Here is a 72,089-nt window from a genome sequence, read left to right as displayed (position 1 = left end):
GCTCAACTCCGTCGAAGGGCACTAAACTTATGGCAAATGTTGAAGTGCTGGAAGAAATTGTGATAACGAAACCACCTTGCCCTTCTTCATATACGATGAAATGAAGTACCCAGTTACACCTGGGTGTAGAATGACAAATGTGGATTAATGTGTTGCCACTAGTAAAGATTGAAAAACCCAATCCAAGCCATTTTAATATAAAGATTCAAATGTGTCGAATTTTCTGCCGTTGATCATATATATACTCTTTCAAAATAATCTAAAATTAAAAATCGCGTTTTCTTTGTATCCATACGGTTTAAACATGCAACTGATATTTTTATTTGTTTTATTGAAACCACTCGTAACTGCAGTTTAACATTGTTTCGAATTTGCTATTTGTACGTATTCTAAATCAAATGAGATAGACCTAAGAGAGTTTTTGTTGTTGTTGTTGTTGTTGTTGTACCCTTAACCCTTATCAATATAATGTTGTGTAGTGAAAACTAGATTGGGTGTGTGTGTGTGTGTGTGTGTGTGTGTTTGTTTGTTTTCGTTGGTTAGTACGAACGAAGCTCTTAAGATATTATATGAGTATTTTCTTAATGGCGGAAAACATGATTTTTTTGTTTGGAATATTTGGTGTAATTTACGTATTATTTGGGCAGAATTTTCTTTTCCTTCTCTGCCAGAACTCCAGTTCCTTAAACATACCATTTACATTTTACTAGTTTAAAAAAGCAAAGTTTATCGTTGATAATGGCCACAGTTTAATATGATATTTGGCATGGTTGAGGGATAAGAATATTATATTTTCATTACTGATTACGGAAAAGATTACGTCCTAGCGTAATTATTAACCCCGACCTACCCGCCCTCCTCCTCTCGACGTCCAACTTTCAATCTAGTCAGATTTATTTCCTTGATACTTTGCAAATTAGTTTCGTGCCATCATGTTCATCAATCATTAAATCATCGCAGTCAATCATTTCCTGTGATATCATGTCGAATTCTGATCCCCCATGAAGGGATTTAACTGCTGTACGCAAATGATGTAATCATTTTAAAAAACTCAAGATGTGATAGCTCATTAAAGACTACTTCACCTTTGAGGAGGTGGTGTGGCGCAATCTCTTTGTCTTTTGTTCTTCTTTTCTCTTTTATTTATAGTTGCTGTTATTCACATTAAATGCAAAATGAACAAAGTATTATACATTTGACAAAACATTAACATTTCTTTAAGTTATCCTGCATCATAGTAATTAGTAACATAAAACAATGTTCTGTAATTCATTAAATGAAGAGCTCGGTTTCAAAAGGTACTACATCCATAAATACAAGTTCTGAGAAACACACGATTTTTTAATTATCATAGTTAGCAATGTCAGTATTGTATGATACAAGTATAAAACCACTCTTTAAAAAAATCTAAGTCTGCACAAATATTCTTCATGAAGTTATGTTTTTTAATTTATGTAGTACCTTTTGGAACCGAAATTAGATGTAGTACTTTTTGGAACCGAAAATCTTGCATACTGTATGCAAGTTACAATGCATAACTTGAATGAATATAGTACCTTTTGGAACCAAACTTATTTCCAAATGCAATGTTTTACTTTTTTGGGAAATTCAGCTTTTTGGAAGTGTCAGTGTATGAGGCTACTGGAAATGTGTACAAAAATGCACACAAAAAATGCACAAAAAAATGCACAAAAAAAGAAGGAAAAAAAAATCATTTTTGATTTAAAAAATGGATGTAGGCCTAGTACCTTTTTGAGGCGAGCTCTTCAAATACGGAAATGAAAATGAACGTACTTAAAAAGCTAGGCTTGTTGTGTTTAGGTTCACTGAATGTACAGAAGAAAAAAATACACAAACACTAGACAGAGACAAAAAGAGAAATTAAACAAAATAGAATATGTTACGGCTAAAAGAGGAAGAGAGAGAAATAGAGAGGGGAAAGAGAAAGGACAGATAAATGCCACCCATTGGGTGGATAGGTAGATATAGAGGTCGATAGATAGATGGTTAAATGGACTGAGAGAAAGAGAGGATGGGCAGAGAGAAGAAGCGAAAGGTAAATTGAAGAAGAAAGATAGTACTAATATAGAGTAAGATGGGACCGGTAAATTCTCCAGACATGCTAGGCATGGATGCGAGATGAGAGTTACTAGGGACTTTTAGATTTGCACGACGAGAACGTAGACTGCTACATGGACATCCTTTTAAGGCAATGTGACGTCCTTTTAAGGCGCTGGCAGTGCCCTGGCAGTGTGCCTTAAAAGGACGTCACATTGCCTTTTCCTCTCTCTGTTTCTCTCTCTCTCTCTCTCTCTTTCTTTCTCTCTATCTCTGTTTCTCTCTTTCTCCATCTATTTCTCTCTCCCCACATCTATCTACCTCTTTTTTTCTGCCAAACCAACGCAATTTGTTAATCATCTTCATCTGTCAAATTTCCGCCGTAGCAGAGTGATTTTTTTCAAATACGTAATGAGGAGAGGAGCTCAAGGAAATTTCTTCTTGTTTTTAATTTGAAGCAGTATTACTACAATCAGAAGTTCTCTCTTATTAAAAGCAAACACTATCTGACATTAACTAAAATAAAAGACTACTTTTATGGATGAAGTGCAATATAAATTAGGAGAACCGTTGTCTAATATTTGCACACCACACTGTTAATCATTAAGTGTCAGCGATTGAGTGATTTGTGTGTTTACTAAGCATAACAAATAATGTTTCAGTGAGAGGCCCCATCCATAATAATATTCTAGGCGTACACATCCTGGGTAAGGTAAGCAGTCGCAATTGCTAGATGCCACATTATAACACTTGATTAGGATGGTTAAATTTCTGTATGGATTTTTTTCTTCTTCGTTTCCAGTTTCTCAACTCTCTCTTAAAGTGGAGCGTTTCCGGAGGAACTGCTTTTAAAACCGGGAATGTTGGTGTTATCCATAAAACAAGGAAAGAATTATTTGTGACATTGTTTCAAAGAAGATTTATTCAAAGACGATGGAGATTAACCTTATCAAATGGACATGTCGTATCTACTGGAATATGAACTATTTGGTAAGATGATACGATTGCTCACTATCTTCAACTTCATTACCTTTGAAACACGCAGTGATCTGAGCTCGCCAGTGGTGGTTTCATCTGCCAATCAATAACTCACACTCAATAATCATGTTTGCCTCTAGAAAATGTCAGTGTGGGCACGGAATAGTATCTTCGTCCTCTTGGAAGCTTCCGCAAAGGAATCATGTCAGTACCTGTTGCTTGGAGAGGTAACTACCCCGGTCGCACTGACGAGACCGACATAACAATAACAGACAGAACACAACGCTGTATAACACGGTATGTCCCAAAAGTGGTGGGTTTTCATCGGGTTGGAGCATGGACCATGGTTGGAGTCGGATTTGCAATGTAACGGATGTGAAGTATGGGCATCATACCTATTGACAATGCAATGGTAGTAGTGACCTTTTTGTGTGCAGAAAATGATGTATTGTTATTGTTACCCGGCATCGATCACCACGTTGTAACATATCATCATAGAAGCGAGATGACACAAATTGTACACATTCTTGGAAGATGTACGTCACTCTTTAAATCCGTTGACAAAACGACTCTTACGTAGGAAGGTACGTTCAGGTCCAGCTACATTTTGACGGGATATATTGAATATATCGGCACTGATGAACACGATATGTGGATGCCAATGACTCGCGAATATTTTTCTTGGAGAACAGAATATCTCTTGATGACGGTACCTAATTGTATTTGTATATTATCGTTTGCAACAAACTCGGTTCGGACCTAAAGCATTGGAAATATATTGCACTTTGATGATAGGATTTATAGTCATTTATAATACAATTATTGAAGAAGGCGTCGATGTATGTTGCAGTAATTATCAATACATTTGAATACGTCGACACTGATTTCAAAAGAACGTTGACGGGAATGACAAAATAGTATAACTCTTGGAGATCAGAATAATATATAAAATCCTGGAGAAGAGCCGTACATTTCGTTTTCTTGAGGAAATTTTAGAGGACGCCCGAGTCGAGATGGATTCTGGATTCTCGTCTCCGTCTCCCGTAATGAACACCACCTTGTCCTATGGGCCTGGATTGTCGAAACACATAAAAGCAACCTTCTTCAGTGTAATGATAATCCTTACTATCGTATTCAACTCCTTCGCCTTGGTTGTCCTCTATCGCTGGCGGCGCGACTTCGATGGCATCAGTCGACTTATGTTCCGCAGTCTCGCGACTGCAGACCTGGCTGGCGGTGTTTTGATCTTTGTTTCCGAGGGGATGGTCATGGGGCTCGGACATGGTTATGCCTTTGAAGAAGCATGTCACTTCATCCCATTCGTCTGTTCCTTTGTGGTATTCAGTTCGATCTATCACGTGGTACTCATGAATATTCAGCGGTATCTGGCCATCTGTTACCCATTCCGGTATGCCCGTTTAGCCACAGCTAAGCGACTCGTTTTTCTCCTCCTTGCAATGAAATGTGCATTCCTTGGCATATCCTTTCAGTATCTCCCTGTTCAAGGTTTCCCGTTCAATTCATTCATGAGAGCCTGGTGTCACAATAATTCCTTGCCTATCGACCCAGATGATTACGCCACAATAGATGTCGGCACATACGCCACTATCCATTTAGCAATATCTGGGACGTTGTACATCATCCCATTCGTTCTGCTTACCTTCATTAATTCCCGACTCCTGCTGATAGCTAGAAGAGCTAGTCGCCGAAGACACGTTTCTGTCCAAAGATACCAGGAATCATCCAACACCCAGATGTGTACGCTGGGACTGAAGGGACTTCGTACCATCCTCATCATCACCAGTCTCTATTATGTTTCTGTCATTCCTTTGTTTGTTGCCGTTTGTGCAGTGATATGGCATCCACCCTTGGGTCGACAAGGCTACGACGCCCTCTTCTTTGTGTCCAGTGCAGTCCTACTCTCTAGCTGCTGGTGGAATGTTCCTGTATACATGTCGACCAGTGCTACGGTCCATAAGAGGGCGCTAGAGCTCTGGCAGAAGTTAGCATGCTTTAAGAGGGTGCGATAAAGTAAGATATGGCATGCATCCTTGATTCAACAAAGCTACGACGCCCTCTTCGTTGTGGCCAATGCAGTACTAATATCTAGCCGCTGGTGGAATATTCCCGTCTTCAAGTCGACCAGTGCTACGGTCCATTAGAGGGCGCTTGAGCTCTGGCAGAAGTTGGCATGCTTTAAGAGGGTGCGATAAAGTATGATATTGCATGCACCCTTGGGTCGACAAGGCTACGACGCCCTCTTTTCTGTGGCCAATGCAGTACTAATATCTAGCCGCTAGTGGAAATTTCCCGTCTTCAAGTCGACCAGTTCTACAGTCCGCCAGAGGGCGAAAGAGCTCTGGCTTTTTAAATGCTTTAAGGGTACTATGTTCCATTTGCAGGCCAACAATGAAAAGGTTGAATTCCAACGGCATTTTAAAGATACAACTAATTTAGAACTTCCCTTGAAACGGAAAGGGCTTGAACATTTCTTTGTGTTGGTAAATAACGACCGTTAGTTGTCGAATCGAATTTAGGGATTGCAGTCGTTTTATTACATAGTCTGATTTGCAGACCTTTATACCGAATAGTCGTACGTTTTGTACTGCGCAAAGATGCTATCAGTTTAATTTTGGCCATTACAAGAAGTGGGTACCGTTATTGATGTAGACAAATGCTCATGTACCCTTTACAGCTCATGTTATGTATGTATGAGGAACTGAGTATATCGAAATAATGTATCACGGAAAATCTTCTTGTCATGGTCAGTGTAATACAATGAAAAGCCACTTCCATTGAAATATAACTATCATACTCTCTCTCCCTCTCTCTCTTACACACACATACACATCATCCCTATTTGCTCGCCCCCCCCCCCTTTTCCTCTCTCTCTCTCCCTCTCAGTTTCTCTCTCTCTCTCTCTCACACTCACCAATCCTCTCTTAAAACGTCAGCCCATTAATACTATCAGCCACGTTAACCAAAACTTCCGCCTGCTGCATTGCAGCTGTTTTGAGGGAGCTTCTGTCTGTCTCTCTCTCTCTCTCTCTCTCTAGCTCAAACACACAAACACACACACACACACACATCATCATCATCATCATCCCTTGCTCATCATTTGCTTGCTCCCCTCCCTTTTTTTTTTCTCTCTCTCCATTTCTCTCTCGAAACGTTGATACTTTCAGCCACTTTAACCCAAATCTTCCCTCCGCTACATTTCAGCTTTTAAAGGGTGCTTTTAAAAACCATTTTATTTTCTCTTCTGATGACTGTACCGGGCAATTTGATCCGCAGATTATCGTTTCCAACGAAGGTCGTTGTCTCTTAATACATTTTCGACTGAATAATTCGCACTAATGATGGAGCTTATATCCTATACGTGGTGCACTTAAACCAACAAATGGACGTATTATTGGGACGAGTGCGTATATAATGAACTGCAATGTCGAATTAATCGAAACTGTAATTTCTTTTGAACACGTATCCCCATTAAGTTGGTAGCTCGAGTCGGGATTTTTTTTTTACTTTTCAGATGTATAGTATTTTGAGTGTAGTTACACATTAGAGACAACGACAGTGGCAAGTAAACAGTGTTTCCGATGGTCCACGGATCAACATCAGAGGCAGCCTGAACTGAAAAACCACAGCACAACGTGCAGAACACATAATACTATTCTTCGACGTCCAAGATCTCAAGTAAGGATGGAGTTACATTCCTCACTTCATTCATTAAATGAAACTCTGGTATTTGAGCCTGTGTTATTTGACTACATACGGGCAGCAATTTTCGGTGCAATGGCGGTTGTAACAGTGGTGTTCAATTCCTTTGCTTTGGTCGTCCTGCACCGTTGGCGCCGGGAGTTTGACGATGTGAGTCGCATCCAATACCGCAGCCTCGCCATCGCAAATCTAGTCAGTGGTGTGTTAGTCGGTACCTTCGAATGCATGTACAGCAGCCCAAATTCTGTTTCTGCTGCTGCCTGCATTTACGTCCCATTCGCATATAGCTTCATGGTGTTAAATTCGACGTACCACGTAGCTCTCATAAACCTGCAGCGCTATTTGGCCGTCTGTTACCCATTCCATTACATCCGTCTAGTCACAGTTAAGCGACTCACGTTGCTCTTCATATCCATGGAAGTCCTTTTCTTTGGAATTTCTTTCGTCTTTTCCCCCGGTCCCGGATTCCCATTGACTGACTTCATGACAAGCTGGTGTAGGCACAGATCTATAGATTATATAGAAATCGATGGCGCGACCCTGGGCAAGAGTACTTTCATTACCTTCGCTGTATTTGGGATCTTGTTCCTCATCCCGTTCGTTTCGCTTACCTGTATGAACATCCGTCTCTTGGTCATAGCTACCCGGGCCAGTCGACAGCAAGAGCATGTTGTATCTGTAGGCGTACGAAATGACCAGGAATCAACCAACGCTAGTTCAAGTACACCGGGACTAAAGGGACTTCGCACTGTCCTAATCATCACGGGGCTCTTTTACGTGTCTGTCATTCCAGTGTGTGTCACCTTTTCTGCAATGGCCTCGGAGGCATCACTGAGTCAACAGAGCTACGACATCCTCATCTTTATATCCAATGTGGTCCTGATGTGCAGCTGCTGGTGGAACGTTCCCGTCTACATGTCAACCAGTTCCTTAGTCAGTCAGAGGGCGCTAGAGCTGCGGAAAAAGTGGAAGTGCTGCAAGATTGTCCGGCATAGCAATCGTATCGCATACGGGGATGACCTGACACTTTATAATTATTCCCAAACGGGTCTTCCTTGAAGCTTTACAAAACTAAAACGCACCCTCAATAACTAAAGGTGATGTATCTACCTTTACAGTGTTGTTAAGCCTAAATGAGAAGCCATTGTGTTCCTTAATTCGATGGTCGGACCATCGGCTTTTACTAAATACTTGGTCGTGGTAAAGCGCGGTGCGTCACCCTGGCCGAAATTAGTCTTCGTTCGTTTGGTATTATAATGGCTTTTAGTCAAATTTGACTATTGTTGCCAATTTCATCGCATCTCTTTCTTTTAATGTCTTTTTTTTTCATACACAACAATGATATTGTGTATGGTGTCTTCAAGTGTGTTGTATCGGGGATTGGGGAGGGGTATGAAAACATGTCCCTCTCGGGATGCTTTTTCTCGACCCGACTGTTTAGTAAAAGCCGAACCATCAATGCCAAGGTCCGTAACTGATTAATCTTCACCATTTAACTCAAGACTCTAGATTAGGGACAAACGCTGTCCTTAAACAATAAAGTATACCAATCACATTAAAAAATATTGTGTTTTAGGTAGTTTGACTACAGTATAGCAACATGGATAAATCAAGGGCAACAACAATGTCTATTTATTTGATCCCAGATCTACGTGTTCATATTTGAATTCATCTCTTGTTGTGCCGTTGTTCCAAACATGAGAATATAGAAAATTATCATAAAAATTTTACAAAATCTCTTTAAAGACCGTCAATACTACTGGGCCAAAAGGGATTAGATCACACAGCGAGGTCACTGACAGGTGGCTATCTCATTAACTCAGCTCTCAAATAACATAAGAAAAAGAGGATCATGGGGGACCAACATGCACCGATTGGGGAAGTTTTCTATATAGAGGGAGCAAGTAGCTACACTGTTGGTCATAATGGTGGAATATTTATTTTTCCCCCAGTTTAGGGAAGGATTTTTAAAAATTATTTATTTCTAATAGATCTAGATAATGGCATACATTCTCAGATTTTATTGAATATTGATTTGCGAGTTTTTGTTTTGCGTGACTGCTTAAGCTACTATGCTAATCAGATAAGGGACCTACGTCCGTAAGTCATAATTGACAGTAATGAGGATTAATGCCTCACAAAAGGGCACTAATATATAGCTGATCGACACGATTTTTATCCTGGGGCCTCACAGTAACGAGGCCATTGCTTAGCCCCTGAATCATGACTGTACGCAGTGTTTGCTAGGGTACGCAGCCCCTTCCACAAATCCCCCAAAACGAAGAAAATGCAATAATTGTCAAAAATTCATTGCATTTTCCACCGGCCCCAAACAGGAAAAATTCCTCTGTAGGGCCATGCATTATGGTTCAAGGCATGGCCACACAGAGGAATTTTTCCTGTTGGGGGCCGGGGGAAATGCAATGAATTTTTGACAATTTATTGCATTTTCTTCGTTTTGGGGGATTTGTGGGGGCGGCCGCGTACCCTAGCAAACACTGCGTACAGTCATGATTCAGGGGCTAAGCAATGGCCTCGTTACTGTGAGCCCCAGGATAAAATCGTGTCGATCAGCCATATTAGTGCCATTTCGTGAGGTATTAATCCTCATTACTGTCAATTATGATTTAAGGACGTAGTTCCCTAGCTAATTAGCATAGTAGCACAGATTTAGCAGTCACGCAAAATAAACACTCGCAAATCAATATTCAATAAAATCTGAGAATGTATGCCATAATCTAGATCTATTAGAAATTTATTTAAAAATTAAATCCTTCCCTACACTGGGGTAAAAATAAATATTCCACCATTATGACCAACAGTGTACAAGTAGGACAGTGGGGCTTTAAATCTCTTTCAGTGGCCCTGTGTGTCACCTACTGAAATGTGCGAACATGACAATGAATATTACAGTCAAACCTGCTTTAGTGACCACCTGTCTACAAAGACCACAGTTTTGTTTCCCTTTAAAATGGTTTCTCAATTAAACATTTGTTAGAGGAACCTGTACTTAAAGACCACCTGCCTATAAAGACCACTTTTCATGTCTCCCCTGGGTGGTCTTTACAGACAGGTTATACTGTATTACACAACTTACGATCCGAAGTGTTCAAAACTAATCATAAAACGTATGTGTTTAATGCGGCATGATATGCATGTAATTAAGTGTTCTTTAATTTTCTTACGTTCTATCTTACTCCGGTTCCTTGGCTTTGTTTAGAATGCAAATGCTTTTATGTAATTTATTTTCTCAGATACAACAGAAGAACAGCCTTTGGCTGAAGTTGGTGCCGTGCAAAAATAAATAAAATAAACTGAAGATACGTAAGAGTAAGAAGTTTGCACATTCGGATGAACTTCCAAATATTTTGCGATTATTTTTTAAATCCTTTGAAATTTCATTCGATTGTTACAAAAGGATAATTTATTGACCAATCATAAACTCGTTTTTATTTTTCAAAAAGTGTTTTTTTTTCGTACAAAAGCATCAAAAACTATCAGATAGCTGAATATAATAGAGAGAGTTTTATTCTACTTAGTGATACGGTGAGCATAATAATTCTGAAAACACTTCTTAAAGGAAACCAAAACCTTCATACTAAGTTACTTTTATTGTAAAGTTTAAGATGTTTGAAAAATATCAGTGAAAATTTGAACAAAATCGGGCAAGGATTAAGTAAGTAAGAGCTTTTTTAAATTACTAGTCACTAGAGGGCGGTATTCAATTTGATGACATCATCTGTAAACAACTCTCCATGCCTTTTGTACATCAAATTTCATGTTTTTCCTTCTTTCTTGTGATTGAGATAATGTACTCCCCTGAAAGCAAGATATAGAATGCAAAATGATATTCTACTTCACATGTTATGAAGTCGGATCAAGAACACAAATAAATATGAAGAAAACAAAATATTGTGAAATTTTATGTACAAAAGGCATGGAGAGTTGTTCAGAGATGATGTCATCAAATTAAATACCGCCCTCTAGTGACTAGTAATTTAAAAAAGCTCTTACTTCCTTATTCCTTGCCCGATTTTGTTCAAATTTTCACTGATATTTTTCAAATATCTTAAACTTTACAATAAAAGTAACTTAGTATAAAGGTTTTGGTTTCCTTTAATGATTTACAGAAGAGCTGGTTCTGTTGTGCAAACAGATTAAAATATATTGTCCTAGAAAAGCAAAGAGTTCGTCCGGCCGAGAAAGGAGTCCCGGCTGGGAGAAATGTTGTGTGAAATATTAATCAAACAGCATTATACGAAGCTGTAGCGAGAGCCGTGAAAGATGAGGCAGGGGCTAGGGGGCTGCAGCAACCCCCTCTCCACACAGTTTCGCAAATATCGAAGTTTCCATCATTCAAGTAACCATCCCATCAAGATGATTCGGGTAGCAAAATTGTCTATTCTTTATTTCTAATTCTTTTTGGAGTATTTTGGCTATTAAACTACTTACATTTTCACTATAATGTTAAATAGTCAAAATTGTTGTGACGCTCGCCTCGCTCGCTGGCGAAATATTATAAATTGGAAAGGAGAGGGGTTTACTTTTCACCACGGCGGTATTGCTCCCGTACGCTCTTGGTTCTTCTGATTATTTCATCAACTAACTTGGATGCAATAATTTAGTGATTTGTTTACAGAGTCATAAATTGTGTGAGATCTTGATTAAATTCAGAGTAATTTGATAAAGTGTAAATTACATGTATCTTTACACTGTGTCCCCTTCAGCCTGTGGTGTAGCTCTTGTATACAAATTATATGAACAGACGGAAAAATCAATATTTTCATTAATTTTCATTTGTATGTATTGTTATCTGTGCACATGTTTCTCGGTTTTATTTGTTGTTTTTGATTCCTTTTTGTAATGGTTAACTGACCCATATGCAAAATTTATATTAAAAAAAAAAAAAAAATCGCGCTGATCAGGGTGTTCCATTGTACACGTGAACAATGAATAAAAGATCAATTAATCAATTAATTAATAAATGAATTAGCAGACATAGGTGTCACCTCGGAGTATTTTATCTCTCTCGATTTTATTCGTTCTTAATTCTTATCATGCCACAGGGCTAATCCCCATTGTGCCAAGCCGAAAATTCCCCCGTGCCAGGTTGTTTTGGAGATAATCTGATTAACGCGATGGTTCTATGAATAGCGAGTGCAAAATACACAGCACAGTCCAATGAGCATGAACAATAACTGCTATTACGAATGCTGCATTGCACGCACATGGCACTCAAGCGGTAGCTCTCTCGCATGGACAAAGCAGCATAACGATAGCGTGCATGCAGCCTTATGGCAGGCTATGAGTTAAAGCCATACAAAAAAATACTTGGCTAACGGAGATTTTGATGTCTCGCCCAATGAGGGAGATAATGGGAAGTGTTTCATTTTTTTTTAAATAATTGAAGACACACTCTCCGTCAAATGGTTTTGAGAAAACCTTGTGACGGTATGATGGGGGTGATGGGGACAGTATAGAATAATACATTTTAAAATAATAACGTGACAGAGAAATAGAGAGCGTTTAGATTATTATGTTGAAAAGAAAACAAGAGATATATATATATATATATATATATATATATATATAATATATAAGAGAGAGAGAGCGAGCGAGATATATATATAAATAGAGAGAGAGAGAGAGAGGTAGTGAAGAAAAAGAGAGAAATATATATATATTTAGAGAGAGAGAGCGCGCGCGCGCGACAGAGCGAGAGAGAAATATATTATGTAGAGAGAGAGATGTATAGAAAAGAGAGAGAGAGAGAGAGAGAGAGAGAGGAGACAGGCACGTACACAGGGGGGGGGGGTGTTTGGGGTTAAACCCCGCCTTTGGTATGTTTATGTATGTAAACCCCCCCCCCCCCCCTTTGGATTTTTTTTTTTAATTGTTTATTTTTTAATTATTAAAAAAAAAAATTATTCCCATGGCTAACCTAAAAAGGTGACCTTACCCCCTCCCCCAATGGTGCCAAATGTCAAGTTTTCAAATTTCGAGACCCCCCCCCCCCAAAAAAAGTGTCCTCTTACCCCCCCCCCCCCCCCCCCCCCCCCCCCCCCCCCTTGAAAAAATCCTGCGTACGCGCCTGTATAGAGAGAGAGAGGGGTGAGAGAAAGAGAGCGAGAGAGATAGAAGAGATGGAGAGGAAGAGAGAGAAAGAGAGGGATAGAGCGAGAGAGAGCGACACTGGGTTGTCATTAATTAAAGGCGGTTGGCTACAAAACAATAATGGGTTCCTATCTACCGTAGATTAATAGACCCATTAATACATCCACTTGACGTTTATCCCTTTTAACCAAGAGGCACTTAGGTTGACAAAAATCTGTGAAGTTCATAAAAAGCAAAATAAACGAATGACAATAATTTCGACTCGCTGAACACATCTTTAGTTTGTGTGTGTTAAATGAAATCCTCTTTCACATCTTTATACAATTAATTTTAAGTGAAATTTTGCCATCAAATATTTGAGATTCCCAACACTTTAGAGGGACTTGAGATGACCCTGTAAAGCAAGTCCACCGGGGATTTACTGTAGTAATGAAATATTAGCGAGAACAAAATGTCAATCTGTAATTGTTTACTATATATTTGATTAATTACTTTAGAAAAATAAGCATGATCACTCACACACGTAAGACACGCACATCACCAACAACCTTACACATACACAATCATGATACTGTGTTCTCTCTCTCTCTCTCCCTCCCTCCCTCCTTCTTTCTCCCTCCCCTCTCTCTCCCTCCTTCTCTATCTCTTTCTCTCCTCTTCTCTTGTTCTATTCTTCTCTCTCTCCCTCTCTCCCTCCTTCTTTCTCTCTCTCTCTCTCTCTCTCCCTCCCCTCTCTCTCCCTCCTTCTCTATCTCTTTCTCTCCTCTTCTCTTGTTCTATTCTTCTCTCTCTATCTCTCTCTGTATAGATTCTGTCCTTGTATCACAAAACTCTCTCCCTTTTCCCTATAATGTCAACCAGATCTCATTTTCCCTCTCACGCCCCCTTTCAACTCTTGTCTCTTACCTCCTCTTTTCTTTGTTTGTCTCTTCACATCCCTCCCCCCCCCCCCCCCTCTCTCTCTCTCTCTCTCTCTCTCCCGCTGTCATTCTCACATCATGAATGACGATAGCCCCCATTGTCAATTCATTTTTAGGAGAAAGCTCATGTCTAATTGCTATTTGGATAAGTCCCAGAACTGTCAATGGATGATCCCTTTAATATTACCCGTCAATTACGAACGCTAAATTAGGTTCAGTACTATCATTATGAGCTATAATACCACCAGGTACAGTTTGAGCAAAGTGCAGTATTGAGTGAACACGCTTCTGCGTCTCTGTGGGGCTCTTTCGCACTGTCCAAATGCCAAAAAGAATCTTCAACCTCAGGGGCGGATCTATTTTTCCAAGGGGGTGTTTGACCCAGTGGCGGATCCAGGATTTTCCAAAAAATCGCGACGTTTTACTGTATAACTTTTTTTTTCTTCTTCTTCTTTTTTTTCTTTCTGTCTCCCCCTTTTTCCCTCTTTTTTCTCTCTCACTTAGCCGCCCAAGGTGGGAGGGGGATGTTTAAACCGCCCAAACCCACCCCCTCCTAGATCCTCCTCTGAACCTTCAGTGATTAATTCCATTGTTGGGGACAGGTGAGTTTGGAACAATGGCAAGTCACATGGCTCAGCTGGATCCAAGCAATCGCTTTGAGAAACATGTATACGTTAGAATACTTGTAAGTTGTAAACAAATTATAAGGACTTACACAAGTCATATACAACTGATTTGGCATCTCTCGTGGAAGTAACAACAAAGCGAAATGTATGAGAGAATTTTATATGTGTATAAATTTATATGTAGGCCTATATATATATATATATACGATATTTCTGAATTTATTTGACAGAAAAAAAAATGATAGTTCAATTACCTACTGATGTCATATAGTTCTCGATGCGACTCTCATTATAGGAAACACAAAATCATAGTAGAAAACCTTTCGAAACTTTCCTTGCGACAGGAGTGTTGAGCTTTATTTCTTCAGTGTCAGAGTCCCCTCTCGGTGATAGATAACATCCATTATCAGGAAAATACCCAAATGATGTCAAATTGCCCATGAGAACCCACGATCACGTGACATTAAAAGGACCAACTTTAATGCGCGTACTGAGGAGAGCTGTTGTGACAATCGCATATACGCGTACGCGAGCGCGGTAATTGGTTAAATCATAGAGTTCCTAAAAGTTCCTTCCCACGTAAGATCCCGTGGAGAATTATTTGGAGCCCCAATGTCTGAGCAAGCGGAAGCGACTTCCTCTTTTCCAGATTATCTCTCATGCAATTTGCAATGGGGCAAATTCTATTGCGCCCTCTTACAACAGTTTATATTTCGCCACAATTCCAGCGCCCTCTCGCGGACCTTTGAAGACGTCGACATGTACACAGGGACATTCCACCAGCAGCTGCACATTAGAACCGTATTGGAGAAGTAGAGGACTTTGTCATTTATCTGGCCACTAAGTCCAAGATCAAAGTACGGTAAGCTCATGACCACAAACAAGGGAATGACAGAAACATAATAGAGACCTGTGATGATGAAGACAGTACGAAGTCCTTTTAGTCCCGACGTACTTGAATTAGCGTTAGCTGGTGCCTGGTCGCTTGTGGCCGGAAACACGTCGTGTCTGCGCCGACTCATACGTCTGGCTATGATCAAGAGACGAATGTTAGTGTAGGTTAGGGATCCGAATGGGACCGCGAATAAGAGGCCATTGATCACGGAGATAATATAGGCACCCCTTCCGAAGGTAATGTCGTAAGTTTCCAGGAAAAGGAAGGATCTACTACGGCACCAACTCTTTACAAAATCGGTGAATGGGAATTGGGGAACTGGAAAAAAGGCGGTCGAAAATCCAATGAACACGAAATCCATGACCGCAATTAGAATATTGAGTCGCTTGGCTGTGGCTATACGGATATACCGGAATGGGTAAGAGATGGCCAAATAACGCTGAAGATTCATAAGCGCGACGTGGTATATGTAGAACTGAACATTAAGAAGATGCCTATGGATGGTACTAGCCAGCATAATAGTTCAGATACATTCTCTTGATAGAAGTACCAGAGAAAGCCAACGAAAATGCCTATCGAAACACCACAGATCATGTTTACGATCGCGAGACTGCGGAATAATTTGCGACTAACTTCTTCAAACTCGTGGCGCCATCGATGCAGGACGACCAAGGCGAACGAGTTAAAGACGATCGTCAGGAGTGTCATCAGACCGTAGAATGTCGCAGTGAAGTAGGCCAACAATCCAGGCTGAGAGAGCTGTACTACGGCGGTCAAGTTGAAATCCATCATCAATAATTGTGAGAGGGTTCAAGTACATGGACAGCATGGAAGCAGTTCTCTGACAGCTAGGACTTATTCTCCAAGTACTATTCAAGACATATTGTCTCATCGATAAACCTTGTCGGTCTAGCCTATACGGGACAGGTCCACTTTTGGATCCAACTTGATCCGGATCCTACTCCGGATCCAACTTGTTACCTGTTTTCGCGCGAGACGAGTCCAAAGACGGCTGAGTATATGCAATTACTGAAGTAAGCCCGTGATCTTCAGTATCATAACTTTTATTATTTGCACAAAAGTCTTCGTTTTACAGATAAAGTAAACTCTCCTATATCATAAGCACCATGTATGTTATTCGAGAGCAGTGCAGTATTCTTATGGTATAGGCCTATAGTGAGGCTAGTTCTTGTAGACCTTCGTCACTGCTGATGGACAAATGGACGTATAAAACCATACAAATTATCCCCGGTATGTAATTCAACTGCACTCATTTTTCCTCCTCCTCGTTGGCTTCTTCTTCTTCTTCTTCTTGCGTTCTTGTTCTTGTTCTTCTTTATCCTCTCAAATTCTACACCTTAATTATTGCTCGTACTTTATTCCGGCGATGGTTGTCTAGTAGTCATGCTATACCAATTCGTCAACGACTTCTCAATTGACATAATACACGTAGGCTCTGTTTAATGGAAATGACGTTCCGTGTGAAAATCTACCGGAGCTCTCCGTCGCGAAGGGCGATGATATGAAATCATTAATTCGGGCTTTAATTACAGGTTCGGGATGAGCGCTAGATGAAATCAAACAAAGATGAAGGTTGAGAGACTGCAAAAGGCGGTTCCAGAATTCCTTGGAGGCGGGATGGGGGGGGGGGGGGGGAGGGTGTACAACATTGGCTCCTGCGAAATTGCTCTGCGGTAATTTCCTACACAAACCGAATTCCTATCTCTTCAACCCTTGTACCAACACTATACCGAAACCTTATTTCTAACCCCGGCACATGTATGCGATAATCGGCATTGTGCGGGCATTCGGAACATGCCATCTGCGTAAGAGCCGTAATCTGTTGGTGTTAATGGGCAGCTAGCACCGTCCGCCAGCGGGTACGTATTTTGAACGCCCTCTGGAATACGGGGAACATGCCACTTTAAGATTTAGCCTGAATAAAAAATAGGTCTAATGCTGGAATTGTAACTAAGTAATATCTATACCTCGAACTTTCCATATTTTGTCTTCCTACGTTAACTGTGTGAGGGGGGGGGGGGGGGGGGTTCAATTTGACCCCCCTTCCCCTGTAGTAATTTAACGACTGTACTCCGGAACCGAGGCAGATATAAAGTTTTTCTTTCATGACTTTTTTCTTGCGAGTCTTACGCATTTTCTTAAACAATTTTTTTTAAATTGGACGTATAGTTACAAAGTTATGTGACCTTTAGTTTTTGCATGTCAGCCCGAAAATCGCCAATTTTTTGTGATTTGTGTACAAAACATATGGAAAAAGCATTTTTCCTAAAAAGAGATAAAACATTGGTTATTTCGTCTTGTTTAAAGTTTAGGTGTATGTTTTTGGGTCAAAATAGTTGAATTTTAGTTAGAAATGAAATAAAATAACATAAACAATAAAATACATTAGTTTAAAAAAAACAATGAAATACATAAGAAATTATCAAAACAGGAGATAACATAAGGAATAACCTGGCTCTTCCGATTTTTGTTTTGTCTTATTATTATTCCAAATGGTCTAACAAATGTATGAAGTAAAAAAGAATGCATAAATATGAATAATATATGATTTATGGGTAAAAATGTGAATTGTCAGACCTTATTTGCATAAATTACCATAAATATGCAAATGAGTGATTTTTTCAAAAAAAAATTGAAATTACTATAGTATTCTATACACTTCACTTGCCATGCATGCACATTTTCGCGGCGATCGGCTGTGAAACGGCCGAGATCTTAGGGGGTCAAATTGACTTCCCCCCCCCCCCCCCCCCCCCCAGTAAAAACCTGGTCTGAAATAGCCCAGTTAAAATAGGGTTAAAGCCTTGATCTAATATATACAGTGGTAAACCGCGATGATCATTTTTTTTTTCTACAAAAGCTTACCCTCCATATTTCCTGTCTTTATTAAAGACAGAACTCAGTTAATTCGCGTGGGATTTTTTGTTACGCGCAGTTGCTATTCATTGACACGTGAAAAAAAAAGCCGGTAGATGTTGTTTTTTTTTCTTGTTGTCTTTTTTCTAATTTTGTTTTTATTGTTTTTTGAACGAGCCTTAAAAGTCATTGTTAACTTACCCTTTTTTTCATTTTGCAAAAGCAACATCAACAGCAACAATAATTAAAACATTGACCGATGTGGACAAAAGATTAAACCTCCGGCTTTGAGATGGATTCTAAAATGATCGGCAATCAATATTTAGTAAAACACGATTTTAAAATATTGTTGGGTGTAGCCTATACTTACACTCTCTTCATAATATCATATATAAAAACAACATAATGATGTTTCTGGTTCGAAAATTTAAAGGGCAGTGGTGACACCCCCCCCCCCCCCCCCCCCCACACACACACACACACACATCCCACTTTATTACTATTGGGGGGTTTTGCGGCACCTCTGGATAGTCATGCTGGATGACATTGTAATAATCATGAACAAGTATAAAAACCTCTGGTTATGAGTTGGAGCATAACATACATAGGTCGACATGCTGATTTGGGCAAAACATTGACCTAAAGGGAGCGCTATAGCAATAGAGGAATTTGGTTAATTTGATAATTTGTATGGTTATTAGTTTGACATTATCGAAAGTAATAAGTCTCGACTTTCGAGGTATTAATCATGTTTCCAAGTCAGGAATGGTAAAACAACCCCTGAACTTGAATTTCTGGATTAGATGTGCGGGTGTTTATTTCCGATAGAACGTCACGCTAGACAATAAACTGTTTTTTTTTCTGGGATCTAACATTCTTGCGGAGATGTAGGCCAGTGGCGGATCTGGCCCAAAAAGTAGTAAAAACACCTTTCAAAATTAAGAATAATAGAATACCCGCCCCTGAGTAAAAAAAAAAGTTAGTGCACATTACCCCCCCCCCCCTTCCCGCTTACTCACAGGCTGATTCGTTAAATATTTTCTCACGAATTGGGGAGAAAAAAAAATAGTGCTCATTTTTGTGATTTGTATATTGTTTTGTATTATAATTAGATTTGTTAAAGAAAAATGAGAATATTCCTGGCTGTTTGGATTCTGATCAATTAATGAAATTACACATGTATAACAATTCTAAAGAAAATAGGGACTTTTAGATTTGAACGACGGAGAACGTGGACTGCCCTTTTAAAGCGAAAGACCAGTTCTGGTCATGCGATTGCATTGTGAAAGAAACGTTGTGAAATCGATCAGAAAAGTTTGATCATCTAGCATAAATGTACTGCAAGGTTCTGGAATCATCAAAATGATAAGAAATTTTAGAAGCACTGTACACAGAAAGATGTATATGGGACTACACACACGTGCGCGACACGTGCATTTCATATCTCTCAACAGGCAAGAGATACACTAATTTACCCAATTAGTAGGCGGTTTCCCGTCAAAATGTTTATCATCATGTAATATTAAAAACATATTCTTTCACATGATTGGTAATAAGAGCTTTTGTTTCATTTTTAGAAATTGGGGCGTTTCCAATACTGGTCTTTACCTTTAAGGCAATGTGACGTCACTGCCAGTGCCTTAAAAGGACGTCACATTGCCTTAAAAGGGCAGTCCACGTTCTCCGTTGTGCAAATCTAAAAGTCCCTAATATAAACCTCCGGTTGAGAAGTGGATCATAAAAAGATCGGACTCAACTTATCAAAACAGAATGGAAACCAAGGGCTCCCTCAGCCGACCGACTGCATTCAATTCGTCGCCAATGAATCGTGATTGAACAAAAGTTTGATGTAAACAAGATATGGAGGAATTTATTTCTGTAAGTGACAGTGTACCGGCAAGCTATTTAATATCGGTGAATATAAAAGATAGAAAGAAGTGTTTCCAGTTTTTCAATCTTCCTTGAAGGAGGAAAATCAGCATAACGCTTTTCGATCTGAATACAGACAGGGAGTTTATGCAGATGCATAGTGTAGGAAGTGCATCATAATTCGACGTCACAATGATATACGAAGTGGAATGGAAATGTCTCTGGCTTCGTGCGGCTGCACGGATCTCAGTAGTAATTTGATCAATTGGAAGTTGCGAAAAACCTAATGATTTCCCTCTTTTTGTCTCTCCCTCTCCATCCACCCTCTCTCTGTGTCACTCTTTCTATCCCCCAGGTTCCCCTCTTTCTGTCTTGTCTCGTATTGTACTTTTGTAAGCACACATTTTTCGTAACCCCTCCCCACTTTCTCTATGACAATGCCTCTCTTTCGATATCTCCCTCTCCGAATCCCTCTCCCTAATTTGTCTTCACATAATTCTTGTCAAATTTCGACTATGTGGGCATTTGAAGAACCTTCGTTTTTCAGGAGACCTTTTTTGCTAGGATATTCTTCCACATTAACATAACTGAGAAAGAAAAAATATGGAGGGGAGGGAGGGAGGGAGTGAGAGAAAGAGACGGGAGAGAAAGAAAGAATGGTGTTGGGTGTGAGAGGGAGGAATGGGGAAAGGACAGAGGGGAAGGGATAGATGGGAAGGGAAAGAGGGGCAGAGGGGAGGGGCAGAGGGGAAGGGACAGAGGGGAAGGGGCAGAGAGGGAGGGACAGAGGGGCAGAGGCAGAGGGGAAGGGACAGAGGGGGAGGGGCAGAGGGGGAGGGACAGAGCGGGAGGGGCAGGGGCAGAGGGGAAGGGGCAGAGGGGGAGGGACAGAGGGGGAGGGGCAGAGGGGGAGGGACAGAGGGGGAGGGGTAGAGGGGGAGGGGCAGTGGGGGAGGGGCAGAGGGGAAGGGACAGAGGGGGAGGGGCAGAGGGGGAGGGGCAGAGGGGGAGGGGCAGAGGGGAAGGGACAGAGGGGGAGGGGCAGAGGGGGAGGGGCAGAGGGGGAGGGAAAGAGGGGGAGGGGCAGAGGGGGAGGGAAAGAGGGGGAGAGACAGAGGGCAGCCATAGAGGGGGAGAAACAAGATTGATAACTAATTCACAATGACAGGTGCACAATATGTTTCAAATATACAGATCATTTATTAAATGTCTTATTTATTTATTTCATATGGAATAAATGACACACACATTTATTTGCACTGGACCCTCCTTTTCCAATCTTTCATCAACTAATACTGGAATATAAATTTGAATTAAGTGAACAAAAACAAATCCATAAACTTATCACCGTGATATGGATACATACCCTGTACATATCCTGAAAAAATGTACAAAACATACTTCAGCAAAAATTCATCGAAATTAGCAGGAGTAAACAAAACATACTTCAGCGAAAATTCAGCAATAGTTGTATTACAAAACAGTCTTCAGCAAAACTTGTATTACAAAACATTCATCAGCAAAATTCAGCAAAATTTGCTTGAGTATAAAAAACATGTGGCACAAAACACTACAAAACATGATTTTCCTTTGGCATTTTTTTTTTTAATACAAAAGAATAGAGTACCAGAGAATGAGGCACAAATCGTACAATGGCCACATTGTGAGGGGCGTTGGCTCAAACACTGAATTTGCCCTGCTCCAGTCCGTTACTTGAATGATTTCGCAGAGAGCCTCATTAGCAGGCTCTGTTGTTTGGAACACTCCCAATTACTACAGTCATTTCGTGAAGAAAAACATTGGCATGAACATCCTACTAACTGCAACGTACAATTTTTCAACTGCTACAGTTTCATAACAATGCATTTTCAAGCGCCGTAAAATTTTCTTTAAAAAAATTGATAACGCTTACAGCTAGATGTGGGGGTGACTGCACCAAAATCATTTGAATATCTGCCATTTACTGTATAGAAATATATTTATATATTTTATAAGACGTAATAAGGGAATGGCGCCATATTTGGTCCACAGTAACGTCCAACATGACCTTTGATTGCACTTTTCAAGGCAGTGTTTTATTTGACATGTAAAATGAATGCCGACTGCGCCGGCGCAACAAAGGACTTGCACGTATTCACTCAGCTCTGTGTTATTACATTCAGAAACGTGAAGCGTATTAAGCTTTACATTAACAAAATAAAAATTAAAAACTAAAAATTAAAAACGTAGTGATTTTGCTGCGCTATATCTGGAACTCTCCTCTTTGACTATGATCAACAACTTCTTTGATGATTGTTATGTAAAGCGCTGTGAAACAATAGCTAGTTTGTAAGAGCGCTATAGAAATGGCTTTATTGTATTGTATTGTATTGTATATCGGAATGAACCTTCATAGGTTGCATGACACACGATCCTACTACAATTGTAAAGTCAGCATTCTACCCTATCTCAATTCCAGACATCAACCCTGGACTCATCACTCTACTGAGTTTAAAGATAAAGTCGAGTTCTGGGGGTGTTTCACAAAGATTCTAAGTCGAACTTAACTCTAAGTTGGAATTAAATATTATGGAGAGTCATTTGTAGCCTCATTTTGAAATATATTCAAAAGCAAAAATTCAAGGATTTTAGACTTTTCATAAATTCCACATCAAGAACATGAAATCACCATTGATAATAGAAAATATGAATGATTTGAATCAACATTTTATGCCTTTTTAATATAACTTTTACAAAATATTTTCAAGGATGCTAATGACTTTCCATAATTGTTAAGTCAAACTTAGAAATAAGTTCAACTTAAGATCTTTGTGAAACACCCCCCTGGTCATGGGATAGCATAGTGAAAGAATCATTGTGGAATCAATTAGAAAAGGTTGATCATCTAGCATAGAAGTATTGGTGTGTACTGCGAGGTTCTGGAATCATCAACATGATAAGAAATTTGGCCCAGTCTTGGTAAAGTTACAAGCACTGTACACAGAAAGATGTTTATGGGACTACGCGAACATGTGGTATAAAAATCTGTCCCGATTTGTATGATGTTACATGCCATATCTAAAATATTAAGGCATTTAAAGAGCCATGCTTTTCAGGGACTATTTTTTATCTGATGTTCTTCCACACTTGCATAATGATAACGCTCACAAATTATTGTTCACCTCTTCACAAAACTCAACCTTCTCTTTAAATTTAAATTACATAGCTAAAAGGGGCCGGTTTCATAAAACCTGTTATAACAAATTCTGAATATCTATGAAAAATTTGTTCTTATCCAATCAATCGAAAGAAAAGAAAAAAATAGAGAAGCAGATTGGTGAAAGTTTAAACAAAATCAGACAAACTATAAAGAATTTAAAAAAAGTTGTAATCACTCTTTGGATGTTCACATCAAATTGTCCAAATCAGAAGTGTCACTGTGATATAGTAGCGGACAACTCTCCCAATTGTTCCAACACACAAAATGACTAAAATGTCAATTTGTCAAAATTTCTTACTTCGGAAAGGTCCCATCTTTTTAGAGGACCGATAATTATATAGCATCCATAATATATTTTGAGAAGTGCCCCAAAGGAGAATGCGCTGAAGAAAAACAAACATCATAATTCATTGACCAAAGTTGACCAAATTTGTCTGAGTGTCCCAAAGGTTTAGTGATTTTCTATCTTTAAAAATGTATACATTTCTTATCTTTTGTCTGATTGATTTCAAACTTTCACCTGTCTGTTTCTCTAATTTTTCTCTGTTTTTTCAATACAAATCCACTCCTAACCAACATTTGATTGCCCTTAACCTCAATCATGACAAATGATGACATAACTGTAAATTAACATCTCATATGGTAATTGTGATTTGGAACTCATGGGCCAAAATAGCATGGACTTGCCCATAAACTACAATGCTTTTCACAAATATTTCTTAATGGTGTTTTATAAAGAGATGTGATATAACCTGAATTGAATTGATTGAAAATGAATACAAATATTTATCATACAAACCACAATAAAATTCTTCTCTTTGTACATACATTATTAGATGTAGACTCAAGGGAAAAAGTTAAGAAATGCATGAATACTGTGAAGAAGAAAAAAAAATATTGTGAAAGTTCTGACAATCTCTAGTTTCACTGTATATAAACATGTTCTTTATAAAAAGATAATAGCATTTCATAACATATAAAAACAACATTATTGCTATGTCCGAAAACAACTCGACACTGCTGTTGATCTATTACTAACTTTTCCACTCTTTTTCGTTAATGTTTTATATACAATTTATAAGACATTTATTGGTCAAAGTTGCGCAAAAAGAAAGACATCCCAGGACAAGACAATATCACAAGAATAATACTCTTTGTAATTTGGTTGATTTATTTGATTTACCCGACTACTAAGAAAGCATGAATAAATTGTAATGGCTTTAAGTCGTCTCCAAGGAACTTGGTAATGAGGATTAAAGCCTTAAGCCACGGTCACAAATGCCATTACGAACTGCTACGAACGCCGTACGAACATTTTCAGGCAATGGAAATTCGGGAAGACAATGGAAAAACAGGGAGATCCGTACGAAATTATCGTTCGTACGAACCTTTGTGACCGTAGCATTACCAAAGGACACTAGCACAGCGACTTGGTTTCAAACCCAGGACCTCCTGGTTATGAGACCACTGAGCCATTGCACCTTTCCATATGGGGTGATTGGTGGAAAATGCAAAGCATTACATAAGGCCTGTTTGTCATAAAAACTGAAGGGCAATCCTAGTGATTGACAGCACCTGTTATTTGGTAAACACCCAAATGGAATCAAACTTCCCATGATAGCCCACTACTATGCATCTTTAGGTGGGATAGGGAGTATGGTATTCAAAAATTCATCCAGGCTGGCCTCAAAGGACAGGCGCTTTTTGTCCAAAGTATTTGGCGAGCTGTTTTTGTCGGACATAGGAGGTAAAAGGAAGTTCCGTCTTGGCCATCAATTGGCAGTCTTTATCGTGTGCTACAGATTCTTTCAATTTAAAGCTTTCCACATTGATACCTGTTGGGTGCCAAACACCTTTGTCGTTGGTAACCACTTTATCTATACACCGATCCTTCAGCATCTGGTTCATCTCCTCGAGTTTGGTGACTTCCCTGCGCATACGCTCTTCCCCGAAGGCATCTACTTTCTCCCAGAATGTCCTGTTGAAGAAATCATACAGTTTTGTGTCACCGTCGTTCCATTGCCGCATCTTCTTCATGGTTGTGTCGGTGAGGGTTTTAACGGATGTGGGGCTGCGTGCGTTCATCTTGAAGAAGGCAATGTCCTGGAAGTCCCAGCACATGAGTTCTTTAAGGAGGATCAGGGACTCAGAGAAGTGCTCCGTCAACATGACCAGGTCAAATTCGGATGAGATGCGCTGGATCTTCTTGGCGACTGCGCCAGCATTGGTCTTGAGATTGTTCTCTAGACCTAGGTCAAAGAGAATAGAATCTTTGGCATGGTCTTTTCCAGGGTTTGGTTCATAGTAGTTATTCGGGTTTTCCAGGAAGGTGGATAAGGAGACACCGTACCGACGCTGGTATTGCAGGTAGGTGTAGGTGGACTCAAACATGGTGGCAGGATCTCTGATGATGGTCACATAGGCAGAGTCAGCAGGCAACACAGAGACAAATCCTGCATGAAAAAATATTAAAAAATTGATAATTCATTGCTAAAGGAAAAAGTATTATCTAAAGATCATAATGGTGAGAGCAAACAGTGGCATGAACGGCCTGTTATAGGTAAGTCCAACTTAAAGTCAATCTTAATCTTTGTGAAACACCCCCCAGGTCTATGTGGGCAGTTAAAATGGTACTTTCCTATATGAATACAAAAATGATAACAATCAACAGGCCATTTTCGTAATGTAACCAAATTTAATGCAAAAGCCTTTGTGAATTGCTTCAATACAAATTACTTCATTCACCTGATAAGAATACCTGTAATAGAATTTCAATAGTCGGGATGCAAACTGCATATATTGAGTGTTGCTAGGTAGGTCATAATGTTTGTCCTACCTGGCAACAACTAATGTATACAGCTCGGATTCTGTCTATTGAAATGCTATTATTCTTATCAGGTGAATTAAATAAGTTGTATCGAGGCACTTCACAAAGACTTATGCATTAAATTTGGTTACATAACGAAAATGGCCTACCTTTATTCAACAAGAACAAGGTTGATAATAGTATTAGCATTCCAGAACACTGCTTCCTTCACTAACATGTCAGTCAAACTGAATTTCTGTGGAACTGATGAAGAAACAACAAATTGGACTACTTGACATTTACAATAATACTTGACATTTACAATAATACTTGACATTTACAATGTAAATCTCTGGCAGGATTCGCAAAAGTCAAAGTTCATTTGAAATTTGGGCAGGTTGTTTTTCAATCATTTTCATCTCTTGGCTAAGGGTGTAATATAATTTTCACAATTATTTTTCTTTTTCTTCAGCCATTCAGAAGTGTAACCATCTACCTATCAATTATATATACAATCTAAGAAATTTAAACAAAAATGTATTTGGAGGCTTACAAAAACAATGTATGCTACAATTTGATTTATTTTATAATTTGATTTATTTCATGAATTGATCACCGCATTCCAATTTGATTATCATCTGTGTCTGAGGAGTTAGTTATTTTCATATTTTCTGTCCAAAAAGGCGGGTGATTTTACATCAAAGATAGTTTATAGTTTAAACACCTTTTCTCAGAGTTGCCAATTTTTGCAAAATCTATTACTGCATTCAAGATCACTAACTTTATTATTTTTACAGTATATAATGTTAATTATTGCATGACACCGACATATATGGCAGAAAATCCATCAATTTAAGAGAAAAGAAATCAACTGAAATACGTTAATCATCCCTTTTCTGGCCTAGAATCAGCGTTTTCAAACGTGTTTCAGGCAAATCTGCATAGTGATAAACGCAATTTTAAAAAAAAAAGTTTTTTAAAGGTACTTGGTAACATTGTGATGGTTGATTTCACAAATTTGTTGAATCAGGATGCAAAACACGTAAAATTATGTGTGTATGTATGGATTATCCAACTACGATGCCCCAAATCCGAAATTAATTCATGCTAAATGAAGATTTTTAAGAAAGTTCCACTGGTTTTAGAATGGGCGTCGATGGGAGGCGCTTGTGAATCTACATTCTCCCAACTATTTTTGAATTTTCCCAACCGTTTTTCCATGAAAAAAAGACATAAAAACAGGCTATAAAAAATCTGTCAACACTTAAATGTCTGGAATGGAATGTAGAGCCATTTTATTGCTTTGTGAGATTTCCATTCACCTAAAATGTAATTAAATTGTAATAATATAGTTGGGAGAATTAAGGAATCGATCAGATCAGTTTTTCCCAATTTGTACCATGAATAATGGTCCGTTTTCGCTCAAATTTTCAGATTATCTTTAATTGTACATCTAGCATTGAAGTCACTACCTTAGCACCACTATCTCTCATCTGAACAATGTTACAAAGTCCCTTTAAAAATGGGTATATTATTGAAACGCCGAAAAAAGATGTGTTTTAATGTGAGAATGAGCCAGAATCACATTTCTGAGAAATGATGAATGCAAAGCTGTTTTGAAACACAAATACATAACGGACCTTCCCAGGCTAATTTCCATTTCAAAGAAATAGCGCGCACTTTGTGCTGTGCCCTAGTTGACCTCCGAGCAACTCTCTGCTTCCTGGGTAAAACAAAATCTAACTTTCATTTTTGATTGTAAACAAACATATTCCTTAACCATAAAAACCACTCAAAAGGCACCAAAAAACTTGCATGTGATAAACATGGTAGGTTTGACCCCGGAAGTTTTAAATGTTAGGTCATACAACCCTTGTGAAAGGTCATAGATACTCAGAGTATGCTACCCTATAAAGTCGTGTTAGTGCTTTACTCCTGGAAAAATCCAATAGTAAATCAGTCCGCGTAAAGGTCGCCGTAGGTAACATGACTATTGTTCAGACGGTCACTACGCAGACCTTACCATACTTACGCCGACTAGCTCTTAACACGACCTTTACCTTTACAAAATTGCCATTGTGTGAACACGGCTTCTGGTACATGATGAGATTAATGTATGCTTGACTGCATGGCTGCTTGCCTGACATAGCAACCAGGGGCCCGTTCCTCAAATCGGTTATAAGTTCAACTTCTTGACTACCCCATTGAAACATATGTTATAGAATTAACACATTATCAATGGGTTAGTCAAAGATAGTCAAGAAGTTAGACTAATGACACGCGTTTCAATGGGATAGTCAAGAAGTTAGACTTATGACACGTGTTTCAATGGGATAGTCAAGAAGTTGACTTATGGCACGCGTTTCAATGGGATAGTCAAGAATTTAGACTTATGACACACGTTTCAATGGGAAAGTCAAGAAGTTAGACTAATGACACACGTTTCAATGGGATAGTCAAGAAGTTAGACTTATGGCACGCGTTTCAATGGGATAGTCAAGAAGTTAGACTTATGGCACGCGTTTCAATGGGATAGTCAAGAAGTTAGACTTATGGCACGCGTTTCAATGGGATAGTCAAGAAATTAGACTTATGGCACACGTCAATGGGATAGTCAAGAAGTGAGACTTATGGCACGCGTTTCAATGGGATAGTCAAGAAGTTAGACTTATGGCACGCGTTTCAATGGGATAGTCAAGAAGTTAGACTTATGGCACGCGTTTCAATGGGATAGTCAAGAAGTTAGACTTATGGCACGCGTTTCAATGGGATAGTCAAGAAGTTAGACTTATGGCACGCGTTTCAATGGGATAGTCAAGAAGTTAGACTTATGGCACGCGTTTCAATGGGATAGTCAAGAAGTTAGACTTATGACACACGTTTCAATAGGATAGCCAAGAAGTTAGACTTATGGCACGCGTTTCAACGGGATAGTCAAGAAGTTAGACTTATGACACGCGTTTCAATGGGATAGTCAAGAAGTTAGACTTATGACGGTTTCAAGAAACGGGCCCCAGGCATGCAGTTAGATGGTAGTTTGCTTTAGCTCTTATTGATGGGATGCAAATGTTTTGTACTCATGCTCCGATATGTCTGGATTAAAGGTAAAGACCAGTTTTGGAAACGCCCCCCCCCCCCTCTCAAAAAATGAAAATGAAGCTCTTATTACCAATCATGTAAAAGAATGTTTTGACTATTAAATATGTGATCATACAAATTTTGCTGAGAAATCATCTACTTATTGATATATTTGGTAAATTATTATATCTATTTGGACCTGATAGATATAATGCGAGTGTCGCGTAGTATACATCTTTCTGTGTACAGTGCATGTAACTTTACTAAGAAAGGGCCAAATTTCTTATAATTTTTATGATTCCAGAACCTTGCAGTACACACCAATACTTATATGCTAGATGATCAGCCTTTTCTGATCGATTCCACAATGTTTCTTTCACAATGCAATCGCATGACCATAACTGGTCTTTATCTTTAACACGCCAGAAGAAAGGATAAAAGTGGGACTTGTGTAAAATGGCAAGACTGCCAATAAATAGTCTATTAGACCGCCTGTTCTATTATGTTTGATAATCACTGCCTGGACTTTAATAAAGTATCATGACTTTGAACAGTAAACACTTGAGCTGTGTCCTTTTATAGATTCAATACATATGGTAAGTATAACTTCAAATATTGGCACTAGGGTTACGTGTACAGTTGTCCTGATTTTGTTTTAATTAGAACTGTACAGATGTTGTTAATTTGTTTCTTTCCTTCTCTTCTCTTTCAATCACTGCTACATGTACATACAGTGTAGAGTAACAGGTGAGTCAATATTTACAATAGAGTGCGCAAATCATAAGTTCTTTCAACATTAAAGGTATTATGTCCCATTTGCAGGCTAAAAATATGAAAAGGTTAAATTCCAACAGCATTTGAAAGATAATACTAATTTAGAACTTTCTTTGAACAAGGGGGGGGGGGGGGCTTGAAAATGTCTTTAAAGGTACCATGTCCCATTTGCAGGCCAAACAAATGAAAAGGTTAAATTTCAATGGCATTTGAAAGATAATACTAGTTTAGAACTTGAAAATGTCTTTAAATGGGAAAATAACAACTATTAGTTGTCGAATCGACTTAAGAGCAATAGAGCCAGTAAGTTATAGTCTGATTTTCAGACCATTGTACCGAATGGTCGTATGTTTTATGCTGCGCAAAGATTCAATCAGTTTAATTTTGGCCATTACAAGAAGTAGGTTATTGATGTAGACAAATGCTCATGTACCCTTTACAGTTCATTTTATGTATTTTATTACCAAAGAAGAAAAAAAGCCAGTCGGTCACTCAATAGTGTCTGACAGTGAAGTCTAGCAAGTAAACGGGTTTCCTTGCATAATTTGAATATTAGGACACTGCTAATGTTTAAATTTCACAGATAGGACATACATGTCATATTCATAACTCCTGCAAAGTTCTACAGAATTTGATGTTGGCTGCAAAAGGGACATAGTATCTTTAAACCTATTGCAAAAATGCAACTGCTCAAATCTACAGGCAATTAACCAATCCATGCTACCATATCGAGTTGCTGATGTTAAGATTGGTACTTTAATACAATGTATGTTACATTGGCAAAAATAAAGTGATATTTTTGTGCAATAAACCTAATATTCCTGAACATACTCAATTGAATTTATCCTTGAATATTTAAAGACATTCGATACTCTGGGCCCAAATTTTGGAACACCTTACCATCTATTCTACAGAAGTCGCTCTCCTTGCAGACTTTTACCTGTCAGTAGGCAAAAATGTATTTAATTGCTCGATATTAATACCCTTCTTGTATGTCTTGTAGAATTCAGTAACATGTATGACCGTTTATTTATTTTGATCACTTACGTACACGCCTCAGCTGTTGCTAGGTACCATCTGTTTATTCCCCAGGACAATGTTGTCTGATGAAGCTGCCGTTTGTTTGTTAATTTTGCTTGTTTTTAATTATATGTACGCGCTGTCTATTTTAGTATCGTAGTACTTTGTCATTTTTATGATGTAAACGTAGACACATGCACAGCCCAAGCAGGAGGGCTCGGAATATGCAATTGAGTTAATTTTCTCTTTATAAGTGAACATGCCTTCCTATATAATAGTTCTCTTCTCATTTTTTCTTCCATTTATTATATCGGGTAATTTCTTTCCTATCAACGTTCTGTTATACAATATGTAATTTTCATAAAATATCTATAATGTTCTCTCATTAACTGTGTTAACTTATAATAATATTCCCCTTTTATATAGCGCTTAAAGGTATAGACCTATTCTGGTCATGCGATTGCATTGTGAAAGAAACATTGTGAAATTGATCAGAAAAGGTTGATCATCTAGCATATACAAGTATTGGTGTGTACTGCAAAGTTCTGGAATCATCAAAATGATAAGAAATTTGACCCAGTCTTGGTAAAGTTACAAGCACTGTACACAGAAAGATGTACATGTATATGGGACTATGCAATATCTATCCAGGCCGGATCGATATGATAATTGACCAAATATATCAATTCTCGCTACCCTAAATAGGTACGAAAATCTCGAAATTCGCGAGACGAGGTAATTTTCACTCTCTCGGGTCGTCACTACAACTTCCGGTATAGAGTCCCATCCCGCTGGCGCTAGCGCCTGTGTTCGCTGTGCAGAGTTTTCACGCACGCTAAAATCGATGCCAATCAGTGTAATTTGTACAGATTATAATATGCAATGGAAAGCTTCGGGCAGAATTAGTGACTTTAGCGTAAAAGGCCGTTAAACTCTACCGTGAAAGAGAGGGTTGTGATCACGAACGCCTGCACAGGAAGCTGTAATGTCGAAAAGCTATCCCATAATGCAATGCGCGTTTTCAGGATTTTCCCCGGATCTCGGCAGAATCGCTATTTGGGGTAGCGAGAATTAGTATCACCACGTATTAGTCAAAACATATTCTTTCACCTGATTGATAATAAGGGCTTCCATTTAAGACTTGGACATATACCATGATAAATAGACTAGTTTGTACTTTTGTTGTTTTAGTCACTTTTCATGTGGATACAGCCCACTCGGGTACACTTAGTGTTAGTCTGCGTTTTCAGACCCGTTTGAGCTTAAGAAATAATCACATTTTTCAAAAGAGAGGAACGACTTAAAATTACATAACGGATCACCTAATTCATCTCAACAGCGAATAAAAGTCTACTTATTATTATCATCATTGTAGATAGCATTTGGTACAGACGACCTCTAAATATCAAAGAGATTTTTAAAGATGCACAGAAGTGGGCTCTTATGGAGAATTTGACACCATAGCTGCCTGCATTAATTTGCACTGCAACCAAAAGTTGTTGATTTTTTATCATATTCCAGTGCTTTCACCAGTAGTCTTGGCAGTCATCTCTAGGCGGTTGACACTCAGAATTTATGGAAGCTCAATGAATAAGGCATAATTCCCCTATCATTTATGCTCAGAGGCAGTTCTGTGCTTCGTGTCGCCTGCTCGTGAGGCGGCATGTCGGCTTCAATCTGAATGGCCCGAGGGGTTGGCTGCGAATTTTCTTATCTCTCAGTAGCTGCATTTACTCTGCAACCGAAAATCATTGATTTTTCTAACTTACCGGTGTTTCGCTGTAGCAACTACCTGTCGAGCAAACAAAACCTTAAATTGAAATCGAGAAATCAATCTCTGGAATGTGGTTTTTTGAAACACCTGCAGAAGTTTCACTGAATTTTTATAATGCAAAAGCAAACTTCGGTATTAGATACCGAAATTTGCTCACTTGACCGACTCTCCTTGCTTCTGTGCTAACGCATGCAAGGCGCCGGCGCACTACATGTACATGTACTCACCAAAAAAAAACTGATTAGAGCAAACTTAAAGGTAAAGACCAGTTATGGTAAATGCGATTGCATTGTGAAAGAAACGTTGTGGAATCGATCAGAAAAGGTTGATCATCTAGCATCTAGCATCTGCAAGGTTCTGGAATCATCAAAATGATAAGAAATTTGGCCCATTCTTCGTAAAGTTACAAGCACTATACACAGAAAGATGTATATGGGACTACCCTATATCTCTCACAGACCATGAGAGAAACAAATTTACCAAATATATGAATTAGTAGGCGGTTTCCCGGCAAATTTTTTATCATCATGTATTAGTCAAAACAAATTCTTTCACATGATTGGTAATGAGAGCTTCCATTTCATTTTTTGAAATTGGGGCGTTTCCAATACTGGTCTTTACCTTTAAACGGTTTTTCTGGGGTTTTTCAGTAGTGTAAATGATAGAGCGTAAAATCAATGATTTTTCAAAATGGTGTTTGGGAAGTGTAAATGGGCCTTATTAGGGTGTTTACTCATAGCAGGTGTTGTCAATCACAGGAATTAGCGTTTAGTTTTAATGATCGACCAACAGGCTGCTTGAAATCTCTGCATTTCCCACCCATTCCCCCCTACGGTAAAGTCATTATCTTGCATTATTTCACCCGAAAATTCTCTCAGATGTATTTCTTGCTGGGACTGCTGTGCTGTGTGTGTGCAGACTTGTAGACCCATTTCAAATGATAATTCCATTTTCCACCGAGTCTGGGATCAGCGAACTGTGACCTTCTACACATGGAAACTGACCACCCTCTCCCTTTAAAGCCTCATTGTCCTACTTGTAGCTACTTGCTCCCTCTATGTTGAAAACTTCCCCAATCGGTGCCTGTTGGTCCCCCATGACCCTCTTTTTCTTATGTTAGTTGAGAGCTGAGTTAATGAGATAGCCACCTGTCAGTGACCTCGCTGTGTGGTCTAATCCCTTCCGGCCCAGTAGTATTGACGCTCTTTAAAGGTACTACGTGTGTCCCATTTGCAGGCCAAAAAATGAAAAGGTTAAAATTCCAACAGCATTTCAAAGTAAATACTAATTTAGAACTTTCCTATAAACAGGGGGGCTTGAAGATGGCTTTAAGTGAGAAAATAACTACTATTAGTAGTAGAATCGACTTACACTGTACATGTAAGTGCTACCGAGTCAGTAAGTAATAGTCTGATTTTCAGACCATTGTACCGAATGGTCGTACATTTTGTGCTGCGCAAAGATTCAATCAGTTTAATTTTGGCCATTGCAAGAAGTGGATTATTGATGTAGACAAATGCTCATGTACCCTTTACAGCTAATTCTTGTATGTTATTACCAAAGAAGAAAAAAAGCCACTCAGTCACTCAATAGTGTCTGACAGTGAAGTCTAGCAAGTAAATGGGTTTCCTTGCCAACTTTGAAGGACACTGCTAATGTTTAAATTGCACAGATAGGACATACATGACATATTCATAATTCCTGCAAAGTTCTACAGAATTTGATGTCGGCTGCAAAAGGGACATACCGGTAGTATTTTTAATAAACATGAAGAAGTCCAACTCTGTGCCTTTTAGATTTATCCACTACCAAAGTGGTGGAGGTGTGTCATGAACACCCTTTGTTTGCCCTCTAGAAATGACTGAGTACCGGTACTGTGCTTCCCCATTGTAGCCTTGACAGGTTGTTCAGTTTTGTACACATGACTTGACATTCCTGTGTCTAGAGAGTATCCCTGAACGAGACTCTCAAAAAAAATTGTGCAAATCAATACAATGGGGCCCTTTTTGTCATGAATATAGTCATGAAGCGAAAGTGCATTGTTATTTCTGGTACAGGGAATTTCCCATTTGTTTGGTGGATGGATTGTGTTTAGAATGATGTTGGGGGAGGGAGAGGGGGGTCACTATTGACAATAATAATGCCAATGCAACATTTTATCTTTTAAAGCAACCTCACCCTAAAGAATAAGTGTGAGTATTCTGAAAAATGAGATGAAATCATGCCCTTTGATTTACAACATTCCTTACAAAAAAAGAAATAGATATATATATATATATATATGAATGAACATATTCCTGGCATGATGTCATGCCTTTTAGCATGACATGGGCGCAGCCATTTTCTTGAAAATGAGATGTTGTACATTTACATTGTATCATGCACCAAGCTTTAGCTGGAAAGACTTTTTAAATCGATAACAAAACCTTTATTTTTCAACGCATGAGGAAAAATCAAAGCTGAGAAGATAGAAGTTATATTTGGTGACAAATATCTAACAGGGGAAAATTGTTTTAAAATACTAAAATATAGCAGTTGACAAATCTATTTCATTTACGAGAAACCTTCACATACATTGACATGTTTATATTTATGCAATTTGTGTTCTGGCAATTGTAGTACAAAGGATAATAGCAGGTGAATGAAATGCTTCATCACCATACACACCTCTGACCTGGAAGGAAGCATCAATAAATTTTAATACATTACTTGATATAACGACTGCACATCATACGTCGCTTTGCCAAGAAAATGGCAATGCCTACAATGTATGTCGTGCTTAGAAACTGTTCATTATTCATGCTTTAAGCCTCTCTCATACGCTTGGGTGGGGAATCGTATACATGTAGTTCAATGGGCAAGAATATAACAAATCTCTAAGAATATATTGTAAAGATATTTCTTGGGATGAGGTTCCCTCCCAGTAATCTGGTGTACTGCACATTCCTCGATTACATAATCAATACAAATGGAGCATCATTGTCGAGGGGAATTAACAAGCTTTTCAATAGGCCTGTCTTTACTATCTCGAGATTGCCAAATATCCAGCTATTTAAACTATCCCGATCGCAAATTATATCCAGCTAATTTGCGTCTTCATTAGACCGAAGTAGCAATTAGCAGGATATTTGGTCAGGATTGTCATCCCAAGATATCTTGGGATAGTTTGCAAAATATCCCAGTATGTGTCAAAATATCCAGCTATTTGTCCAATGCGTCTTCACCAGACCAAAGACTCGCACTATGCGCTAACGCTGAGCAAAATATCTCAAGCTAGTTTTGAGGTCGAATCTCGAGCTGATGAAGACGCAATTTGTAACTTCGGGATTATTTCCCAAATCATAAATAGCGGGCTATTTGGCAATCTCGAGATGATGATGACGCGCCTAATGATACCAAATTCAATTATGATAATATGTATAGTATTAGGGATATATTAACATTCAAACTTGAATTGCAAAACTTTTTTTGTTGTTGGAAGGGTTCATGTTGTTCTATGAACTTTTGACTGCTGTCAATTGCTTCCAAACAGTTCATTTTGTGGCCACAGGAAGAACATACAGTGTAAATTCACTGTTGTTTTGACTGGATATCCTCAAAATTGACAACCACTCAACCAGGGCCGTCGACCTTTTCCAAAGAACTTAAAATCTTTTATCAATGTCCCATTTCTGTTTCAAATTTGCTCTGAGGAAATCGAAGCCAACGATTTCAGTAGCTTTAATATAACAGTTTACTACACTGCACATGTATTAAACTTGTCATTGATACTAAGTTTATGAAGGAGGGGAGGGGGGAGGAGGGGCAGGTCTTACAAAGTCGTTTTAAAGTGACTCGGTAACATTGTTGAAGGTTGATAAAAAAATTGCGTAATTTTTGTTTAAAATGTTACTTATTATATTCCTGCTACTGTACTTACCCTTTAAAGGTACTACAGTATGTCCCATTGGCAGGCCAAAAAAATGAAAAGGTGAAATTTCAATGGCATTTGAAAGATACTACTAATTTAGAACTTCCCTAAAAAAAGGTGGGCCTTGAAAGTGTCTTCAAGTGGGAAAATAACGACTATTAGTTGTAGAATTGACTTAGGAGCTATAGAGCCAATAAGTAATAGTCTTGATTTTCAGACCATTGTACCGAATGGTCGTACGTTTTATGCTGCGCAAAGAGTCAATCAGTTTAATATTGGCAATTACGAGAAGTGGGTTATTGATGTAGACAAATGCTCATGTACCCTTTACAGCTCATTTTATGTATGTTATTACCAAAGAAGAAAAAAAAAACAGTCAGTCACTCAAAAGTGTCTGACAGTGAAGTCTAGCAAGTAAACGGGTTTCCTTGCATAATTAGAATATTAGGACACTGCTAACGTTTACATTTGACAGATAGGACAATCATGTGAAAGAATATGTTTTGACTAATACATGAAGATACAAATTTTGCCTGGACACCGCCTACTAATTGATATATTTGGTAAATTAGTTTATCTATTGGTGTGTGAGAGATATAACGCACGTGTCGTGCACGTGTGCGTAGTCCCATATACATCTTTCTGTGTACAGTGCTTGTAACTTTACGAAGACTGGGCCAAATTTCTTATCACTTTGATGATTCCAGAACCTTGCAGATGATCAACCTTTTCTGATCGATTCCAAAATGTTTCTTTTACAATGCAATCGCATGACCATAACTGGTCTTTATCTTTAAAATCTGTCGACACTTAAATGTCTGGAGTGGTATGTACATGTACTGTACATGTAGAGCCAATTTATTGCTTTGTTACAATTTACATTCACCTAAAATGTAATTAGATTGTAATAATATACTTGGGAGAATTAAGGAATCAATCAGATCAGTTTTTCCCAATTTGTATTATTAATAATCTTCCGTTTCCACTCAAATTTTCAGATTATCTTTAATTGTACATCTAGCATTAAAGGGATCCGGGTAACTGTCTCAGATTCTGAAACAAAATTTTGGATTTAGCTCATGATGCAATGATAATTATAAACCTTTAGGTCAGTCAGGAACCCCATGACTTTTACAAGCCGATCGCCTGTCTGATTATCAAGATATTTATGATTGGAATTACAAATTTTGAAAACCGTTCGCCTGACGGTTTTCATAACACTACAGTCTAATGGGAAAAACGAGTATGGTAAAACCGGTCATTCAAAGATTTTTACTTTTTTGAGGCACTTCTTGATCATTTTGAAGCGCAATTCTTTTAGGGCTTCAATATTACACCACATCACAGACACTGATAACATGTAGGGCCGTGTATCTCAGATTTAACATTGTTAAACGATCCCTTTAAAGTCACTACCTTCCCAGGACCAAAATCCAATTGAAACCAGTTGAAATCTCCAACTGGTTTCAATTGGTTTCAACTGGTTTCAATTGGTTTCAATTGGTTTCAATTGGAATATAAAATTTCCAGTTGAAACCAATTGCCGAACTGGAAAATTTCGTTATGGGTACTCATTTCCAGTTCAAACCAATAAGAAGTGCAACTGGAACCATGTAAGGTAATTTTTCCAGTTACTCAATTGGTTCCAGTTAGAAGTCATTTCCAGTTACCCAACTGGTTCCAGTTAGAATTCATTTCCAATTACCCAATTGGTTCCAGTAAGAAGTCATTTCCAGTTACCCAACTGGTTCCAGTTAGCATTCATTTCCAGTTAGAATTCATTTCCAGTTACCCAACTGGTTCCAGTTAGAATTAATTTCCAGTAACCCAACTGGTTCCAGTTAAAATTCATTTCCAGTTACCCAACTGGTTCCAGTTAGCATTCATTTCCAGTTAGAAGTCATTTCCAGTTAGAAGTCATTTCCAGTTAGATAAAATCAATCAAACAAACAAACAGAAGTCATTTCCAGTTACCCAACTGGTTCCAGTTAGAATTTATTTCCAGTTACCCAACTGGTTCCAGTTAGCATTTATTTCCAGTTACCCAATTGGTTCCAGTAAGCATTCATTTCCAGGTAGAAGTAATTTCCAGTTACCCAACTGGTTCCAGTTAGAATTCATTTCCAGTTACACAATTGGTTCCAATTGGAAATATTTCCAGTTACCCAACTGGATCCAATTGAAACCAGTTAATTTGCATATTATCTGCTTGTGTGCAGATCAATGTTTTATATAATTTATTTTGATTTACAATGTACTTATTAATTAATTTTCATTTGCAAGTAATGCATTTGTTTTAGATAAATATAAAGATTAATTAGCAATGATAAGCATGTTCATTAGTAACATACTTTTGTAATTACACAGATTAAAAGTTGATTAGTAAAACACTAACCATGTACAAAATACATCAAATACAAACATATATAATGGCAATGCCTTCCTTGCTAAGTATATTATATGGTCTGCATATTATAATGCCCTTTACATTGTACTTAATGTAGACACATATAACAATGCTTCTGTGTTGACATGAGCGATAATTAGTGCAAAAGCTAATTAACTTATTAATTTTATGCCAACTGTACGTTTCAATTGGATCCAATTGAAACCAATTGAAACCAGTTGAAACCAATTGAAACCAGTTGAAACCAATTGAAACCAATTGAAGCCAACTGGTTTCAATAGGGAAATTGGAACAACTGGTTCCAGTTGAAACCAATTAGGCAACTGGAACCAGTTGGCAATTGGTTTCAACTGGTTTCAATTGGAACCAGTTGGCAATTGGTTTCAACTGGTTTCAATTGGAACCAGTTGGTTCAATTGGTTCAATTGTTCAATTGCTTTTGCTCCAATTGGTTTCAACTGGATTTTGGTCCTGGGTTAACACCACTATCTCTCATCTCAAGAATGAGGAGCATTTACACACAAGGAAAAACACGTTTTTTTTTTTTTACTGTTTCATCACATGTTGCTATACTGTATGAACATGATGAAAAACCTAAACTGCAAAAGCACCTCTGTGCTGGGGGGCATTTCACAAAACTTGTCATCAGTAACAAATGACAGTTTTTGTTATAAGCTACTGAAATCCTTGCTTCTGATTGCTTATCAACAGATTTGTCACTGATTTTTGTCATTTGTCATTGAAAAAAGGCTTTGTGAAACGGGTCCCTGGTTCAAAACTATTTTGTGCTCAACAATGGCATGGTGATCACACCAGCACTAAAGGCTGAATTTACCTTGCTCCAGTCCGTTGCTTGAATGATTTTGCAGTGAACATCTTGCACATGGTCTTTTGTTTGGACAGTATACCGGGACGACCAACGCCTTAATTGTCTAGCTTTTGTTCTTTATTAATCAGCTCTATTTACTGAAGGTCAAAAATTGTGTTCGGCGTATATGATGTTTAAAAGCACTCCTGTACTTGATTCTTAATAATTGATTTATTGTAATGAATTAGGGTGTATTAAATTGACTAGCAGCCTTTTCACACACAGCTAGTAGATAGCTGTAAAGTTAACTGCCACCAGTTCCCCGAGAGAGTGCCGTTAGTAACTTGCAAGAGCTACATGTACCTGTACTTACTTACCCACCTTTGCAAGCAGCCTTCATGAAAGAGAAGGCGGTCATTGTCACTTTGTGACAGACAGCTACTACTACTAGGCTATAAAAATGAATAGGTATATTTTTTCATTTTCTATTTATTTATACAAGTATATAAATTTATTTATTTGTTTATATTTCAATTTATATATTATTCATAAGTAAATAATTGAAGGAATGAAAGAATGAATGCATAAATCAATCTTAAGTTTTAAAAATAATGATAAATAAATAGATAAATAAATAATGAATCTTATCTCTATTGTATTATAACATACTGTCTCTATGAACATGATGGACAAAATATACAGTTCCTCATCCTACCCTCAGCAATTGCTGTGGTAGACAAAGGAACATCCTTCACTGCTATTATGTAACAAGGGAAACGCTCTCGGGGGTCTCGCCTGCATAACGCAATTCAATATGATAAACCAGAACGTCAACGACGTAGCGCTCATCCGCATCTCGCAACGACAAATATCGTAAATTTTATGTGGTACACTTTTGAACTAGTCAAAAAATAAAAATTTGATGCCCTGGAAAGGACAATTTGCATAAAGTACCATAAATAATCAATGGAGCAAAATCTCACAATTCTGTGTAGAAGTTTAGTGTTCCAAATTTAGCTCTACCAGAAAAGGCAAACCAAATCAAAATCGGTCAAGAAATGAGGGAAGAGAAGCAATTTTTGTTATTTTTGGAATAAATTTGCATAAATTACCATAATTAATTAATGGAGAACAATTTCAAAATTCTGTGTAGAAGTTTAGTGTACCAAAATGTTAGCTCTACGATATAAAGCAAACCAAATCAAAAGGAGAAATGAAGGAGAATATAAGAAGCCTTTTTTGTGATTTCGAATAAATTTGCATAAATTAGCATAGATAATGAATTTCACAATTCTGTGTAGAAATTTTAAATCCCCCTCCTAGCCCTATCATATGAAACAATCAGAATCAAAATCGGTTGAAAAATAACGATGCCACAACAAAGTCTAAGTTTGCTGACCTTAAATGACCTTTGACCTTAACTTAGTGACCTGAAATTGTACTCACATGATTGGGGAGACTTGATAACCCTCTAGTCCAAGTTTCATTGACTAAGAACTTATACTTTCAAAATTATATCAAAAATTCAAAAACTTAACCATAGGTTAAGTTTTCGATGATAATGCTACAACATAGTCCAAGTCTGCTGACCTGAAATGACCTTTGACCTTAACTTAGTGACCTGAAATTCTACTCACATGATTGGGGATACTTGATTACCCTATAGTCAAAGTTTCATTGACTAAGAACTTATACTTTAAAAATTATATCAAAAATTCAAAAACTTAACCTTAGGTTAAGTTTTTGATGTTGATGCCGCCGTCGCCGCCGTCACCGGAAAAGCGGCGCCTATGTCTCGCTTTTTGCTATGCAAGGGAGACAAAAATGCATAGAACAGGTAAATATGCATGTGATACCTGTTCTACACATGTTTACATAAAAGCAGTGAAGGGATGTTCCTTTGTCTACCAGCAATTGCTGAGGGTAGAATGAAGAACTGTATATTTTGTCCTCTTTCTTTGTCCGTCGTATTCATAGTGTGTACACCGTACCTTCTTTGCTGAAGCGCGTGTGATGGCAGAGAATGTTGTACTCGTGGACCGGAAAGGTCATCATGAAGCGCCTGTTGAAGTACGTCTGTCCCAGGTAGTTCCCAGATGGCGGCAGCACGAAGTTCAAATCGTACCGAATGCCGTACCGCATCAATATATTCTGCACGGTGCTACTCCCGCACTTGTGCATCTTGAAGAAACCGATGTTGTTCCTCCGCTGGCACGTGCTTTTGGTCTCTGCGTCCGTGATCTTGACTGAATTCTGCATAATTTTCTTGACGGCTTCTTCCTGGGTGGATGCATTTTGGGCTGCTAAATTGGCTTCCCAGTGAGCAACACTTGTTGTGTTGTAAGCTAATTGCTCAGAACTCTGTAGGAGCAATTGTGACACAAGGAAAAACAGAAAATCAATATTTGATTTCGATTTGATTTGATTTATTTACCAACCGCAATACAGTCATACATTTCATACAATAATATTGGCAGGATACATTAAAAGAAGAGAAACTATTGGTTGGTATAGCACATGTGGTACATGTAGTCATGCCTACCCCCTTTAATATACATGTAACTATAAAACAAAGTATTTTGGTACAAGTGCAGAAGGAAAAATATTAATGATTAAAATGAATTCGCTATTGCAATCGATAATTTTAAAAAGTATACTTAACATACAAACCTTGTTAATCTGACATTAATGTGTACATGTAGGTTATGTACCAATAAGTGTTCTACATGTATGTCAATTTCCAAAAAGATGATTGGGAATTTGTCATGCTCAACATATGACTTGTAACAGAATTCTGAAACCTATTTCTAAACTTTGTTTATATGACAGTAAATTTTGGTAATGTATAAAAAATTGGGCTATGTCAATATTCAATAAAGATAATTGGGAATTTGTCAAGCTCAACATATGACTTTTAACAGAATTCTGAAACCTATTTCTAAACTTTGTTAATCTGACAGTAAATTTTGGTAATGTATCAATATCCAAGAAAGATGATTGGGAATTTGTCATGCTACTGTAAATGTATTAAATATCCTAGAAATGTTTTGGTGAAATATTGGTCCAAAATTGAGATGTTCAGGTAACTTTGGCATTAAAGTCCAAGTCCACTCCAAAAATAATTTGCTTTTAATAGATGTAGAAAAACAAGAGACACAGAGCAAAACAGGTTTGAGAAAAATTGAATAACTAATAAGGAATTTATGAATTTTTGAATATTTAATGTTCTTTTTTTCCTTTAGATAACGTCTACCATTTTACAATTCACTGCAATTCTATGCATGATTCTGTGACGCAAGTGAATTTTATCAGGGAAGGAATTAAGAATTCATGACTTCTAGTGTTCGGTTTTATAGACGTTCAGGTGGTGGATACATGTGGTGAAAATAGGTGGATACTCAGCTATTTATTGGGTCGTTATTCCTCTTCCTCTTCCTTTTTCCTTTTAGTGTATTTCTTTTTCTTTATTTTTTTCTTTCTGTATTTGTCTCAAATTTCATTGAACTCGTATACAATTATCTGTCAAATTACTGCCCTCGCACATTTGATTATGTACTTCTCTCTAATAAAAGTAAACATATTCTGTCCTGGGACCCGTTTCACAAAGCCTTTTTTCAATGATAAATGACAAAAATCAGTGACAAATCTGCTGACAACCAATCAGGAGCAAGGATTTCAGTAGCTTATAACAAGAACTGTCATTGTCACTGATGACAAGTTTTGTGAAACGCCACCCTGGTCATTTCTCCACCTCTCCCTGGAACCCATTCTCTACAAGCTATACTTTTCTGTAGGTTCATGCATGCACACTTCCCAGTTTTGTACTTTTCTTGTCTGGGTTTCCTTTAAAGGTACTATGTCCCTTTTGCAGCCAACCTCAAATTCTGTAGAACTTTGCAGGAGTTATGAATATGTCATGTATGTCCTATCTGTCAAATTTAAATGTTAGCAGTGTCCTCATATTCAAATTATGCAAGGAAACCTGTTTACTTGCTAGACTTCACTGTCAGACACTATTGAGTAACTGACAGGCTTTTATCTTCTTTGGTAATAACATACATGAAAAGAGGTGTAAAGGGTACATGAGTATTTTGTCTACATCAATAACCCACTTCTTGTGATGACCAAGATTAAACTGATTGAATCTTTGCGCAGCATAAAACGTATGACCATTCGGTACAATTGTCTGAAAATCAAGACTATTACTTTTGGGCTCTATAGCCCTAAAGTCGATTTGACAACTAATGGTTGTTATTTTCCCACTTGAAGACATTTTCAAGCCCCAACTTTTTTAGGGAAGTTCTAAATTAGCATTATCTAATCTTTCAAATGCAGTTGGAATTTAACTTTTTCATTTTTTTGGCCTGCAAATTGGACATAGTACCTTTAAAGATAAAGTTGAGTTCTGGTCATGCGATTGCATTGTGAAAGAAACGATGTGGAATCGATCAGAAAAGATTGATCATCTACATGTATCATACAAGTATTGGTGTGTGCTGCAAGGTTCTGGAATCATCAAAATGATAAGAAATTTGGCCCAGTCTTGGTAAAGTACACAGAAAGATGTATATGGGACTACGCGACACGTGTGTGACACGTGCCTTATATCTATCAGGTCCAAATAGATATAATACTTTACCAAATATATCAATTAGTAGGCGGTTTCTCTGCAAAATTTGTATCATTACATGTACGTATTAGTCAAAACATATTCTTTCACATTATTGGTAATAAAAGCTTCCATTTCATTTTTTGAGAGGGGGGCGTTTCCAAAAAGGGATTGCTTGGTGCAAATGTGGGGTAAACAGGATGCATTTACCGTAATGTTTCTGTGTACCAGTTGCAGGCTTGGTCATTTTCACCCATGAAATCTACATGTGTACAAGTATGCCTCCATGTACTCTGTGATAATTCAGTGTATTTGAAATTCTCATTTTATAGATGGTGTTTGGGGGACATTGTTAAAGAAAATCAATGTTAAGTTTCAAAGACAGCAAGAAAAAGCAAATGCTTTGTGAAACATTGCTTTAAGATCAAATTTTGTTCAACATTATTGCTATGTATATAAAAGATAAGCATTGCCATTACAGTGTAGGTACCAGTATGTTTTTCTTTCTTTATACAATAAACTTTGCTCTTCTGATTGAAAGTTTTCAACCTTTTCGAGCGTTTAGAAATAGATTTGTGCTTGCATTTCCCCGTCTGGGAAAGTGAAAGTGAAAGTGTGCATGGAGCAGTAGTTGTCTTGTACTTTTCTTTAAAGGTACTATGTCCCATTTGCAGGCCAAAAAAATGAAAAAGTTAAATTCCAACTGCATTTGAAAGATAATACTAATTTAGAACTTCCCTCAAAAAGGTGGGGCTTGAAAATGTCTTCAAGTGGGAAAATAACGACTATTAGTTGTCAAATCGACTTTAGGGCTATAGAGCCCAAAAGTAATAGTCTTGATTTTCAGACAATTGTACCGAATGGTCATACGTTTTATGCTGCGCAAAGATTCAATCAGTTTAATCTTGGCCATCACAAGAAGTGGGTTATTGATGTAGACAAATGCTCATGTACCCTTTACAACTCTTTTCATGTATGTTATTACCAAAGAAGAAAAAAAGCCAGTCAGTCACTTAATAGTGTCTGACAGTGAAGTCTAGCAAGTAAACGGGTTTCCTTGCATAATTTGAATATGAGGACACTGCTAACGTTTAAATTTCAAAGATAGGACATACATGACATATTCATAATTCCTGCAAAGTTCTACAGCATTTGAGGTTGGCTGCAAAAGGGACATAGTACCTTTAAAGGTAAAGATTAGTTATGGTCATGCGATTGCATTGTGAAAGAAACGTTGTGGAATCGATCAGAAAAGGTTGATCATCTAGCATCTAGCATCTGAAAGGTTCTGGAATCATCAAAATGATAAGAAATTTGGCCCATTCCTTGTAAAGTTACAAGCACTATACACAGAAAGATGTATATGGGACTACCCTATATCTCTCACAGACCATGAGAGAAACAAATTTACCAAATATATGAATTAGTAGGCGGTTTCCCGGCAAATTTTTTATCATCATGTATTAGTCAAAATATATTCTTTCACATGATTGGTAATGAGAGCTTCCATTTCATTTTTTGAAATTGGGGCGTTACCAATACTCGTCTTTACCTTTAATTTGCAAATGTCATATTTTACTTTTTTATGATATAAATGCAAACTTCATCTGAAGGAAATATTGTAATTAATGATATGTCTTGCATGATATCATTTCCTTATCTGGGTGTCTGCATGCCAAGAAAAGGAAAAAACAACGGAAATACCATGGTTTCACATCTACATTACACGTATAATTTTCCCTCTTTGTATTTGGCTCGTCTTTGTTCCTCTTCAGGAGGACAGGTTGTATTTGTAGATGGAAAGAAAGTGTAGAGCCATGATTAGAAGTGTTGTAGTCGAGTGGTTTAAGCACTTGACTTGAAATTCAAAGGTCAGGGTTCAATCCCGAAACGGCCAATGTACTTTGGCAAGGCATTAATCTTCATTTGCCACACTCGACCCAGGTGAGGTAAATGGGTACCTGGTAGAAATTAATTCCTTGAAATGCTGGAGCGCTGTATAATGGCAGCTAGGCTAAAGCCGGGTAATAATACATGCGCCTCGGAATAGAATTTCTAGATCTAAACTGCGCAATAGAAATGCCTATTATTATTATTATTATTATACGTTCAATTATGTAGGCGCATACATGTAGGCTTATCATATCTAGTGATCTATATTTTCAAGATGTTCTCTATATAATGTAGGTCTGCACAAATTAGTTATTCTTACCAATCAACATACAAGATTCACCACTTACATGTAAGTGTATAAGAGCGGTATAGAGCAAGAATAATGTACAGTTTCTCAGCACGACATGGGCATCGCCATTTTCTTGGCAACGTCACGTACAGTACTATGAGAAGTCCTTTTTCAAGTAAATGTACCGTAATCAAATTTAAGAATGCTTCCTTCCCAGGTGTGTTTGGTCATTAAGTATTACATATTACATTCACCGGCTATTATCCTTTGTACTACAATGTAGTACAAGTTGTTGCTCTTCTGAAATGAAATAAATTTGTCAACTGCTATAATAGTTTAGTATTTTTTAATACAAGAGTTTCAATTTTCCCCTGTTACATATTATTTACCTAGATGTAGTAAGTAATGATTTTCCATCATTGAAAAGTAAAGTAAAGTCTTGTAATATTGAATCAAACTGTCTTTCCAGCTAAAGTTAGGTGCATGATACATGTGCCTGGTTTTTCACATTATCAAGAACAATGGCTGCACCCATGTCATGCTAAAACGCTTGAACATGCAGCCAAGAATATGCAACATGTATCCAAGAATATGCGCTTATGTCTTGTGGATACCCAGCATGGATGAGACAAAGAGCGAAGGACAGAATAAGAACTAAGACCCCCCCCCCCCCCAAAGGAAAAGGAAGAAGCAGTGAACAACAGAGTACTCCTTCCTTTTGTCAACACTATATCCTCTCGCCTGAAACAAGCATTCCAAGACAAAGACATCAGTGTTGCCTTCAAAAGCCCTAACACACTAAGAAGTAGGTTGGTCCACCCAAAAGACAAAATCCCAAGAGAGGAAAAGACAGGTATTGTGTACAAGATCACATGCACAGACTGTGACAATTCATATGTTGGGGAAACTGGCAGAACTCTTAATGAGCGCAGAACACAAAAGAGCCCTCAGATTGAGCAACCCATCCCATTCAGCATTAGCTGAACACGCCCTCAACACAGGACATTACATTGGATGGGAGGATGCCCTCATAATTGACTTTGAAAGTAACTTCTGGGCAAGAAAGGTGAAAGAGTCCATATGGATTAAGAGAATTAAGCCATTACTCAACAAGGACTCTGGGTATCTATTGTCACCAATCTTTGGTCCAGTGATCACAGGACACCAGGCAGTGCAGCGAAGCAAACGTGTGACTCAGACCAAGGAGTTACTACACTAGGAGTGGGGACTGGATTAGGGTCAAACGAACCATCCTGTATGCCGCGCTCCCCAAGCGACGATTCCACTAAATTGGATTAATGCCGCCTGGTCGCACCGGTCGTAAATAACATCACACAGCGCATGCGCAAGGTCGGTTGATCAGCCGGAACCGCTGTCATGTGCGGTGCATTGTAGGATATGTTTACATCCCGAACATGGCAGCTTTCTCGCGTGACGATTACTATTTGGAAGATGATATGGATTTTCTTACGGACATTGAAGAAGATTTGATTCTAGAATCGGAAGAGGATAGCCTATCTTCTGTGTGCATATGTAGCCTTCCTTCAACGGTTGATTTAATTGCATGTAATGGACCTAAATGTCCAGTTGGATTCTACCATCGCGAGTGTGTTAGTCTTCCGTGCAGTGCCAGTGTCGATACAAGTGCAGGTGCAGGCACCGGCACATCCCTGGTCGATCCCGATCTTGATCACTGGCTGTGTGGATTTTGTCAACTAGATACAGACAAGGGAGGTGCTAAATCTACTTCAGAATCAAGTAAGATTCGGTTTAGAGTGTTATTGTAGAACCAGTGAGGTGTCACCTCCAGTGATTATAAGAAATACAAGGAAATAATATAATGCCAGTCTAAACTTATTATTGCCACGTAGAGTCTACTCTACTCTACTCTCTAGCATCTAAGTTAGATCTAGGCCTAAATTAAATCTGATCACGATGCTAAAATAATTTATTTCATCTAGAGGTTTAGACTATTTTATAATGTACCTGTGGCTGTAAGTTAGGATCAAAAGCAATTGCAAACCAACTAAAAATTTAAGAAGGCAACATACCTTTGTGTGTGTTATCTGTGTCAGGCCAGGGGACAACTCGGCCCAGCTGCAAAAACGGTCATTTTACCCTAACTCTAACCCTAACCCTAACCCTAACCTGAACCTAACCCTAAACCTAAACATGCAAAAACTGACCGTTTTTGTACCTGGGCCGAGTTGTCCCCTGGTCCGAGTTAGCCCGACTCCCAATGGAGATATAATAAAGAATTGATAGCAACATCTTAAACTTTCTTGTCATTTAAATACAATGAATTATTGTTTTTTAAATGTCACCATTTTCCTTTTAAGGTGCTGTGCATGCAAGTACTGAGGCAACATGTGCACCATCTGAAGGCAGTGCTGCGACATCCAGCAGTGGGGATTTCCCGAGGAAGACTACCACTGACACAAGGAAGAAACGGAGGCAAACCAAAACAAGTAAGAAATTTTATTCTGAAGAAAAAATTTACTGCGCCTGCTGACTTGCATAGTGGTACAAATGGGAAATAGCAGCTGTACATGTACAATGAGTTCATGCCATGTTGAGTTGTCCATTGGACCATTTTCAATTTAAATGCTGTTTTTTTTTAATCTAAAAGGGCTGAGTTTTTTCTCTCAAATTTGAATTGTTTATTCAAATATACCACGCCCCCAAAATGCTTATTCAGTTTTTTGCATATATTTAAATTTTGTTAGTTTTGAATGGTAGAGTCAAGTTGCTGCCACAGAACACAAAATTGTTATTACATTTCTAAAGTCTAAACATTTATTATTCTGAAGTGTGATAATTCATTCAAGTTGAATGGAGATAATGTGAAAATGCACAGGTAGCATTAATGGAAATTTCTAATAGAAGAAAATTGTGCTATATATGAACATGTAATGGCAGAACTTTTTGTGTTAGATGGATGCCAGATGATGTGTTGGTTCCTGATTTCTTTCTCTTTGTTTTTTCATGAACAGAATTCGGTGCTCTTCAGAATCTAGAGGAGGTCAAGTCCAAGTCAGCGTTAGTTTTCAAGGAAGCTGTTCTCCAGCTGAAGTCCAACGAATTCTACCAAGAAACAGAAGTTGGGCGCAAAGTCATCGCCCTAGCAGACGAGATAAATTTTCATTCGGAAATTGTTGAAGGATCTGTGCGGGACATAGTGCAGGACATTGTTGAAATAATCAGTGCTGCAGAGGACAAGGCAGCAGGACCGGTGGCCAATACCTTCATCCTGACCAAATTCCAGACTTACAAGTGTGGAAGTCGAGCGACTCAATTATGCCTGGCAATGCTTTCTATGGAGGAGCCGTCCATTCCCTTTCGTTTTCTCCAGCAGTATGTTCTCCGTGTTGTCCTTGAGAAGCTGATGAAAATTATCAGGGGCGATGGGTTTGAACCGGAGGAGGAGACAAGTCCGTTGTCAGTTCACGATGAACAAGTTTTACGGTATGTAGCCGGGTACATACCGTACGCCCTCTGCAAAAAGTTTGGCCGGATGAAGTCACAGAGTGCACTTGCAATAACGGCATTTCTGCGTGAGTGGAAGAAGGACGACGATGACAACACAGAGTCCGACACTTTCCTACAGTACACATCAGTTTGGTTGACTTTCCAGAACAGAGGGGGGCTGTTTGTTGTGTCAGACACTGTCTACAAATTGTTCAGATCTTTGGAGCTGGTGACAAGGAAGCTGCTCACTCTTGGAAATAGTGAGACAGAAAGTTTGAAAGACAGATTGTTGAAGCACATTTTTGGAAGCGTACATGTACAGAACATGTGGTGCAAGGTGGCAGGCAGTCTAGACACGAATTTGTCGGAACCTCTCTTTTCTTCGATTGTAAACTATTGGGTGAAGATCAGAATATCATCGTATGTGAAGTTGTATGTCAGTTCACTCAAGAGGGAAGCAAAAATCGCAACTGGAAAAAAAAAGGGACTGAGGAGAGAACTGAAAAAGCAGCAGAAAAAGTGAACATTAACATGAACCTATCTGTCTTGTGCCAGCAAAGATAAACACAATATTGGCACTGACACTATCTAGAACCAGCCAGCTCAGTTGTTATCAATTTACTTTCAGTTGTTTAATTCTACTTAAAGGGATCCGGTAACTTTGTCTTAGATCCTTTATAAATAATCCTTGATTTAGCTCATGCTGCAATGATAATTATAAACCTTTAGGTCAGTCAGGAACTCCATGACTTTTGCAAGCCGATCGCCTGTCTGATTATCAAGATATTTATGATTGGAATTACAAATTTTGAAAACCGTTCGCCGAACGGTTTTCATAACACTACAGTCTATTGGGGATAATGAGTATGGTAAAACCGGTCACTCAAAGATTTTTACTTTTTTTGAGGCACTACCTGATCATTTTGAAGCGCGATTTTTTTAGGGCTTCAATATTACACCATATAACAGACACTGGTAACATGTATCACCGTGTATCTCAGATTTAGCATTGTTAAACGATCCCTTTAAAACTTTCAGTTTTCTTTTAGAGTGGATCTACTAAGCAATTGATAGGTGAAAAAAGCTAAGGTCAGTAGGCCATGATCAAATTAAATGTTCCTCTTGTTTTCCTTTGTTTTTACAATCCATGTCAAACGTTTACATAGTTTTACAACTTCTGAGTCAAGACAAACATTAATACAGTTCTTTCCTCATTGTATGCAGGTAGTACATTTAAATTCTGAATCTAAATTGTGTAATTTGTGTAATTTGTGTGCCTTGGGGAGTTTGGGGTAGTTTTGACAACTTATAGGCTTTGAAATGGGCAGTTAAATGCATCTCAAAACCAGTTCAAATTCTACTTTCTCAGTTTACAGATGGAATACTGGTAAATTCTTTGTTGTTGGATATACATGTTTACTGTAAAGGTTCTTGTCATTCTTGAAAATAAAAACAAATGAAAAAACAAATTTTGCATCTAACATACATGCACATGTATTTAATTGTACTGAAGGATTTTGGAAGGGTAAAGAAATACATCAATTTCCATTGTTGATTATCTTTAAATCACAGTTGGCTCTGAAACAAACCCATAATTTGTTTGGTCAGAATCACTTACAATATTCAACAAAATTAGCTTTGCAACTTATGATTCTGAAGTTACAGTTGTTATAAAGCTCATTCTGAAATGAGACGAAAACGTTCTTTTGGCAAACACAGTTTTTCAAGGAAACTAGGAGTATTTCTATTAGAAATCTTGACTGTTTTGTTTGAATAAAGCATAGAACATGAACTCATAAATATGCTGTTTAACAATACTGATGATGCAATGCAAATTCTGTATCCAACTTAATAGTATAATTTTTTTCTTCTCTTTTCTTGTTTGTTGCTGTCATTACTGTAGCACAAATCACCATGATAAAAACTGTATTTTAAGAGGTACAGGTGTAAACGAAATATGAATTATTTGCTTTCTTGGCTTGATAAACACGTTTTCATGGAAAAGCCGGCACCACATTCATTATTTCATGTAAAGTAAATTGACCATATACAGTTGTAGTCAAAACGTTTATTCAAAGACCACTATTCCAAAAGTACCATTTGTGTCGAATAAAAACATATTTACTGTACAAATGTAATCTTTGACCACATACAATGTATATGTATGTGTAGTGATGAAAAAATAAAATTGTTTGTAATGATTCACATAAGCATACGATTCTTACATGTACTATGTGTTGTTGCCTATCATTACTTAACAAGTTGACAAAGAGAGGGAGTATACTTATAAGAGAATGATCAGGGCAGTCATCAAAATAAAGTAACATCTAAATGTGAGGTTTCACGGAATGTGTATGCATAAAGAGGGATAAAAGGTGATGCAATTAGTGAACATCAAAAATATTAACCAAAAGAAATCAATGATGTCCATAATCAAATTCTATTATCTTGTTTTTGAGATATCAAAAGTAAAATACAGAAATCTTTCATCTTGGCTACATATTTCTGAAAACCTCAAATTTTGGTTCACATGTTGACACCATTTCGTCTACATGTTCTACAGAAGAGATATTTTCATGCCTGACTGTCCACACTTAAGTCTTAAACAAAACTACATGAACATGTATGCTCTCATGAAATTTTAACGTTGAAGGTGCAAATGATACTGCAAAAACGTTTTTGTTTAGTTTGGCAAAGATACAAAAATAAGAACCCTATATTTAATCACTGAATTGCATGAACAGTCACTATGCAATTAACAATTTAGGGTTTTTGTCCTCTGTCAATGTCACAAATATTGACCAACTAAATAAAATCTGCTCCAGATATTGTGCTTGGCATAGCATATTACAACTGGTTTTTTGACGGTTAACTCGAGTCATTAATCAAACATGATTACACACTATCACGTAGTTCCCTACTATGTCCTACTGCACATCTTTCCAGAGTCGTTTTTTTGTTCTTGGTAACAGTGTTGAGTCACAGGAAGAGGATGGAGATGACTCTGACTGAGTGACATTAGATCGTTTTGACGCTTTGATGGCAGCCCCGGCAACCTGCAGTGTGTTGAGATTATATCCAAACTGATTTACAGTTGGATTGTCGTATCTCCCTCCCATGCCTCTTTGCTTTGAGAAATGCTCCTCCAGGGGATCTTGTGAAAACTTCTCACTAAGTATGAATTTGACACCAGGTTCCATAAGTAGTTCTCTTGTGAGCAGAACAAATGCTTTGACTGAAAAGGATAACAAAACAAGACTTTAAAAAGAGAACACTATCACAAAGTTTAATTAAATATTTCAAAAACAAAATTTTTGAGGGGAAAGATCGTTTGCTAGATGATTCATTATTTTAAGTTGAAATGAGCTAAACACATTTTATATTAATTCACAATGTTATGTCATGTATCATTTAGGAAAACAGAATTGACGGGCTAAAGATTATATAAAGAAGCTCCCTGATGAATTAGGAACGTTAAATGAAAATTTAAAAACAAATTACTAAATAATACAAGAGCAACAACAATAACACAAAACAATACAAAAAACTAATACAAGCATGAAGAGAAAAGTACAAAACATGTACATGTACACCCTGTACCTGTGAATTTCAATCCTTCCAGCGTTTGCTTGCTCAAGCAAAGTTTCTCCTTCTCAGCATTAGTGAGGGGAGTTAATTTGCCCTCTGTCTCCCATTCTTCCAAGAATGACAGGAAGTCCTCCTCTAACCACTGCAAATAAATGACAGATAAAATTCATGATTAAAAGCACAGAAAAGTGGCAAAGGAAGCAAACATACATCCTATTCATCCTTGCCCTATGACAACTTGCAAATTTTTTTACTTTATTGATTTTCCCCCAATTGCATGCAAACAAAATTATGAGGAAAAGATAGAGATGTTCTTTTATGGCAAACTCAAATGATTTATAATAATATGACATGAGTTTTACAATGAACGTACTCCGGTTATACCTCCGTGGTTCTACCTATTGTAGCACCTCGACCCCCTCCCCCCCCCCCCCCACCAACAAAAATATATTATAATAATAAATTTTTAAACAAGAAATAGGTTGCCATATATCCTGATCTATGGACTGGCTTCAATGTAAGCGAGTCCTGTGAGTGAACTTACTGTAAGTCTCCAGTCTGATACATCCGTATATGGATGAAGTGCAAGTTTCTTCTGCCGTTTCCCACTGTTGAACTGCGACACATTCATGCAGTCAAAGAAAGTATCGATGTAGTTGATGTACAAGGCAGTGCTGGCAGTCTCTGGACGTCCTTGGATTGTCAAAGCATTCACCATTGTTGAACTGAGGACCTGTATTTCATCATTGAAATATAGGGAGAGATTCAAAGTAAAAAAAATATCAACTAATGATCTCCATTTTATACTATGGGAGCATACATTTAGGTTATCTTTAAAAATCATGAGGCCTATTTAAAACAGCCCCAAAATCCAAGTTTTGAAAAATGTATTCTGATGCATTTTAAAACAAAATTTCATCTGCAAGCTCATAGCAATCCAAATTTACCTGAGCAGCCAATTTGACCTTCATTCGATGACTCGGAGTGAGATGTATGTGTTCTTCTGTGATGCGATGAAGCATCCTCAAGCCAGTACACTGCTGGAGGTCCCAGTTGTACACATCAACTATGTGCTTCCAGGATACACTCAATCCTCTGAACTAAATAAAGAAAATTGAAATAAAAACATCAAAATTAAAATTCCTTTGGGAAAGAAATGTAAAATAAACAAATTTATAATGCCTATGTTTATACAATGCATATTATGGACAGTTTGGAACTTTTGATAGTTATAATTGAAATAGAAATAGATGTATTTGTTTCATAATTAATTATATTAATTAGGTCAATGCAATCATGTAACCAATTCTATAAAACAGTGCACATACATTAGGTGATAAAGTACAAAAATGTCAAACCATTTAATATTGCCCACACATGATGACATCTAATTCCTTTTCTTATTATTTATTTAATGTCATTTTCTTTGGTACATGTTCATATCAATCATGTATCCAAATGATTGATGTAGAAGCTGTGTACTTTAATAAAGTGAAAGATAAAGGCATTAAATTCGTCTGTCAAGTATCATACATGTCATTTCTTATATTCTAATTTTTATCTACAAATTTATTTTTCACCTTAAAGCTTTCAGGATTGTTGATGGTAAATAAACATTTTAAAAAATTACCATCATGTTTCGGGTACTGTTGTGGTATCCAGATTTCTCAAGATTGTTTCGGCATGTTTTAAGCAGGTGAGGGACATCGCTGAACAGATAAATGGGGCGTCCACTGAAAGGATTCAGGAATGATGGATGTCTGGGGTCTTCTCGCAGCATATCATAGAATTTTCTATTCTGGGATGCTCCATCTGAAACGAGAGCCCGTACGTGGAAACCCGAAAGTTCAAGAAGCTCAATGGCTTCGTGTACAATGCAAAAGAGTTGGTCACTTGTGCAGCTAGATGTGGCAAAATATGCTATCGGTGCCTTGTACGAGTCTGAGATAGCTCTGATCATGAGAGTCAGAACATGACTGGCCAGTTCTTGCTTCTTTCCCTTACACATCCTTGTGTAAAGTTCAAACTCATCGGATAAACTACCCAGGCTAGTAAATCCAATTATGTTGCCAGTTGAATGTGAATATACAAGTCCTTCACTAACTTTCATTTCGTCGAAAGACAAAACAATATTTCTTTTGTGGCTTGCTAATTTATCAAGATTAATGTCAGAAATTATTCTATGCAGACGGTCTTTGTTGTAGCCGGGTTTGTTGGAGGTAAAGTTTGTATATTGTTTGAGTGTCCGTTGGTGGGGGAGAGTGAGAAAACCAGAATTTCTTAAGAGGTCATACGATGCTGCAGACTTTGCTTGGAGGGCGATGCACAGACGCAAAATAGCTGGATGCCATCTCATAGCATTTGGATGGTTTTCAATGGACTTGAGTTGCTCATCCCATAAAATCCTCATTCGACTGCCTTCTTTAAACTGTTGATGCACTACATGAGATTCTTCAGTAAAAATTGAAGCAAATGACTGACTCTCCTCATTGTCTAAAGGTAAGGCTTGTTCTTTAAACAATTTTTCAATGTCGTTCTCTAATTTTACAATTTTTCTTGCCATGAATCGTCGTTGTTTTTTGGAGGTTTGAAGCTTTTTAGCAAGCCTCTTTTGTGACATGAAGCGATGATTTGCTTTTGGAGCTGGAGAGGAGTCAACTTGGTGGCGTTGGTGGAGTTTTGCAAGACTGGAACGATGCATTCTGCATTGAAGGCATCTTGAAGAATCCTTCGTGAGGAGGGGACAGGTTGTGTGTCTAATTGTTGTTGTGGATGAGGAGTAGTGGAGGTATAATGGATGATTTTGAAGCAGATGGGAAGGCAAGAAGTACTCAGGGTTACCATGACATATTTGGAGAGAATCAAGGGTGTGAAGAAATCGCTCACAATCATCTTTGCTACCAAAACACTGAGGGATTTCAGGAAACAGATCACTTTTAACTTCTCTCCCATGCACTTTAACTGTCCACTGTCCAGTTTCACGAACAATCACACATACTGATGTGTTCCCATCATCATCAACAGACATGATAAGTGTTCTTCCATCACGACCTTTTTTGACATTGTATCCTTTTTGCTCTGCCAAACCTATCATGAAAGTTAGCCATGATCCTTCTGTAACATTCTTCTTTGAATGTGTACACATGGCACAATCTTGACCGTGCTGTTGGAAATCAAAGATGGTTATGTTCAGTTCCTTCTTTACATTCTTGTTCTTAAAGGCTCTCCACCTTCTCAGTTTTGATGTGCAGCTATCACACACCATGGGTGGGTGACGATTGTCCTCATCTACAGCAATGTTTATGGACAGACCCGTTTGGATCAATTTAGAAAGGTTTTGCTTGTCACGATACCTCCTTGATCCTGTTTCTCCACAGAGGCGACACATGCCCATTAGAATCCCCTGGTGGATCTCCTCTTCCATTGTTATTTTCTGATTGGAAAAAAGCACACAAACAATACTTGTAAATACATGTATGTCTCAAAATTTCTACACTTAAACATGTAGTAATAATAAATATGATAAAAATTATCATGGAGGTATATCACTTATACCTCAATGATATTGCCAGTACCACCAAAAATATAACAAAATACTAAAATTACTAGTTATGGTGAAATAATGATGTGACTATAGAAGGTGAAAAGAATGGAACACTTATAATTATAATAATAATAATAATAATAATAATCATAATACTTTAAATAATAATAACAATGGTAATTATTATATAATAATAACATGACTAATTAATATAATGATAATCAATGAAACTACCAATACTGCTCATACTAGTAATTATAAAAAACAGTACCAATACCAATATTCAGAAGAAAAAAATAACAATCATCATAAAATCAGGGCTGCTGCATTTGGAGGGAGTCTGACGCCACCACGCTCATTCTCCCACCGCCCCAAAAGCTATACCGGGAGACTCCACCTCTCCCGCCAAAGATGTAGAATCTCCCGGATTATGGAAAAACTTCCCGTCCACCCAAATAAAAAAATATGTGCTCTTCCCCCCCCCCCCCCCCCCTCCCCCTCCTTATTCAGTGGCTGGGTAAGTGGTTGCAAAATTTTCCCTCAAAAACTGGACAAAAAATAAAATATGTGCTCTCCCCCCCCCCCCCCCCCGCTTATTCAGCGGCTGAGTCGTTGCGAAATTTTCCCTCAAAAATATGTGCTCTTACCCACCCCCCCCCCCCCTCCTTATTCAGTGGCTTGGTAAGTGGTTGCGAAATTTTCCCTCAAAAACTGGACAAAAATAAAATATGTGCTCTTAACCCCCCCCCCCCCCCCCCCCCACCTTTCAATTGTAAACATAAATGTAAACATCTAAGGCATTATCATCGATAATGTGCAGGGAGGTGCTCCCTGACATTACCAGTAATAATAATAATAATACTAATATTTAATTTTTATAAAGCGCTTAGATCTAATACAAATGTCTCTAAGTGCTTTACAAATATACTATTACCCCAGTAATTGGATCAATTATCATTAGAATAGACCTAGATCTAGATCTAGATCTAGTCTAATTGCATATTAGACAACACAATCAACATCATTATTTAATCACCACAAAAGTCAAAAGACAATCAATAGACATCACTAACTGTTAGAGTCTAAACATCACAATGAATTTGTATTAGAACGGTTGTTTAATAATAATCATTAAATATAATCCTAACTATCCGCCAAGCTTAGCGATTATGTCAACTCATTCATGCCCTCCCGGCCCGGCCCAGCTAGCAGCTATAGTTCCTCAACTCGTCCAACACGCACAATAATACCGCCAGGTGAACTGAAACCACACACCGATATATATTAGTGGGACAATAGAAAAATAGTGACACAGCAGATGTTAACATGTTTCCAATAGGTCATCACAATAACAAGAACGGCCAAGAACGGTGGAGTCATACATCAAAATAAAGAAGGAAATCTCATTTGTCTGCCAAAAAAATGATTTTCATCTGGGGTAGTCTGAGTCTACAACTAATATTACATTGAAATATGAATATAAATAGAACAAAATAAGGACATTTTTCAACAATAATCAGGTAAAAACTCACCTTGTCGTTGGCCGATTTTCGAGATCTTTGTACCTATCGAGAGCTGAATTCTTAGACTATCACGACATCAGAGTGTGTGTCGCATGTGATGAAGCTATAGACATGTGTATAGAGCTAGTCTATATAAACCACCTATATATCAAGACTGGACTGTCGATGTTTCCTCCTAGAGAGGGCCAGTTCAGTGCGGCATCGCGCATGGGACATAAAAGTCCGGAGATCGAGACCAGGGTGACCTCGTTGCGTAAGAGGTCATTTTGTTTTTCGTTGGACCCCTAATCCCTCATAATCCCGCTCTGAGTGATAAGAAAAGCCCTAAGGGCAGAGTGTGCACTCCTAGTGTAGTAACTCCTTGCTCAGACTGATCACTTAGCTTGAGAAAGTCCACAGGAGTGGACGAAAGCTTGCATAACAAATTTAAGGTTGATAGAAGCTAAAAACTACATGTTAAGAATATCCTCATTTATATACATTCATAAGGAATATTGTACAAAGTGCAGGAACACGTCTCACTTTTCAGCATACATGTACCAACAATTATTGGGGGGGGGGGGTTATAGGTTTCCTTTAATTGTGTACCAAGTACCGGCATGCCTTTTTTTCAGGCAGATTTGCCATAGAGTACAGAATTATTGTTGTATCATTATTCAATGAGAAGTTGGGAATAAGGGTACTCACCTCTTGTGTTTTCTGACTAAAATGTCTCCAGATCTGGCCTACATCAACATTTCCAGGCCTGTAATGCAAATAACAATGATTATAATGATGATAATATTAATAATAATAACAACAACAATAACAATAGTAATAATAATAGAGGTTCTGGTTAAAACTATGCGCAAGAGGTGACTCCAATAGTACTATTTGCTGTGGGGCGCAGCCCCGAAGCAAATGGTACTTTTGGAGACACCGAGGCCCATAATTCTAACCAGTACCTCGAATAGAAGGCGTGGTATATTTGTTTTATATCCTGCAAGAAAAACAAAATCAAATTTAGAGATTAAAAATAATGTCAATTTTTATCAAAAAAAGACTTAAAATATATTTTGTTTTCATTAAATTAAGATTTGAAGAAGAAAAAAAAAATCAAAAAAATAATTCACAATTTTTTTTCAACTTCCAAATAGTACTCCCAAATATTACTCTTACATGTATATTGTACTTTTTCAGAGCAACTTTAAAATTTATGACATATTTCTGGTCACGTGACAAGCTCTCAACCAATCAGAAGCCAATAAATTTGTGATGCATGATATAATAACAAATATGTTTTTTTGCTAGTTTTATTCTTGGGTGGAGGTGTTATGGAATAGTAGTCAGTCCATTTGACTCTCGATTTCCAAGGATTGAGGGTTCAAATTCCAGTCCAGCACTAAACCTTGTCCTTGGACGCATTTGCTGTTCGCATCACCGGCCGTGCGTGCATACCATAATAAAAAATGCATCATTGATCAGCTGTTTTTACTCTGTGGCTGCTGCAGTCCAGTAAACTTGATTGAGTTACTGAGTTGCAGCGACTCCACCATAATTTCACAGAACCCATACCAATTTATTTGAAAGTCATTTTGCTCGATTTCGATTAAACATCAGCATGTTTTACTCTGTACAAAGACCGAACCATTGATGCTCCATACACACCCGAGTCCCGCGCAAAAAGTCCTGCACGTATAACTGTACATGGGACTACCCTCTCCTGCCCATACCCCTTTAGATGGGACTACACTTATGCTGCCGTGAATGTTTCGCCAAGCTTTTTTTTCCTGACATAACCATGGTACCTAAAATTATGAAAAGATATTTGGAGGAGAGCTTTAATATACTTCGATTTATCATTTATGAAAGTATCGATCTTGAGCAGTGACGGAAAATATGAAAAAACCGGCAATATTTTCAGATAGAAACAAATACAAAATGGCACAATTGCAATATTCATGAGTTAGAACAACTCTTCTTCTTTCATGTGACATATTCCAATCATTTCATTTGGTGGTTTCTAAAGCGAGATTTTACAGTTTAGCCGAGACTCTTGTGTAGCGGTGCTGCGGTGTAGCGTAAACAAGTTGTTTACTTTATGCAAATTAGGCTTCAAGGACGAAAGCTTACGCATAGTTAATTGTACCCTAGCCCCGCGCCTGTCGAAACCAATATTCTGGGGATGACATGTCAGACAGACTGAAAGTGTGGAAAGTATAAATTTCATTTCCTTCCTCTTTCTTGTACCTTACATTTTTCTCCCCCTTTTCTCATCATTTTAATTAAAATAAATTTGATTATCATTTTTTTTGTTTGGGTCGTTGAACTTTGGGGGGGGGGGGGTGCAGCAACCCCCAAGCCACCAGTATGCCAGTGCTTAATAACATTAAAAGAATAAAAAAAAGCTCACAAATTATGTTTAATGTTTCCTAAAACTCAACCCTCGACCTTCAACCTGCTCTGCAGTAGTCTGTACAGTGTACATGTATGCAAACTACATCCATTTCTCGTGCATGAACATATTGCATTTGATGCTAGGAGTTTTAAAAAGGAAAACAAGCTTTGAAATCCTTGAATTGGTAACACATCAAGACGTTCAAAATCATTGTTTTTTTCTAATGATCAAAATTAGCATTTTGTTCAACTTTCCGACTACGTTTCAACCCATGTATTTGCTTTCAGAGGTATTATACATGTATTTTCTTATATTAACAATGTAGTATTATATATTTGTTGCCAATTTAAAGAACAAGGTGTGATCAATTTAGCCCTTAAAAAATCCTGCCCCAAAAGTGTTGACCGTATGTGTCATACGTTCGTACCAGCATGTACACTATATTTGAAGTACTCTGCTTGTTCATGTACATACATGTACATGGTGTAAATCAGTATTAAACGTACATCTTGCTTGGAAAGAGGGGCGCTTCCTGTTGAATCATCATGCCCTGTATCGTTCAGATTACCTAGTCTTAAGGTACAGACTCCAATTGGACACTATGACACAATTCCTCAAGCCTTGATCTGAGCCTACATGTAGATCTGCCAGTTTCTGGTCATGACAAACAGTAGCTTAAAGATGAAGTCGAGTTCTTGTCATGCGATTGCATTGTGAAAGAAACGGTGTGGAATCGACCAGAAAAGGTCGATCATCTAGCATATAAGAATTTGTGTGTATTGCAAGGTTCTGGAATCATCAAAATGATAAGAAATTTGGCCAAGTCTTGGTAAAGTTAAAAACACTGTACACAGAAAGATGTATATGGGACTACACGAACACGTGGCGTAAAAATCCTACCCTAGATTTTTACGATGTTACATGACATATTTAGAATATGAAGGCATTTGAAGAGCCATGCTTTTCAGGGAACATGTCTTACCTGATGTTCTTCAACACTTGCATAATAAGAATGATAGTGCTCACAAATTATTGTTCACCTCTTCCCAGAACTCAACCTTCTCTTTAAAGTACAGAGCTTATTGTAGTCTCGTATTGCAGACACTGATGCACACAACAACCATTGACAAGGTTTCCGAACCTGTAAACTACATGAAGAGTCTAATCACGAGGAAATCCAATTTACTGTGCTTTGGCAGGCATGGATATCCACAGTTCAGGGTGCTTGACTCTCCATGTCCCTAAAGGCCTGCCTTCATCAGACCGTAGTACCAAAATAACCCACTATTTTAAAGATAAAGACCAGTTATGGTCATGCGATTGCATTGTGACAGAAACAGTGTAGAATCGATCAGAAAAGGTTGGTCATCTAGCATGTAAGTACTGGTGCGTACTGCAAGGTTCTGGAATCATCAAAATTATAAGAAATTTGGCCCAGTCTTGGTAAAGTTACAAGTACTGTACAAAGAAAGATGTATATGGGACTACGCAACACGTGCGTTATATCTATCAGGTCCAAATAGATATATTTTACCAAATATATCAATTAGTAGGTGGTTTCTCTCCAAAATTAGTATGATCACGTATTAGTCAGAACATATTCTTTCACATGATTGGTAATAAGAGCTTCCATTTCATTTTTTGAGAGGGGGGCGTTTCCAAAACTGGTCTTTACCTTTAATATTCTTGTAGGGCTGCTGTACCGTTGTTGCAGTGTACATGTAAGTGCCCTTCTGACCATCTCTTTTGTATACAGATTTACTTGAAACTTTCAACAGTTTGCTTCTTTGATTTTCTGCTTTCTTTTAGAGTACGGCAGTTGTTTATTTGGGTTGAATTTCCCGTTAATACCCTGCACTGATTTTCATCGGATGCATCCGGACGCATCCGATGAAACGGCCAGTTAGAAAGCAACAGAGGAGAAAAAGGCGATTAAATAGCCGATGAAAAGAAGAGAAATAGGCGATTAAATTCTCCTGAGTACTCCACTTTTGACAAATTGACATTTTAATTATTTTGTGTGGTGTAAGAAATAGGAAAGTTGTTCGCTACTAAAATCGGTGGCAATACCGATTCAGCAAATTTGGAGAGCCCATAACTCTTTTGATTTCAACTTTAATAATTCATACAGCTTTATCTTCTTTTTTGTTGTTGTTGCTTTCATTCAAACTTTCACCAGTATTATATCCTTCTCTGTGTGTTTTGCTTGCTTCTAAGGCCTGTTTTCATCAGCACGAGAATGCCAAATATCCCGCCATTTGAACTATCCGATCGCAATTTATCCAGTTCGCAATTTATCCAGTTAATTTGCGTCTTCATCAGCCTGAAGTTGCAATTATTTGGTTGAGATAATCATCCCAAGATATCTTGGGCTAGTTTGCAAAATATCTTGCTATTTGTCTGGTGCGTCCTCACCAGACCAATAACTCGCACAATGCGCAAACGCTGAGCAAAACATCTCGAGCTAATTTCTCGAGCTTGAGTTTCAATTTTCGAGATCAAGTTTCAAGCTGATGAAGACGCAATTTGTAACTTCGGGATTCTTCCCCAAATCATAAGTAGCAGGCTATTTGGCAATCAGCAGGCTTTTTGGCAATCTTGAGCTGATGAAAACAGGCCTCTAGAATAGTTTGCTATCAGTATCAAGGTTGGATTTCCCTTTAATCTCTATGGAAGCAGGTACGTGCATATTGTCGAGCAGTATTGTCCGAAACCCAGTTAATAATAAAGTACCCTCATATTTCATATATCTTGACATGACGCCCAATTTGAGATGCGCTTAAAAGCCCCATTTATTTCTTTATAATCCTTCCCCATTGAAAGACCAAGTGCATTCATAATTTACTTCCCAGCTGGAAAGACAACCCCCGATACATAACACTACCAAGTTAATGCTTAATACAAAAGACGCTTGCTTACAAAATATATTTTATCACCTGACGAAGTGGAGCAGTGGCACACGAAACGTTGTGATCTTTTAGATCCCTTGTTGACCATACATTGCGAGACAAACGAATGTCACTAGCAATATTATTTTTTAAACTACCAGGTTGTTTATTGTTTTGGCAACCATCCCTCATCATGTTTTTGTCCCTTTGACAGGATCCTATTCTCATATTACTTGTATCCTTCTGTATAAATATTACATGTTCTGGCTTTCTGGAGCAGACTTGAGTTTTGATCACCATTAGATCAAGACCCTCTTTCTAGCTGGCTCTCTCTTCTCTTCTCATATTACTTGTATCCTTCTGTATAAATATTACATGTTCTGGCTTTCTGGAGAAGAGTTGAGTTTTGATCACCATTAGATCAAAACCCTCTTTCTAGCTGGCTCTCTCGTCATCTTGTGTTTAACATACCGGTACATGATGGAAGTTCATGATGATGTGACTGATTTGATTCTCCAAAGTTTTGAGATAATAAATACTCTCATATGACTCCGGAATTACAAGTCTCTCCTTGCTGATTCATAGTATGTACCTCTATACTGCCAATATATCACACACTGATCGCAACACAGCTATGTGTACATGCAGTGTACACCCAACCACTGTTCAGGTCATGACAGCAATTATAGGTTTTATGGCAGGCAATAGGATTTTAAGGGATTTTAAAGGGTAGGTCCACCCTAATAATGACCTGGTACATGTACAGGTATTAATAAAAGTAGTGAAAAAAAGAAACAAATTAGTAAAAGTTTGATCAATGTTCGATTGAAAGGTTCTACCGTACATGTATGTCCCATTTGCAGGCCCAAAAGATGAAAAGGTTAAATTCCAACGGCATTTGAAAGATAATAATAATTTAGAACTTCCCTAAAGAAAAGGGGGTCTTTAAGTGGGAAAATAACGACTATTAGTTGTCAAATCGACTTAAGAGCTATAGAGTGGTGAAGTGTGACGTCATCAAAAATCTAAACCGGTATTTAGAATTTCTCAAACTTTTCTTCATTTTCCGAAAGAGCATAACAAAAATGTCCAGATATCGAAAACCAATTGAATATGTTAAGTATCGGCTGAGATATGACCATCTGAATAAAAATATTTTCTATATAGTGTCATATGCTCTGGCTCACAATGGTTAAGATGGAGCATGTTTTGGAGAAGCCAGACATATATACATGTAACATAGTACCCCCATATCTTGGCAAAGTGTTGGTATACTCTAAAATGTATTAAAAATAGATGTACGCTATACTCTTTGGGGGAATTTTTGGTGATAAAGTGAGCTTGGCAACGTGAGTGTTTCGATGGCCGTTAAATATTTTAAAAGATTCGGGTGTTATCAGCAAAATAATTGCACCGGAGCACACCGCCCGTACCCGGACACTGCTAACGCAGATAGGGTGACATATTCATAATTCCTACAGAATTTGGTGTTTGCTGCGAAAGGGATACACTACCTTTAAGAAAGGGATTGAGTACCGTATCGAACATTTTTCTTGAGCTGATGAAGACAGGCCTATTGTCATTAATATCCATAGGGGTGTTTCACAAAGATCCCAAGTCGAACTTAAGTCTAAGTTAGACTTAAATATTATGGAGAGCCATTTGTAGCCTTAAAATGAAATATATTCAAAAGCAAAAATTCAAGTATTTTAGACTTTTTATAAATTCCACATCAAGAACATGAAATCTCCTTGATAATAGAACATATGAATGATTTGAATCAACATTTTATGCCTTTTTAATTAACTTTTACAAAATATTTTCATAGATGCTAATGGCTTTCCATAATTTTTAAGTCCAACTTAGAGATAAGTTCAACTTAGGATCTTTGAGAAACACCCCCCGGAACACGTTACAGACCTGAATAACAAAGATGTGAATAAAAAGTCAGTCAAAACATCCTGGCCAAACAAATAATTGGTCTTTTCCAGGAAATGACTCCTTCGGGGGACAGGATGAGGTTTTCTTTAAGTTTTTGTAGTACTTACTTAAACAATTACTTCTACTTCTGAGTTGACACTTAAAGATAAACTTTAGTACTGGTAATGCAATTGCATTGTGAAAGAAAAGGTGTGGAAAGGATCAGAAACAGTTGATCATGTAGCATGTAAGTATTGGTGTGCACTGCAAGGTTCTGGAGTCATCAAAATCATAATAAATTTGACCAAGTCTTGGTAAAGTAACAAGCACTCACATAGAAAGCTATTTATGGGACAACACACATGGTGTCGGGGCTGGTACTACCTTGATTTCCTTGTCTTTCTATGCTCATTACTCAGCCAGTATACATTTTCTTCTGAAATTGTTTGGCACATGTCATTTATTTGTAATCTTGAACATTCAGTGTAAGTTTCGTTTGATTCTGTGAGAATTTTTTTTTTTTTTTTACCAGTACTGGAGTTTATCTTTAATACTGATGTTTAAATTCTATCAAAGATCGCTGGAAATTTCTAGTCCATTTCCGTTGCACTACATCACATGTAACTACATTGCACAATGATGAAAAAGAGTGATTAAATAGAGAGAAAAAAAATCATTGAAGCCTCGAAACTGGCAGAGCTATGACTTCTGACATTTATGATCACTTTTCTGCAGAAATGTAATGTTCATTCACATTGGTTCACTCCACTGAATATACAGTGTACATTCTTTTTTTAACAAAAGAAGAGTGGAAAAACTTTATAATCGGTCATTATTGGTGCCAATTCAAGGAGCAAAAGCTGATGCATTGACATGTGTAGACCTTTAGAAAACTCTGAAATGCAATATTGCATTACTCTCTCTCTATCCCTCTGCGCTCGCAACCTACCTGATTCACCGCATTCATGTCCTTTTCACTTTACAGGACTCCCCTCACAAAAGAATACAGCTGTTCATAAAATACAAAGAAGCCCTACATAGGATGAAACTGAACGAATACCCCTCTATCTCTCTCTCTCTCTCTCTCTCTTCTTTCTCTCTCTCTCTCTCTCTCTCACACACACACACACACACTCTCTCTTTCTACCCCCTTCTCAACCCCAACATTCGACTCAGGACTCCCCACATGGGGAAACCGCAAACTTATGATTTACATTTATTCTTTTCATTTTTACATTTACTACCGGTAAATTAATTTCAATTAGACTGAACATCCAGGTCACAATAGATACAGTGTAATTGGTCTTTTCCAGGAAATTACTCATTTAAAGAGCAGGATGTAGTTATATACCTGTTCTCTATTATTAGTAAATAGAATAGATCAATAGAAGTAGTTTAAGCTTTAAGTACCACTTTTAAGTACACGTACATCCCGACATGTACCAGGTAGTTGATTATTTTACATTTCGGTGTTGGCATCTGTCAGTGACATCTTTACATTACCCTTATTTATTTATTTAGTATTTAGTATTCATTTATCTATTTATCCATTTAATTATCTTTTAATTGATTTAGATATTCATTAATTCCTTCATTCGTTTACTCACTCACTCATTATTTCATTTGGTATGTTTGCTCAATTAAAATCTGTATAATTTCCAGAGAAAAAAAAAGGGTACAGTACATTCATTTGAGAGAGATATAAAGGAAACAAGAAAGAAATTAATTTCTTTTTTTTTAAAGGTTTTAAAGTTGTTTTTTTTAAATGGCTCTCCTCACTAGCCAGTGCAGTGGTTTACAAACATATAAACTTACATAACTACATGTAGGTCCTACACATAGTAATGTACAATTGTACTGTACATACAATCTCAATTTTGTTTATCTGCTGCTGATGATAGCCAGTAGTAGTAGTAGTAGTAGTAGTAGTAGTAGTAGTAGTAGTAGTAGAAGTAGTAGTAGTTGTAGTAGTAGTAGTAGTAGTAGTAGTAGTAGAAGTAGTAGTAGTAGAAGTAGTAGTAGTAGTAGTAGTAGTAGTAGTAGTAGTAGAAGTAGTAGTAGTAGTAGTAGTAGTAGAAGTAGTAGTAGTAGTAGTAGAAGTAGTAGTAGTAGTAGTAGTAGTAGTAGTAGAAGTAGTAGTAGTAGCAGTAATAGTAGTAGTAGTAGTAGTAGTAGTAGTAGTAGTAGTAGAAGTAGTAGTAGTAGTAGAAGTAGTAGTAGTAGTAGAAGTAGTAGTAGTAGTAGTAGTAGTAGTAGTAGTAGAAGTAGTAGTAGTAGTAGTGGTAGTAGTAGTAGTAGTAGCGGTAATACTACATGTACAGACTACAGGCATTTAAATCTATTCTTTTATAAAAGTCAAGTACAGTATTAATTATGAGTATATTATATGGGAGAGTCTCACTATCAGTTCCTCACACTCATGAGTCACAGAAAAGAATGAGTAGATACATTTAAAGTGACTCTGTATCAAACATTGTTGAAGGTTGATTAAAAAAATTGCTTAATTTTTGTATAAAAATGTTACTTATTATATTCCTTCTACTGTACTACCCCTCTGACATGCAAAAAATCCTGACAAATTTTTCAAACCACAAAGATATCTTTGGTTTTCTTTGAAGGCATTGATGTACGACACCCTTTAACAGTGATTAACAGTAAATTCTCCCAACCATTTTTGAATTTTCCCAACCATTTTTCCATGAAAAAAAGACATAAAACAGGCTATTAGTATTACAAATCTGTCAACACTTACGGTAAATGTCTAGAATGGTATGTACCTGTAGAGCAAATTTATTGCTTTGTGGCGATTTACATTCACCTAAAATGTAATTACATTGTAATAATGTAGTTGGGAGAATTAAGGAATCGATCAGATCAGTTTTTCCTAATTTGTATCATTAATAATTATATGGTCCGTTTTCACTCAAATTTTCTAAAAAATCTTTAATTGTACATCTAGCATTGAAGTCACTACACTACCTTAGCACCTCTTAATCTTAATTCTTATCTCATCTGAACAAATACCAAGTCCCTTTAAGGATACGGTGTGAAAGAAAGCTTCATTTATTTATCCGGAATTGTATGAATTCCATAATGCTGTTTACTCGAGCAGAAAGAGCAAAAATCAGAGGAACTTTCGAAAACCAATTCTGATGCAAATTTGGGGGTAATGTCCTGGAACCTATTCCAACATCGGTGAACTCACAAGAGTTGAAAAGATTGTAAATTTGTATTTTAGTGTAGTCTATCTACCCTAGAACTATTATTTAGCCTAAAACTGAAATTTAAGTTTAGGTGTCATAAATTGTCACTAGAGTTACCAAGTTAGAATCTACTGTTAACTAAAGTACCGATTTTCAGTGAATTCTGGTTTGTTTTGTTTAGATCTAGACCTCAGGCTCTACTCTAGCTAGAGTCTAGTGCCAGTGGTTTTTGAAGATGTTGAGAAGCAATAGGGGCCTAAACTTACTTACTAATTACTACTAGGAGTCGGACGTCTGAACAGTTTTTCCTACACAAAAAGTGTAACTTTTTTAGGGTCTAGACTAGTCTAGACTCTAATAGGCCTATAGGGTCTAGAATTAGAAAAGCCTAGACTCTAGGCCTAGAAATAGTAATGCCTCCTTCCTCGATATGTGGCCTTGAGTTGACCTATCCATGCCTTGACTAGATATCCTAGGTCTAGACTTCTAAATGTATTGTAGATTAGACCCTAGGCCCTACATGTTCATTCACTACTACACTACATCATGTACATGTAGGCCGTAGTTCGGTCGCACACAATAGAGTTTAAACACTCTCACTTGCCTCACTCTCACTTACTTTCGTGAATTCAGGATACCTGTTACAAAATATTCCTTATTGATTCCATGGAGGACGAGTATAACGGAAACAGACACAATGACCGTCACGAGAATTTTCTTTGGAAGCCGGTTCGACATCTTTAAAAGTTAAAGTCTCATCACAGGCCAACGCCGCCGCCTTCTTCTTCTTCTTCTTCTTCTTCTTCTTCGCTAGCCTATTCTTTAGGAACTTATACAGGCCACCGTCGTCGGGTGATGTAGATGCTGTGCAGGTGTATATACATCTAGATCTAGGCCTACATGTAGTGTCTCAATAAAAGGTCGACAATGAACTATGTGCAGTTAAAAGCCTTCTTCCTGTACCAGATGATGATGATGATGATGATGATGATGATAATAATAATGACGAGCACACATGCACAGTCAGCTAGTCGAGTCGAGTCATGATAAGATATGATGTGAACTTGAAGAGCCAGAGCCTACTACAGCCGCGCGCCACATCGGGTACGGTCGGAGAGCGATCTGGAACAACATTTGATGACTCGATCAACTTTCACTGTATGGCGCCTTGATTGGTGGCGGTAGTCGGTCGTCGGCGACCCGCGCGCGCTGCGGTGCGCGCGCTATGTGCTAGCGCTTTTGTATTTGTACGTACATACGCACGTACACACAAATATATTTATGTACTACAGCAGCTGTCGCTTCGGAGCATATCCATCTTTTCTAAACCAGGGAGATATAATAAAGGCAGATAACTGCATAACTTAAAGGTACCATGTCCCATTTGCAGGCCAACAAATAAAAAGGTTAAATTCCAACGACATTTGAAAGATAATACCGTACTAATTTAGAACTTCCCCCTCCAAAAAAGGGGGGCTTGAAAAAATGTCTTAAAGTGGGAAAATAACGCATAGTATAGCATACATGATTTACTCAGTCACGCTAAACAAACACTGGCAAATTATTATTCAATACAATCTGAGACTGATACTATTATCTAGATCTATTTAAAAAAAATTATTGTCAAAATAATTCCATAAATTGGGATAAAAAACAAATATTCCAACTAAATGAGCGTCAGTGTATTTAATTGCTTATGTAGCCATCATGATTAATAGCATGGGCGTCGATCCTTACGTAATACCTATTCATCAGGGGGGATGAATGAATAGATCACCCCCCCCCCCCCTGATGAACACCCATGATTAATAGCAGTGTATCTCAAAGATTTTTTTATCGATCGCAAGTTCGGTAGTGAGCGCAATTTAAGGGATGGCATTATACAGACTGGTCATGATTAATCGTAACTTGTTGTTGTTGTTGCGATTAATGGCGTTTCCATCGTCATTCGATGATTTTCGCCAGGCAATGTGGCGTAGTTACTGGTCCTCTCTTGAAGGTAAAGACCAGTATTGGAAATGGAAGCTCTCATTACCAATCATGTGAAAGAATATGTTTTGACTAATACATGATGATAAAAAATTTGCCGGGAAACCGCCTACTAATACGTATATTTGGTAAATTTGTTTCTCTCATGGTCTGTGAGAGATATAGGGTAGTAACTTTACGAAGAATGGGCCAAATTTCTTATCATTTTGATGATTCCAGAACCTTGCAGATGCTAGATGCTGGATGATCAACCTTTTCTGATCGATTCCACAACGTTTCTTTCACAATGCAATCGCATGACCATAACTGGTCTTTACCTTTAATACTTTTACTGTTGGATCGACGATAGCCTAGTGGCGTTGTGTTGTGCAATTAACAATGTCAGTAAATTGTTAGTAGTTATTTTCTGTATTGTTATTCGGCTTGTTATTTTAAAGAATTCATTAGGAAGGAAAGGATGATATGGTTGAATATTAGTTGCGATCAGTTCATTACGTTGGGACGTTAGTTATAAAGCCTCTCTCGTTATAATGAAGCAATTTATACAATTCATATACAATGAAGCAATTTATACCGAGGATAGTACCACTGTCAGTAATAGATAATATAGCAAAACGTAATTAATACTCAATTAATACGTAATTAATACGTAATTAATGTTTTATAGCTGAGTATCACAGTTTTGTACCTTCCATTGCCTATTAAAAAAGCTACCACCATCTTTCCTATATATTCCTCATTTCCTAGTAAGTGACCTAGATTTGGATTTTGGATTTTGGATGTTGGATTTTGGGTCTTTAGTGGGTCTTAGTAACTCTCTATATAATTATGCTGCTAATGTGTGATTTTCTTTCACAGACCATGAAAACTATTCTCACCTGGATTTGTATCTGGCCTGCGGCATTGTTGAAAAGTAGATGTACCACGGTCTTGCTTCTTTCATAATAAGCGCAAATTGTTGAAAA

The 72,089-nt window shown here is 37.7% G+C and overlaps 4 protein-coding genes across 4 annotated transcripts; 3 read left to right on the top strand and 1 right to left on the bottom strand.

Annotated features, from left to right (window-relative positions):
* The first annotated feature begins 4,049 nt into the window (after positions 1-4,049).
* On the top strand, positions 4,050-5,066 carry LOC105444438 (beta-2 adrenergic receptor-like). The gene has a single exon (XM_011678691.1). The coding sequence runs from the start codon at positions 4,050-4,052 to the stop codon at positions 5,064-5,066; it is 1,017 nt and encodes a 338-aa protein (XP_011676993.1).
* A 1,765-nt stretch (positions 5,067-6,831) lies between these two features.
* LOC105444437 (trace amine-associated receptor 4-like) lies at positions 6,832-7,815 on the top strand. Its single transcript, XM_011678690.2, has one exon. It carries the CDS (start codon positions 6,832-6,834, stop codon positions 7,813-7,815), a length of 984 nt encoding a protein of 327 aa, XP_011676992.2.
* A 15,914-nt stretch (positions 7,816-23,729) lies between these two features.
* On the bottom strand, positions 23,730-69,965 carry LOC577909 (galactosylceramide sulfotransferase). Its single transcript, XM_030988587.1, has 4 exons — positions 69,755-69,965; positions 59,435-59,492; positions 41,825-42,194; positions 23,730-25,709 (listed from the first exon to the last, which is right to left on the bottom strand). The coding sequence occupies exons 1-4, from the start codon at positions 69,871-69,873 to the stop codon at positions 24,943-24,945; spliced, it is 1,314 nt and encodes a 437-aa protein (XP_030844447.1). The 5' UTR covers positions 69,874-69,965; the 3' UTR covers positions 23,730-24,942.
* Positions 47,831-50,826, top strand: LOC105444429. The gene is made up of 3 exons (XM_011678672.2): positions 47,831-48,382; positions 48,964-49,092; positions 49,618-50,826. Exons 1-3 carry the CDS (start codon positions 48,040-48,042, stop codon positions 50,613-50,615), a joined length of 1,470 nt encoding a protein of 489 aa, XP_011676974.1. The 5' UTR covers positions 47,831-48,039; the 3' UTR covers positions 50,616-50,826.
* Positions 69,966-72,089: the final 2,124 nt, after the last annotated feature.

Source organism: Strongylocentrotus purpuratus, unplaced genomic scaffold (assembly GCF_000002235.5).
Source record: "Strongylocentrotus purpuratus isolate Spur 01 unplaced genomic scaffold, Spur_5.0 spur5_scaffold_17, whole genome shotgun sequence".
NCBI lineage: Eukaryota > Metazoa > Echinodermata > Echinoidea > Camarodonta > Strongylocentrotidae > Strongylocentrotus > Strongylocentrotus purpuratus.
Note: the sequence above shows the minus strand (reverse complement) of the source record. Positions and strands in the feature narration are given on the sequence as shown.

Coding starts and splice junctions, on each gene's coding strand:
- LOC105444438 (XM_011678691.1), top strand. CDS start 4,050: ATGGATTCTGGATTCTCGTCTCCGTCTCCCGTAATGAACACCACCTTG.
- LOC105444437 (XM_011678690.2), top strand. CDS start 6,832: ATGGCGGTTGTAACAGTGGTGTTCAATTCCTTTGCTTTGGTCGTCCTG.
- LOC105444429 (XM_011678672.2), top strand. CDS start 48,040: ATGGCAGCTTTCTCGCGTGACGATTACTATTTGGAAGATGATATGGAT. Junction 48,383..48,963: donor TAAATCTACTTCAGAATCAA/GTAAGATTCGGT, acceptor TTTCCTTTTAAG/GTGCTGTGCATGCAAGTACT. Junction 49,093..49,617: donor ACGGAGGCAAACCAAAACAA/GTAAGAAATTTT, acceptor TTTCATGAACAG/AATTCGGTGCTCTTCAGAAT.
- LOC577909 (XM_030988587.1), bottom strand. CDS start 69,873: ATGTCGAACCGGCTTCCAAAGAAAATTCTCGTGACGGTCATTGTGTCT. Junction 42,195..59,434: donor TTAGTCAGAAAACACAAGAG/GTGAGTACCCTT, acceptor TTGCTCCTACAG/AGTTCTGAGCAATTAGCTTA. Junction 25,710..41,824: donor CACGCGCTTCAGCAAAGAAG/GTACGGTGTACA, acceptor TTTTTCATGCAG/GATTTGTCTCTGTGTTGCCT.